The sequence below is a fragment of the Leucoraja erinacea genome, chromosome 1 (assembly GCF_028641065.1).
Source record: "Leucoraja erinacea ecotype New England chromosome 1, Leri_hhj_1, whole genome shotgun sequence".
Classification (NCBI taxonomy): Eukaryota; Metazoa; Chordata; class Chondrichthyes; order Rajiformes; family Rajidae; genus Leucoraja; species Leucoraja erinaceus.
In genome coordinates, this window is record NC_073377.1 from 64,314,007 (window position 1) to 64,386,095 (window position 72,089).

Here is a 72,089-nt window from a genome sequence, read left to right on the forward strand (position 1 = left end):
AGATTGAAGCATTCTGAAACAAATATGAAACGATCTTACTTGGATGACTGGAAATTAAAGCATATAATTAGTTAGTTACCTAATTGTAGCTAATTACAAAATTCAATTACTAGATCTAAACATCTATCCATTTCTTAAGAAAAGGTTAATATTTTTAAATAGCCGAAGTGGCCAAATAACATTCACACAAGAATTCACAATATAACATGATTTTTAAATCTCATTGTCATGAATTTATAGGCCAAGGACGGAATTTAGTGTTTAATTCCCGTAAATTAATGGCCATTTAAATCATCTTGCGAGTGGGATTTTGTGGAACGCGATCGATTGGAACGTTGCATTTGCGGTGAACCGCATATTGGCAGGAAAAACACTGCCGGTTCGTATGGGGCCTAAATCACCTTTTCGCAACCTAAGAAGCACGTTTATATGTAAAATAAATGGCTTACCTTGCTTTGTCCCGTACATGAGATCCGTCCCGTTGACGGCTTTAGAAGTCGATTTTTATTTTACTCCAGCAATTAAATTATCCAGTGATGTTTTTAAAAAAACTTGATAAAACGCAAGTCGGATCGATTATTCTTCAGCAGCTAAACAGCCTTACAAAAATAGACTTCGACAGGTAGGAGAAAACCGCATTTTAATCCCGTCCCCCTCTCAAAGGCGCCAAAGTCGCAAAAACGGCCAGTGGCAGAACTGCAGCGCCGCTGAAGGTAAGTTTTGTAACATACCTAAATACAGCTGTAATTCCCATTGGAAAGCAACAATACTGAGTGTAGGTAATTTTAATTACAGACTTTAGAGGCCATCAAGAAGGAAGTATTCAAGACATTTTTGACATCATAAGTTTTAATTCCACTATTCAGCAATTGTCACAATCAGTATGCAGATATTGTTATACATAACTGCTTGCAGAGACATGATATTGTCTTTATGACATATTGCATTGATAATTGCATCATTTTAAGGTAGCCCTTTGCATTATAAAACAGAGGTAGATGAAAGTTATGATCTGGAAGTTTATACATAATTTCTTATTGAACTGAATGCTTGTTGCCATTTCTCACCTTCCTTTCGTTCACAGCATCTCAAACAACAAAAGGAAGATGACAGTAAGAATTCCAAAAGATAGGTGTAGATTCAAAAACTCATTGCAATTAAAACGGTGAAATTGCTTCGTTGTCATTCGTACAAAAGCGCATTTTCTTTAGTTAACATTTCTAACATTCAGACATTAAGACCGTTGCAAATTATTAATAACAAAAGCCTGTAAAATTTGTGCATAATTTGTACAATACACATTCAAATTAACCAATGAATTTATACGATGAAAAACCATTTTAAAAACTCAATACTCTTTATGAAAAATGACAATATAAATGATATAAGATTCCTATTCTTTCGCTCCATAGACGCTGCCTCACCTGCTGAGTTTCTCCAGCATTTTTGTCTACCATATAAATGGTATGAGTGCTTTTCGCTTTTTGGGGTAGGTGTCAAACAATGTTACATAGAATTCATGGGATTGGGCTGCCATCATTGCATGGCTAAATAATACATATAGTATAAGAAACCACCATGTAAGGTGTTGTCCCTTAAAGGTCACACTTAAAGCAATGTAGATCAGCAGTTCAGCCAAATAATGTGGACAAGAAACCACTTCAAACCAATCACCTTCAGGGATGCTATATCGGAAGTTGGTCACTTCACCTAGATGTGAACAGAAACAGTTAATTACTTAAAGGGAAAAGTATAATCATGGAGCTGATCATTTCTTGCATACAAATTTCAATAGAATTTAAAAACAAAACTGGGTGGTTGCTTAACCACTGTCCCACATCATAAGTAATGACCCAGGGGAGAGCTTAGAGGGGATAGTGATCCTAAGGTGGAACATACATTGAAACATGGCTTTTTGTAAGGAAATTATTCTCAAGGAGAGGTGGTATTTAAGAGGCGGCACAGTGTTGCATGGGTAGAGCTGCTACCTCAGTGTCAGAGACCTGGGTTCGATCCTGACTGTGGGCGATGTCTGTGCAGAGTTTGTATGTTCTCCCAAAGGTCACATGGGTTTTCTCCGGCTGCTCCGGTTTCTGCCCATATTCAAAAGACTTGCAGGTTTGGAGGTTAATTGGCTTATGTAATTTGTCCCTAGTGTGTAGGACGTAGAACTAGTGTATCGGTGATCGATGATCAGCGTGGACTCAGTGGGTCGCAGGGCCTATTTCCATGCTGTTTCTCTAAACTAAATCATCTGGCAACTGTAAAATTAATCAGTGTGCGCCAACTGGACATCATGAATCTCACCTACCATTGTTTCTTAGCAAAAGTATAAGAAAGGAAAGAGGCAAAGCGAAAAAAAAATGATAGCAAAGTAGAATAATAGCCTCAGGAGAACATCACTTTCAAAAACTGGGTGTGCTCTGCCATGGAAAATCCAACACATATTTTATTAAATTTGATTGCATGGTGTTTGAAGATATCATCTAATCACCACAATACAAAGCAGACCAGAAGGCCAAAATTAATTTACATGCTTACATTAACAGCTCTTGGGGAGAAGGGAAAACTGAGTCACTATAAATGACCAATGTTGCCAGACTGGTTGGGCTTGCAATGCAGATCAACCAGAAAGTGCTGGAAAATATCAATGCAAGAACATTGAATATCCTTTGGCTGTGAACATCTTTATATAAAGACAGACCATGAATGTGGAATATTTATATTTACAGATGAAGTATGACCCATGGACATAGTTCCGAAGGAAGCCTATCAAATTGTGCTGCATTAAAAAAATAAGTGAATTAAAGAAACAGTTTATAGGATTTGGCTTATAATTAAAGATAGAATATGAAGAAATCCATGCAACTTTTAAACAGATGATCAGAGATGCAACAAAGTCAGTAATTAAGTGTTGCTTGACTACAATGAAGGAGAGGAACAATGCTTTTAAGCAGGCCATACAATAGTAGCCATGGTCAACTTCCCTCATTGGGGTTAATGCATATCCTGCATCCTGATTCACCTTCATTTAAAAATCAAGCTCCTTTAAAACCTCCTGCACAAATGAACAACTATCACAAGACTACCAGCAGCATTGACATAAAGATTGGTAAGATATTTTCTACCAGAAAAAGCATTCTGAATAGCATGTAACTGCACAAAATAATAAACCATGTTATTGGATTATTAAATACCAGGTTTTGGTATGCAAGTTTTGGTTCCATGTCAGACACCCATTTCAATTTATTAATTTGGGATTATGCCTCATCTCATTGGTTCACACATCATTTTCATACTTACACAAACAAGGTATAAAGGAAGAAGTTCTTACCCAATTTGTTTTTCCTCAGATTGGCCAGGATCATATGACTCTTGTGTTGATGAATTGTTCCCCACAAAAACAGCATTATTCCAGCAATATGGTACCATTGTCCTTGTGCAATCAGGTCACGAACTGTGTATGCTGCACATAAATTAAAAGATTAACAATATGCTTGCACACATTTTGTTTTAGCTATTCATCAATTTCACTCACTATCTTGACTCAGTGAAACAATTCGACTGTTCAAATTCTCTAATATTAAAATTGATGAGCAACATAATACTGTCCGAGTACACCTATTATTGGTACAAAGTCAAAACTGTGCAGTGGTCTCCTGATGGAATTTACATATATAAAAACAACTTGATGGTCATGTTCTCATCTGATTAACATGTACAATAGAATTCAATGTGCTCAAAAATCAAATCACGACATGACCTTCCAGCTGTGTTACTACTTTTATATTGCTGTATACCCGAAACTAAAATAAGCCAGTGCATAAACCAGTAATAATAGAATTAAAGGACACAAAGTGTTGGAGTAACTGCAGGTCAGGCAGTATCTCTGGAGAACATGGATAGGTGATGTTTCCTGAGTTACTCCAGCACTTTGTGTCCATTTGTGCATTAACCAACAATAGAATAATACCAGAGAATATTGTAGCAAAAAGGACATGATCTGGTCAATTCTGCCGGTGCCTATTTCTTGAAAGGGCTGTGCAACTAATTGATCCACGGCCCTGCAAATATTTCCTCTTGGAAATAATAATCTAATTCCCATTTCATTGTTGCTGGGGAGTCCGCAGAGGGCTGAGCCCTTGACTAGGTTACAATCAGAGCAATCGAGAAGCAGAGAACCCCCCAGGTTCCCAGCAGAACATATATAATGCCCATAATTACCCTTTTTAGAGTGGATTCAATGTGTATTCTCATCCCTGAGAAACCATCCCGAGTGCTAATGGAGGCGTTGACGAAATGGAAGAACAGTGTGCAGCCAACTGGATGCCTATTTTTTTTTTTAGTACAGCAGGGTAACTACATACAAAGGATTTGACTCCAGAACCATGTGCTAATGGGTTACTGGAATATACATTGCTTTATGTATTTTATTCTTGTTGGCAATGCCCCTTACTGCTTGTGCTGTTGTTACGTAACAAGCTATTGAGACCCACTTCATGAAATCCTTTTGAAAGTCCCCATACACAGCATAACTGCAAATGCCTACGTAAACCTCTCTGTTATATCATTGAACGGTAAAAATTGATGCTGCAATAAAAATAACAATAAGCAGCTCTGGGGCTGAGGCTTTATTTTCAGTCAGGTTCAAGATACAATCACGAAACATCCATGATAATTTATATTATAAACAGCAAAAGCCCAATAAAGTACTATATATATAGTACGTAGGCAGCTTATGGAATTCAGTCTTATACTCATTAAAATGTTATGATCCAAATTGGAGGTCTGGTGGGAAAACATATTTCTGTTAATAAACCCAGATTTTGGCTCGGTTTACCAAGAATGAGACCTGCATCAAGACTGAGGTAAACAACAGTAAACTGGACATTTGCCGCACCCTTCCTTTATGTACTCAGCTACAGAACTGGTTCCAAAGAATTAAAGGATTGCAAATATTATAATATGTAGGAGGGAACTGCAGATGCTGGTTTAAATCAAAACTAAACTGTGGGAGGGTGGAGTCAACAATTTGGAATTGCATGCGTGCAGTTAACAGGAAAGAGGGTGTAGGAATGGCCACGCTTAAACTAACAGGTCAGGGGGATGGGAAGCAATACAATGAGACAGAGGGCCATAATAGGACAGAAGCAAAAGGTAGAAGGGACATGAGAAAAACAAACCTGAAAGCTTTGTGCCTTAATGCAAGGAGCATTCATAATAAGGTGGATGAATTGAATGTGCAGTTAGCAGTTAAGGGATATGAAATAGTTGGAATTACGGAGATATGGCTCCAGCGTAACCAAGGCTGGGAGCTAAACATGCAGGGGTACAGAAAGGAAGAGGAGGTGGGGTGGCATTGCTGGTTAAAGAGGAAATTAATGCAATAGCAAGGAGAGACATTAGCTTGGATGCTGTAGAATCGGTACGGATAGAACTGCGAAATAGCCAAGGGCAAAAAAGGATTGTTGAAGTTGTATACCTACCACCAAACAGCAGTAGGGAGGTTGAGGATATCATCATGCAGGAAATTAGGGATGTGTGTAGCAAATGTACAGCAGCTATCATGGGTGACTTTAATCTACATATTGATTGGGCCAACCAAACTGGTAACAGCGCTGAGGAGGAGGATTTCCTGGAATGTATACGGGATGGTATTTTAGACAATAGACAATAGGTGCAGGAGTGGGCCATTTGGCCCTTCGAGCCAGCACCATATTTTAAACCAATATGTAGTGGAACCGATAAGAGAGCAGGCCATGCTAAACTGGGTATTCTGTAATGAGGAAAGATTAGTTAGTGATCTTGTTGTGCAAAGCCCCTCGGGCAACAGTGACCGTAATATGATGGAATTCTGCATTAGTAAGTAACTAGGTTTATTGGCCAAGTATTCACATACAAGGAATTTGCCTTGGTGCCCCACCCACAAGTAACAACATGACATACAGTGACAGTTACGAATGACTCGGAAAACACTAAACATTAATGATAATAATAAACATTAATGATAATACACCATTGATCAAGCATGTGAACCAATAAAATATCATCAATATCATCAATCAAACGGAGGCTACAGATTTTTGGCTATTAAGTAAAGCAACTACTCGTGGATAAAAACTGTATTTATGTCTGGCTGTGGCAGCTTTGACAGTTCGGAGTCGCCTTCTGGAGGGAACGATTCAAAGAGTTTGTGGCCAGGGTGAGAGGGGTCAGAGATGATCTTGCCCACTCGCTTCCTGGCTCTTGCAGTGTACAGTTCATCAACGGAGGGAAGGTTGCAACCAATAACCTTCTCTGCTGATCGGACGATTTGCTGCAGCCTCCAGTTATCATGCTTGGTGGCTGAGCCAAACCAGACCATGATGGAGAAGGTGAGAACAGACTCTACGATGGCCGTGTAGTATTGGACCATCATTGCCTGTGGCAGATTGTGCTTCCTCAGCTGCTGTAGGAAGTACATCCTCTGTTGTGCCTTTTTGACTGTGGAGTCGATGGTAGCCCCCCACTTATTGTTCTTGGAGATGATGGTTCCCAGGAACTTAAAAGACTCCACAGATGTGACTGTGGTGTTGTTGATGGCGAGTGGGGTGAGGGGAGGGTGAGCTCTCCTAAAGTCTACAATCAATTCCACTGTCTTAAGAGCATTGAGCTCTCGGTTGTTGCGACGGCACCAGGACGCCAGCTGTGACACTTCCTGTCTGTAGACAGATTCCTCCCCATCCTGGATCAGTCTAATCAGGGTTGTGTCGTCCGCAAACTTGAGAAGCTTGACAGAGGAGTCTGTGGAGGTGCAGTCGTTGGTGTAGAGAGAGTAGAGGAGAGGAGAGGGGAGAGTACGCAGCTTTGCGGTGCTCCTATGCCGAGCGTTTCCGGGTGCGAGATGTGCTTTACCAACCTCACATGCTGCTTCATGTCTGTCAGGAAGCTGGTGATCCACCAACAGAGGGGTTCAGGCACAGTCAATTCGGAAAGTTTGGAATGTAGTAGCTCTGGCACAATGGTGTTGAATGCAGAGCTAAAATCAGCAAACAGGGTCCTCGCATAGGTCCCCTGGCAGTCCAAGTGCTGTAGGATGAAGTGCAGGCCCAGGTTGACTGCATCATCCACAGATCTATTGGCCCGATAGGCAAATTGCATAGGATCCATAGGATTTAGGACACAATTCAGACTGAAGGAGACTTTGAAGGTATGAGATGGGAATTGGCTAGGATAGACTGGTAAATTAAAGGGTTGATGCTGGAGATGCAATGGCAAAGATTTAAAGACCGCATGGATGAACTCCAAAAATTGTTCATCCCTGTCTGGCGAAAAAACAAAATGGGGAAGGCGGCTCAACCATGTATCTCCTGTAACCTGTTTCAGGTTGTTTACCTTGTTTCGGTTGTTACAACCTGTAACATAATAACTGTGTATGATTAGGTAATATGTATAATGTATGTTTTCGTGTGTTGTCTATGTGTGCCTGCAATGCTGCTGCAAGCAAGTTTTTCATTGTTCCTGCACCTCAATACATTTGCGCATCCAAAATTAAACTAGACTTGAGAACTGGAGACCATAGACTTTAAATGCTTGTCAAAAGAAACAGGGATATCGTGTAGAAAAAACTTAATGAGCAGCTAGGATGTGAATCCAAAGCCTGACCAGGTAGAAGGAGCTTTAATTGTGTTTTTTAAATGCGATTTCGTAAGCATCTGAACTGAAACAGGTTACGGGAGATACATAACCAACGGCAGTAAATCGACTGCGCTTACAGAATGCATATGGACAGCAGACACTCCACTTCTCCCATCCCACCATCAGTCCAAACCAGTTACATAATTCCATACAACGCCTCCACAGGGTCTATATTCCACAGAGATACAAAGAGTACTTGTGAATAAACACAAAATGCTGGAGTAACTCAGCAGGACAGGCAGCGACTCTGGAGAGAAGGAATGGGTGACATTTCGGGTCGAGACCTTTCTTCAGATTGAACTGAACTCTCGTTGGTGAGAGTACTTGTGATTGGCTGAAGGAGGGTCTCTACCTGAAGTCACCCATTCCTTCTATCCAGAGATGCTGCCTGTCCCGCTGAGTTACTCCAGCTTTTTGTGTCTATCTTCAATTTCAGAGTTAAATTAAAAACAGTGCTGGAGAAACTCAGCAGGCTAGGCAACATCTGGAGGGAATGGATTAGGAGTTGTTTCAGGCCAGGGTTCTTCTGCAATAGGAAGGAACTGCAGATACTGTTGTCTTTGCAAAACGTCAAATGATTCCGCGAATGCCAAGGAAGAGAGAGCGAGAGAGCGATAGATAGATAGATAGATAGATAGATAGATAGATAGATAGATAGAGAGACAAGAGAGATAGAGAAATTCCAACCTCTTGACCCCAAGCACCATGGTAGATCAATGCTTACCAAAATAATCCGCTCTATGTTCTTTGTCAGTCCAAACGTGACAAAGGAAAATTAAAAATGGGTCGACTGTGCTTGTATTCACTGGAATTTAGAAGCATGAGAGGGTATCTTATAAAAACATATAACATTTTTGAAGGATTGGACAGGCTAGACGCAGGAAAAATGTTCCCGATATTGGGGGAGTCCAGGACCAGGGGTCACAGTTTAAGAGAAGGGGTAGAGATGAGGAAAAACTTTTTTACCCTGAGAGTTGTAAATGTGTGGAATACTCTGCCACAGAAGGCTGTGGAGGCCAATTCACTGGATATTTTCAAGAGGGAATTAGATTTAGCTCTTTGGGCTAAATGAATCAAGGGATATAGGGGAAAAAGCAGGAATGGGCAAGTCATAGTCATAGAGTAATACAGTGTGGAAACAGGCCCTTCGGCCCAACTGACACACACCAGCCAACGATGTCCCAGCTACACTAGTCCCACTTGCCTGTGCTTGGTCCATATCCCTCCAAACCTGTCCTATCCACGTACCTGCCTAACTGTTTCTTAAACGATGGGAGAGTCCCAGCCTCTACTACTTCCTCTGGCAGCTTGTTCCATATGCCTGCCACCCTTTGTTTGAAAAAGTTTTCCCTCAGATGCCTATTAAATCTTTTCCCCTTCACCTTGAACCCATGTCCTCTGGTTCTCGATTCCCCTACTCTGGACAAAAGACTGTGCATCTACCCGATCTATTCCTCTTATGATTTTGTATACCTCTTCATGTCTCCCCTCATCCTCCTGCGCTCCATGGAATGGAGACCCAGCCTACTCAACCTCTCCCTATAGCTCACACCCTCTATAGACACTACCCAGAGGCCTACCATTTACTGTGTAGGTCCTGCCCTTGTTCGACATCCCAAAATGCAACATCTCACACTCCTCTGTGTTAAATTCCATCAACCATTCCTCTTCCCACCTGGCCAATCGATCCAGATCCTGCTGCATTGTTCACAACCATCTTCTGCAAAATCACGAACTTTTGAATCATCAGCAAACTTGCTAATCTTGCCCTGCATGTTCTCATCCAAATCATTGATGTAGATGACAAACAGTAACTAGTCCAGCACCGAACCCTGAGGCACAACACTCGTCACAGGCATCCAGTCCGAGAATCAATCATCACCATTACCCTCTGCTTCCTTCCATGGAGCCAATTTGCTATCCATTCAGCTATCTCTCCTTGGATACCATGCGATCTAACCTTCCAGAGCAGCCTACCATGCGGAACCTTGTTGAACGTCTTACTGAAATCCCTGTACACAACATCTACAGCTCTGCCCTCATCAATCTTCTTGGTCAGGTCTTCAAAAAAATCAATCAGATTTGTGAGACACAACCTCCCACATACAAAACCATGTTGACAGTCCCTAATCAGCCCTTGCCCATCCAAAAGCCTGTATATCCTTTCCCTCTGAATACTCTCCAGTTACTTACCCATCACCGGCCTATAGTTCCCTGCATTTTCCCTGCAGCCCTTCTTGAAAAGAGGCACAACATTTGCCACCCTCCAGTCTTCCGGTACCTCTCCTACATTTAATGACGACTTGTAAATTTCAACCAGGGCTCCCGCAATTTCCTCTCTAGTTTCCCACAATGACCTCGAATATATCAGATCAGGCCCTGGAGATTTGTCTACCTTCAAACACGACGGTACCTTCAGTACCTCTTCGACAGTAACCCTGACTGCTCTCAAGACGCTTCCAGTGACTGCTCCAATTTCCTCCTTCCTACTATCTTTCACCTCGGTAAATACAGAGGAGAAATACTAATTTAGGACCTTGCCCATCTCCTGTGGCTCCACACAGAGGTGACTGCTTTGATTCCTGAGATGTCCCTCTCTCTCTCTCTCTCGTTACCCTTTCCCCCTTATGTATTTATAAAATCTTTTGGGATTGTCCTTAATGCTACCCGCCTGTTTTACATTTTAATTGATCAGCCATGGTCATATTAAATGGTGGTGCTGGCTCAAAGGGCCAAACGGCTTACTCCTGCACCTATTTTCTATATAATCCTATATATAATTTCTATATAATCCTCCAACACTTTCGCGACCTCCAACGAGATCCCACTATTGGCCACATCTTCCCATCTCCACCCATTTCTATTTTCCCCTATAGATTGTAATCTATAGTAAACATCCTATATTGTACACAAAATATCTTCCATGATAATTCTCAACACCATTGCCCACTAGGCTGCTTTCTCAGCCCTTTATTATACTCCCTGTATATTCATAACTATGTAGCCTAATTCAACTCTAACTCTTTTTACAAATTTGCAGATGACACTCGCACAGTGGGCCTGATCTCGAGCAATGTTGAGATGGAGTGAAATAAGGAGATAGAAAGCTGACTAACATGGTGTCAAGAGATAACAGCCTCTCCCTTATTTACTTCAGGAAGTTGGGTGGAGTACACGTCCCAGTTTGCATCAATAGTGCTTAACCATATAACCATATAACAATTACAGCACGGAAACAGGCCATCTCGGCCCTACAAGTCCATGCCGAACAAATTTTTTTCCCCCCTTAGTCCCACCTGCCTGCACTCATACCATAACCCTCCATTCCCTTCTCATCCATATGCCTATCCAATTTATTTTTAAATGATACCAATGAACCTGCCTCCACCACTTCCACTGGGAGCTCATTCCACACCGCCACCACTCTCTGCGTAAAGAAGTTCCCCCTCATATTACCCCTAAACTTATGTCCTTTAATTCTGAAGTCATGTCCTCTTGTTTGAATCTTCCCTATTCTCAAAGGGAAAAGCTTGTCCACATCAACTCTGTCTATCCCTCTCATCATTTTAAAGACCTCTATCAGGTCCCCCCTTAACCTTCTGCGCTCCAGAGAATAAAGACCTAACTTATTCAACCTATCTCTGCTTAAGTGGAGATGGTCAAGAGCTTCAAGTTCCTAGCTGTAAATATCATCAACAAATTGTCCTGGACCAACCACATGGACACCACAGCCAAAAAATCATCTCAACAACTCTACTTCTCCAGAAGGCCAAGTAAATTCAGCACGTCTCCAGTGACTCTTACCAATTTCTACAGGTGCACCACAAAAAGCATTCTAAAGGGATGCAACACAGCTTGGTTTGATAAATGCTCTGCCCAAGTCTGTAAGAAATTGCAGAGTTGTGGATGTAGCCCAGTCCATGATATAAACTAGCCAACACCCCATCAGGAAAGCAGAAAACATAATCAAGGACCATTCACAACCTGGTCGTTATTTCTTCTCCTCCCTCCTGGAAATTAGACAATACAGAAGGTTGAAAACGTGTACAGGTACTACCAGATTCAAGAACAGCTTCCCTGGTGTTATTGGAATATTGAATAAATTGAGAATGTTTTCCTGCATACCAATAAATACCAAAACCCAAATGGGCTAGAAGATGAAACTAGGCAAATTTTCCTTATGCTCAGAAGATTGCTATTTTATATTATATCTTGTGTATTAACTAGTCAATTAACAAGCTGCCTATATTTTCAAATTATGCAATTAAAAACATACCTTTTGTCCCAAGAAGGGGTCCTTCACAATGCACCGTTAAACCCACAAGCACATAATAAACCAAACCCCAACAATACTGTACTGGGTGAATGGCACCGTTAGAAAACACAGAGATAAAGATGCACTCTATGAGGCGTCGAACTCCCTGCATACACATCATCATTTGTACCAGGAGGACAGATAATTCATTACCTGAAAAATAAATATTAAAGCTATAAAAGAATGCAAGTTTTAAATTGTCACTATTAACCACTCATTTCCTTATCTATATTTCTACAGCATGAAGGTAAATGTCTTATTAAATGTTGAATAGATTGTAATATTAAATAGATCAGCTTTATATTTTTTTACTACCGCTCTATGGGAACAATTACTTCTTATCATCTGGGCTTGCCCTAGAGTTAAGAAATAATCATCCCCATTCATGCACATCTCAGTAGTTTACTGTTATCTTATGTCAAAAGCAAAAACATTGTACTTACCAGGCTCTAAGTGTAATATGCTTCCAGATAGGGAACCGAGCAATGCTTGAAACCATACTGGGAAAGGCTGACCAAAAAACAGACTGCGGCATGTAATTCCAAGTAGAAAAATATTCCAGGTCACTGAAACCACATAGAAATGAAAAAACCACCTGCAAACACAAAATTAAAATATAAAGGCACTGCCATCTTATTGACTTACAACATTCTTTTTGAACAAATTTCTGTGCTCGCAGAAGAACATCATCATCTTTTAACTTTGTTTCACTATTGGACAGTATACTTTGTTCTGATGTCGAAAACTGGCTTTGATTAAAAATTCAATATGCAGGCATGAGATTTCTCCATGGATCCGTGGATTTTGAAATTCGGTGAAAAAAAGATCTGTCTAAATCTCTGCTACAAATGGCTTTCCACGAGACAGTGAGCCGACCGTCTTTGCATGCGCATCTCTACGGCTAGCGCTCAGCTCCGCACATGTAGAGTAGCGGTTTTCCTCTGTCCGCTTACCGGGGTTGGGGCAGGGAGCACAGTTACGGACACGTACACGTACAAAACGCTAATTAGAGTAAGCAAGCAAGGAACAGGTATCATGTTACAAGTAGGTGTGGGTGTAGGTGTAATATAAAATATTTTCAATATGACAAGTGTAAACATCAAGGTATGATTATCACACATTTTCCGTGTAAATTAAGAAGTGACAAACAAATAAAATGTGTTATTTTAAGGTACAATAAAAGAATCCCTATCTCTCTTCTTTTTTCATTTTTTTCCTGTCTCATGCCTGTGATGGCAAATTATTTTGGGGAATCTAGATATAATAGCAAGGCCAGCTTTTATTTCCCATTCTAATTGGCCTTGAGAATGTGGTGGTAAGCCATCTTCATGAACTACTGTACACAGGACTGTCTCTAATGCTGCCAATTCATTGTTAAGAGTTGTAACACTGATCAGATTTGTACCAAATTATGATATAAAGCTAGCTATAAATATCATATTTATCACTGTGTTTTAGCAATGTGTACACCTTTATTATTGCGTCAATTGTGTTAGTTAAAAGCAAAGATTATAGAGGAACTCCTCTATAATCTTTGGTTAAAGGGTGGAAAGCATACTTTTTTTTAAAAACAAACATTGAATATCGTTTAACTTCAATGCTTTCAGTTCACGTGCAGCACAGATAAGAATTGAATTAAAAGTCTAATAATGTTGCAGAATACTTCAGATTCCGATTAGTTTATTGTAATATGTACCAGGGTGCAGTGAAATATCTTGCTCGCATTAATCTCATATAGTACAAGATATGCATGATAACGATAGTTACAATAAATATAATGGTAAATGTAAAACAGCAGAATGGTCCAAAGTCTGTAGTCCATTCTGAAGTTATGTAAAACAAACACAATACATTTCTGTAATATTGCCTGGTCTGAATTGTGTTGAAACAGTTTGTTTACACAACCCACATTCACAGATTCTTAAAACTTAGTCTATATTTAAAACATAGAATGAGGCTATTCAGCCTCTCAGGCTCTGCTGAATCCCAACTGAGCAATTCCATGATTTCCATTCCACCTTTCTTCATTGCTATGTACCTCTATAAATTGCTCTTTCTCAAAAATGTTCCTGAATGCCCCTTTACTTATTGATATCAATGTGCACTAATGGGTAATTTACATCAGCTGATAAACCTACATGGGGGAGGGGGAGAAGGAACCAGACCATGTGGAAGAATGGAGATAATGTGCAAATGCTGTATATGTAAAATTATACAAGTTTACTTTAAGCAAAGTGATGGAAGGTGTCACCATCAATGTGATCAACAAGCACTTTGTCCCCAATGCCACCACTTTAGACGACATCAAAGCCTGTCTAAGAGAGGTGCAGCATTGTGTTTTTCTCTCCACTTCCTCACTCATCTCCCTCTGCGTACACTCCTCCCTACATATAAGACATGATGAACAAGCATTCATCACCCTCTTCAAAATAGCACCCACAGCATTTTTCCAGGACAATCCTGATCTCAATCTCAACCCACACTTCCTTTGTTCTCTCCAAAATCCCAACCATCTCCTGAACAACTTAAAACACATTTTGCACTTCAAAGACAAAGTTGCAATTTTACACTTGCACTTGAACAATTATTAACCTGAAATATTAATTTTATTTCTCTCTCCACAAATGCTGTCTGTCCCAACTATCTACCGCATTTTGTTTTGTTTTTTTTGCTGCTCTCTATGAGAGACAATATCCCCAAACAATGTCCAAAGATATACACGGGCTGTTTTAAAAAGAGGAAGACGCTCGGTACCAAAGATCCTATAGCAGATTTGCTCGGTACTACAGGAAGGGGTTGACGGCAAAGATCCTCTAGGATTCCTGAGCTGTGAGCAGGTCTGGGTTGCACACGGATCACTCTCCCAATCAAATCTTTGCTCCCAATCGCACCAGGAAAGTGACCACATGACCCTCCCTTGCCTGACCCCCTCCCCCTGAGCTAGAGTCGGCTGATGCTGTTTGGTTTATAGGATCTTTGGTTTATACCTTTTCGGGAGGTCTCGGCGCTGGAGCCAGAGAGGCCGCTGAAAGAAATGTAGGTTTTTGCTCTTTCCATAGCGCATGAAGTCCTGAAATAACACGCTGCAAATACCCGGGCCCGACCACACATTGCGAAATATAACCGAGATCAGGAAAACCGCGGCGAAGGCGAGCCAGAAGGCGGGCAGCGGCCCCAGGCCGGACCCCGCGACCATGTTGGATGAGCGGGGCGGGGAGGGCGGGCGAGGGAGGAAGGGCGGGGAGGCTGGGGAAGAGGAAGCGCCGGCTGGCGGCTGGCGGAGCGGGTGGAGCGGTTTCCGCCCCGACAACTGAGCGCCGCTGCCGCCGTCGCCGGCCTTTCCCCGCCGTGTTACTGCCGCCGCCGGGCCGGGCCAAGACACCGAGAGGCCGCGGTCGGCGTCAGTCATTGAGTGACACAGCGTGGAAACAGGCCCTTCGCCCCAACTTGCCCACACCACACCCCCAGCGGCCAACAATGTCCCAGCAACACTGGCCCCACCAACTTGCTTTTGCCTCGTATCCCTCCAAACCTGTCCATGTACCTGTCTAACTGCTTAAACGATGGGATAGTCCCAGACTCGACTACCTCCTCTGGCAGCTCGTTCCATACACCCACCACCCTTTGTGTGAAAAAGGTTACCCCTTATTTGGTCCCCTAATTTGAGGAAGGACATTCTTGCTATTGAGGGAGTGCAGCGTAGGTTTACAAGGTTAATTCCCAGGATGGCAGGACTGTCATATGTTGATAGAATGGAGCAGCTGGGCTTGTACACTCTGGAGTTTAGAAGGATGAGAGAGGATCTCATTGAAACATATAAGATTGTTAAGGGTTTGGACACGCTAGAGGCAGGAAACATGTTCCCGATGTTTGGGGGAGTCCAGAACCAGGGGCCACAGTTTAAGAATAAGGAGTAAGCCATTTAGAACGGAGACGAGGAAACACTTTTTCTCACAGAGAGTGGTGAGTCTGGAATTCTCTGCCTCAGAGGGCGGTGGAGGCAGTTTCTCTGGATGCTTTCAAGAGAGCTAGATAAGGCGGAGTCGGGAAATGGGGAGAAGGCAGGAACGGGGTACTGATTGTGGATGATCAGCCATGATCACATTGAATGGTGGCGCTCAAAGATCTTATAGCAAAGCAAGATGGGTTACTCTCACGCAAACGTGTAGTACGCTCATGGGCGGATTCATGGGTGATTATATGACTCATTTTAGCAACCAGCCTCCGCCATCTTGCTTCTGGCCAAAGATTGGATCCGCAGCGGGGGGAGACGGAGTGTGGGGGGCAGGGGAGTGGGAGTGTTGGGTCCTGGGCAGCGAGGAGAGGAAGTGCGCGGCCCGGGGCAGCGGGAGAGGGAGTGTGGGGTCCGGGGCAGCGGGAGAGGGAGTGTGGGGTCCGGGGCAGCGGGAGAGGGAGTGTGGCCCGGGGCAGCGGGAGCAGTGCGGGCCAAGGGCAGAGGGAGAGTGCGCGGCCCGGGGCAGCGGGAGAGGGAGTGGGGCCCGGGGAAGCGGGAGAGGTGGAGTGGGGGGTCCAGGGCAGCCCGGGGCAGAGGGAGGGAGTGTGCGCGGCCTGGCGCAGCGGAGGGAGTGGCGGCCTGGGGCAGCGGGAGAGAGAGGTGTGGGGGGTCCGGGCGCGGAGAGAGGAGGTGGGGGTCCGGGGCATAGGAGGGGGGGGAGACATTGTAGGGAGGGGGGGTCCGGGGCAGCGGGGGAGAGTGGAGTGCGGGGCAGCGGGGGAGGGGGGCATAGGAGGGGGGGGAGTGTAGTGAGGGGGCAGGCGAGAAGTTGCGGGGAGGTTTAAGGCCTAGCGTGTGTGAAGTTGCGGGGAGGTTTACAATGTTTCTTATTTAATGTTTCTTATTTAATGTCCTTGTCTAGTCTGAAATAAAGTTCATTATTGGATCAGAAGAAATATAATTGTGTGTGTTATATGATTATATGATTATATACATTTATATAATTTTCATGTATGTGTGTTTATAAACATTTTATTCTTTAACAAGAATTAACAGAATTATGAACTAACAGAATTATGAATCTAACCCTATATCACACACAAAAAGTTCCCCCGCAATGTCAATTACCCTACGAGTCGGGTCGGTTCCGGTTACTACAAAATCAACTCAAACACTGCTTATGAACCATTTAAAAAGCAATGATTTAAAAAACATTAAAAAAGACAATTACCAGAGTCAAATTTTATTCTTGACAAGAAGTATGAACTGACAGATTTATGAATCTAACCCACACAAACTGTTGCCCTGCAACATTGATTACATTGTGAGTCGGGTCGGGTCAGGTAGGCTCAGGTTATTAAATGGGCGGGGAAAAATGGCCAGGATCCCCTCCATAGCGTACTACACGTCAGCCCATTGCGTTTAGCAGGAGTAGCCTATCTTGCTCCGCTATAAGATCTTTGGTGGCGCTGGCTCAAATGGCCTACTCCCCTGCACCTATTGTCTATTGTCTATAAAGATTCCTATTAAATCTTTCCCATCCTCACCTTAAAAGTCACCGCACAGGCCCTTCAGGTGAACATGCTCCTGAGACCCAGGGCTGCAGGCTTTGGGCAGCTTGATACACAGATACATAGACAATAGGTTTGGGACTAGGTCATTCGGCCCTTCGAGCCAGCACCGCCATTCAATGTGATCATGGCTGATCATTCACAATCAGTACCCCGTTCCTGCCTTCTCCCCATATCCCTTGATTCCGCTAGCCCTTGGAGCTCTATGTAACTCTTTTGAATGCATCCAGTGAATCGGCCTCCACTGCCTTCTGCGGCAGAGAATTCCACAAATTCACAACTCTGCGTTTTTTCTGATCTCAGTTCTAAATGGCCTACCCCTTTCTTGGGTGGGACTTGGGTGAGGTGGGGGGCGATCGACTGACAAAAGAGAAGTCCTGAACAGAGAGTGGCTTTCTACTGGGAGAGAGCATCTGGCCAGCATCTAGACAGTAGGGAGAGGCCGGAATTAGGGGTTGGGGAGAGTGAAAGAAAGGATTAAGTGGTGCGTGAGGGGAGAGTCCTCTAAGGGAGGGATTAGACCCTCTGCATTTTGCAAACAGGAAAAATAAGACAATGGGGGAAGCCATCTCACATCCAAAGTCGGCTTGTTGAATCATTGTAACTCATTTTCACCTCGCCCACAGCTAACAATGGCCTTTATCATTGTTACTTTTTTACATATCTTTCATTCAATTGTTCTAAATCTCCATATCCGTTTATTTCTCTAAGTTCACTTTCCCCTGACTCTCAGTCTGTTCCAGGTTCTCGACCCGAAACATCACCTATTCCTTTTCTCCAGAAATATTGTCTGATCCGCTGAGTTACTTCAGGTTTTTGTACCTATCTTCGCATCACATTTAGCCCTGGATCACTGCGATGATAAGAACACCTTCAACAGGAGACTATTCCTTGACTTCAGCTCAGCCTTCAACATTTAATATCAAAGAAGCTAATCTCTAAATTTCTGGATCTTAGCTTTAGGGGTCCCATTTGTAACTGGCTTTTGGACTTGCTGGCCGGCAGACCTTAGTAGTCATTTAAAATTGGCCGTAACGTTTCCATCATCCTTAACTCAATACTGGTGCGTTTCATGGTTGTGTACTCAGTCTTTGTTCAACTTCCTGTACCCCATGACTATATGGCGAAGTGACTTGATCTTTTAAGTTCGCAGATGATACCAATGATGTCGGCCGGAATCACAACAATAATGAGGCACATTACAGGAAAGAGATTGAGAACCTTGTGCCATAGGGTCAGGACAATAACAACAGCAAGAAGAAAGACTTAGTTGTTGACCGTTGAAAGTGGTGGGGTTAGGAACATAAACCTGACCTCACAAACAGAGGTGCTGTGGAGATGGTCGCCAATTTTAGGTTTTTTGGGCATCCATTTCACCAGCAACCTAATCTGGTCACATCCAGAATACAAAAATACAATACACTGATGAGTGCAAAGCAGCAGAATGGTACAAGATTCAACAGCGATAAAACAGGATTCCTCCTCACGGGCTCCAAATCCACACTCAGCAAAATCAATAACCCCACTCTCACCATCGGCGGCACCACTGTCTCCCCATCTCCCCAGGCCCGCAACCTTGACGTGATCTTTGATTCCACCCTCTCACTTGAGCCTCACATCCGCCATGTCATTAAAACCTCCTTCTTTCACCTCCGCAACATCGCCAAAATCAGACTCTCTCTCACACCTCCCGCTGCTGAAAGACTCATCCATGCCTTCATTTCCTCCCGACTGGACTACTGCAACTCGCTTCTCCTTGGCATCAGCTCCACCTACATCAACCGACTCCAACTCAGGACCCTTAGGATCTCTTCTCCTCTGCCTCTTAGCCCCACGTCCCCCTCCCTTTTCATCTGTGCTTGAATTGCCTCATATTGTGTTTTGAATTGAATTCTGTCTTTAATTTGTGTACTAGTCATGTTTCTACTATTTATTTCATTCCGCTTACATGTTTTTCCTTACTTGCTAAATTTTTGTAAGGTGTCCTTGAGACTCTTGAAAGACGCCCATAAATAAAATGTATTATTATTATTATTATTATTATTATTTGGAGTAGTGCAAAGTAATATTAGAGTGCAATAATGACTAACCGAATGAGGTAGGGTCAAGGGTAAGAGTATGTGGCAAACCTTCAGGAATGGGATGGGAAAGAAGTGATTGATTCAGGAGTCGCATAGCATTGGGAAAGCTTTACTTTCAAGTCTGGACATTCCAGCTTTCAAGCTCCTGTATCTTCTCCCAGAAGGCAGAAAAGAGTATGACAGGTATCTTTTATGATACTTTCAGCCTTCCAGATACAATTTCTTGATTAGTACAAGTTATGGGGAGAAGGCAGGAGAATGAGGTTAGAAGGGAGAGATAGATCAGCCATGATTGAATGACAGAGTAGACATGAAGGGCCGAATGGCCCAATTCCACTCCTATCACATATGACTGCATGGCGATGATGGACTGGATGGAAGGAAGTGATGGGCCTGTGGTAGACTGGGCTTGTACACCACTCATGGCAGGGTACATCCTGTCAGAACTTATTTTAACACATTTGTAGAAATTTGAGAGAATCCTTGTGTGTATGCTGAATCTCCTCAGATGCCTAAGAGAGTAAATACTCTAGATCAGCCTCCAGCCAGGTTAGGTTGCTGTTGATATTGATCCACAGGAACTTGAAGCCATCGACCATCTCTTCAGCAGCTCCATCGATGAGGAGAGGGTTGTGTTCACCCCCTTGTTTTCTCTTGTCAATAACTAACTCTAAACTTGCTGGACCTGAATTTAATGAATATCTTCTGTGAATAAAATCTCTCACCAGCATCTTAACCAATGTACTGCTCTGGATTAAGCTGGATGTCTGTGTGTCCACAAATGTATCTGGGATGAAACTGGAACTCCCAGGGAAAAACTAGGGGAAGAAAAGATTCAAATGCAATGAAATGAGATTGCATTTTGTTTAAATGCTAATTTCCACCACAGTGGATTTGACAACTATTCGGACCAATGTGTACAAACTCAGTTGAATGATTTTGTGGTCAAGCAAGTAACCTTTCTGAATGGAGACCAATGTCACAGTGACATCAGTATGCAAGCTCTAAACTCAGATTCCCCCGGTTAATTAAACAAAGCAATCAGATTACAACATTTAGTTAATAGTGCAGCCATGCAACTTTATCTGAATAGGTCACCCATAGTGAACAATAACCCATCTTTTCAACGTTGGTGCACAAACCTGCTGCAAAATATAATTTCACATGGGTAATTATCAGACCAATAATATTTTACAGATCAATCTTTACCCAAGATGCATTAACTGCTTTCCAGTTGCATGGCTATGCTTAGGAAGTCTTTGACTTAAAATAGAATCTGCTAAAACTATTGAAGTTCCAGGGACTTTAAAATTGAACTGCTGAAAACCGTGTATCAAGCCTCCCATAAGCAACTGAACTCAGGACTTTGGCACATGGACTCGGCCTAGCACATGGCCATCTAAATTCAGAACTGCGTGCAAGTGCCCAGACTTTGGCGTACCCGGGTGCACCTGGACATCCTATTTGTGAGCACCTGACTTAAAACACTCAAACATATTGTATTGCTTCATATAACCAGTTTATCTGATACATCAAAATTGTTTTCTTCATCCTAGCTTTCACCTCCTTTGATTTTATTAGGCAAGAAACAATCAATATGCATAAACTGAGCAACCTGACCAAACGAAAGGACAATATATTTCTAAAACTCTTTCAAGTAATCATTTCAGTCAATTGTGCCATGGTTTTTCGCACCAACCTTTTGGTTCAGGTTCAGACTTCTTTCTTCAATACCAGACAAAACTTAGGCATCTATCTATTTGGTTTGTTTCTCCTCCACCAAATTTGACTTAAATGTGATCCAAATGTTTCTATCCATGTCCTATCGAGATGTTGCCTGACCTATTGAGTTACTCCAGTACTTTGTGTTCTTTTTTGTAAACCAGCATTTGCGGTTCCTTCCACTTGCACCTTTGTTGAAATCTGTCTTTTAATAAGCAACTCAACTGAAAAAAGAAATTGCGGTTGTTTCTATGTAAGAAATATTGCCAACATGTGATCCAGTGCTAACTGATGTTTCTATGAACTTGGATCCAGCAATTTGTTTGGTGAGGTTACCTGTAGTAATTTTCACTGCAGTACTTCATTGGTGGTGGGGCGATTTGATGGAGCTGTGGTATGTCTGAGAACTATTTCCACTCACAAATACAATTTTTCCAGAAGCCCATATGAAGCAACAAATGCTGCAAAAACATCCAGTGTTTTACACATGGTTGTTTGATTTTGCAGAAACACTTTTACTTACTTTGAATGGCTGTCCAATTATTCCCTTTTAAAATTTGCTAAATCTATGTGGAACCATTGTCATACTATGACAAAACCAAACTCCATGTGCACAAGGTATTTCTGGTTCCTTGTGCTCTTATAAAAAGATGTTGAGGATTGGATCAGACATAGCACATAGAACAGTACAGCACAAGAACAGGCCCTTCGGCGCACAACATCTGTGCCGAAGCTGATGTCATGTTAAACTAATCTCAAGAGAGTCAAGAGTGCTCTAATATCTTGTCCCAAAACAGAGGAATTAAATTCTTACTTGCAGCAACACAACATGTGGGAGGGACTCAAATAGAGAAAGCTAGTGGACAGTGTGTGAGGCAGGAGGCAGAGAAGGGAAGCACTCAGACCCAACATGTAGGGGGGAAAGAAGAAAACAATAATAAACAGAGAATAAGAGGTGGTGGGGTTCTTAAATGTGTGAGCAGAGAGACAGGGGTGTAAAATGAGGGTAGAAGTAATAGGTCGCAAGGTGAAAAGTAAAAGTGGCAGGCAGCCAAATCTAGGGCAAAAATCAAAAAGGGCCACTTTTCAACATAATTGTGTAAGGGGTAAGAGTGTTGTAAAAACAAGCCTGAAGGCTTTGTGTCTCAATGCAAGGAACATTCGTAATAAGGTGGATGAGTTGAATGTGCAGATAGCTATTAATAATTATGATATAGTTGGGATCACGGACACATGACTCCAGGGTGACCAAGGCTGGGAGCTGAACATCCAGGGATATTCAATATTCAGGAGGGATAGACAGAAAGGAAAAGGAGGTGGGGTAGTGTTGCTGGTTAGAGAGGAGATTAACGCAATGGAAAGGAAGAACATTAACTTGGAGGATGTGGAATCGATATGGGTAGAGCTGCGAAACACTAAGGGGCAGAAAACGCTGGTGGGTGTTGTGTACAGGCCACCTAACAGTAGTAGTGAAGTTGGGGATGGCATCAAACAGGAAATTAGAAATGCGTGCAACAAAGGTAAAACAGTTATAATGGGTGACTTCAATCTACATATAGATTGGGTGAATCAAATTGGCAGGGGTGCTGAGGAAGAGGATTTCTTGGAATGTATGCGGGATAGTTTTCTAAACCAACATGTAGAGGAACCAACGAGAGAGCAGGCTATTCTAGACTGGGTACTGAGTAATGAGGAAGGGTTAGTTAGCAGGTTACACAAAAAAGCTGGAGAAACTCAGCGGGTGCAGCAGCATCTATGGAGCGAAGGAGATAGGCAACGTTTCGGGCCGAAACCCTTCTTCAGACTGATCGGGGGCGGGGGTGGGTGGGGACAAGAAAGGGAAAAGGAGGAGTAGCCAGAAGGCTGGGGGATGGGAGGAGACAGCAGGGGGGCTAAGGAAGGGGAGGAGACAGCAAGGACTAACAAAATTGGGAGAATTCGATGTTCATGCCCCCGGGGTGCAGACTCCCCAAACGGAATATGAGGTGCTGTTCCTCCAATTTCCGGTGCTGCTCGCTGTGGCCATGGAGGAGACCCAGGACAGAGAGGTCGGAGGCGGAGTGGGAGGGGGAGTTGAAGTGCTGAGCCACCGGGAGGTCAGCTTGGTTATTGCGGACCGAGCGGAGGTGTTCGGCGAAACGATCGCCCAACCTCCGCTTGGTCTCACCGATATAGATCTGCTGACATCTAGAGCAGCGGACGCAATAGATGAGGTTGGAAGAGATGCAGGTAAACCTCTGTCGCACCTGGAACGATTGCTTGGGTCCTTGAATGGAGTCGAGGGGGGAGGTAAAGGGACAAGTGTTGCATCTCTTGCGGTTGCAAGGGAAAGTGCCCGGGGAGGGGGTGGACCGAGAGGGAAGGGAAGAATTGACAAGGGAGTTATGGAGGGAGCGGTCTTTGCGGAAGGCAGATATGGGGGGAGATGGGAAGATGTGGCGAGTTGTGGGGTCACGTTGGAGGTGGCGAAACTGACGGAGGATTACTTTTTGTATGTGACGGCTGGTGGGGTGAAAGGTGAGGACTAGGGGGACTCGGCCCTTGTTGCGAGTGCGGGGATGGGGAGAGAGAGCAGTGTTGCGGGGTATGGAAGAGACCCTGGTGCAAGCCTCATTTATGGTGGAGGAGGGGAACCCCCGTTCCCTGAATAGTGAGGACATTTCAGATGTCCTGGTGTGGAACGCCTCATCCGTGGAGCAGATGCGGCGTAGACGGAGGAATTGGGAGTAGGGGATGGAGTCCTTACAGGAAGCAGGGTGGGAAGAAGTGTAGTCCAGATAGCCATGGGAGTCAGTGGGTTTATAGTGTATGTCGGTTAGAAGTCTATCACCTGCAATGGAGATAGTGAGGTCAAGGAATGGTAGGGAAGTGTCGGAAATGGTCCAGGTGTATTTGAGTGCCGGATGGAAGTTAGTGGTGAAGTGGATGAAGTCAGTCAGTTGTGTGTGGGTGCAGGAGGTGGCACCAAAGCAGTCGTCGATGTAGCGGAGGTAGAGGTCGGGGATGGGGCCCTGGTATGTATTGAACAAGGATTGCTCGACGTAACCTACAAATAGGCAGGCATAGCTGGGGCCCATGCGTGTGCCCATAGCTACGCCTTGTATTTGGAGGAAGTGGGAGGAGTCGAACGTGAAGTTATTGAGGGTAAGGACCAGCTCCGCTAGGCGGAGGAGAGTGTCAGTGGCTGGGTATGGGTTGCTTCTCTGGTCGAGGAAGAACCGGAGGGCTGTGAGACCATCGTGGTGGGGGATGGAGGTGTATAGTGATTGCACGTCCATGGTGAAGATGAGGGGGTGAGGGCCTGGAGAATTGAATGCGCGGAGTTAGTTAGCAGTCTTGTTGTGCGTGGCCCCTTGGGCAAGAGCGACCATAATATGGTTGAGTTCTTCATTAGGATGGAGAGTGACATTGTTAATTCAGAAACAATGGTTCTGAACTTAAAGAAAGGTAACTTTGAGAGTATGAGACGTGAATTGGCCAAGATTGACTGGCAATTAATTCTTAAAGGGTTGACGGTGGATATGCAATGGAAGGCATTTAAATACTGCATGGATGAACTACAACAATTGTTCAGCCCAGTTTGGCAAAAATAATAAATCAGGGAAGGTAGTGCATCCGTGGATTACAAGGGAAATCAGGGATAGTATCAAAGCAAAAGATGAAGCGTACAAATTAGCCAGAAAAAGCCGCCTACCAGAGGAATGGGAGAAATTCAGAGACCAGCAGAGGAGGACAAAGGGCTTAATTAGGAAAGGGAAAATAGATTATGAAAGAAAACTGGCAGGGAACATAAAAACTGACTGCAAAAGTGTTTATAGATATGTGAAGAGAAAGAGATTAGTAAAAACAAATGTAGGTCCCTTGCAGTCAGAAACAGGTGAATTGATCATGGGGAACAAGGACATGGCAGACCAATTGAATAACTACTTTGGTTCCGTCTTCACCAAGGAAGACATAAATAATCTGCCTGAAATGGCAGAGGACCGCGGGTCAACTGAGATGGAGGAACTGAGTGAAATCCAGGTTAGCCGGGAAGTGGTGTTAGTTAAATTGAATGGATTAAAGGCCGATAAATCCCCAGGGCCAGATAGACTGCATCCAAGAGTACTTAAGGAAGTAGCTCCAGAACTAGTGGATGCATTAGTGATAATTTTTCAAAACTCTTTTGATTCTGGAGTAGTTCCTGAGGATTGGAGGGTAGCTAATGTAACTCCACTTTTTAAAAAGGGAGGGAGAGAGAAAACGGGCCAGTTAGTCTAACATCGGTAGTGGGGAAACTGTTAGAGTCAGTTATTAAAGATGGGATAGTAGCACATTTGGAAAGTGGTGAAATCATTGGACAAAGCATGGATTTACGAAAGGTAAATCATGTCTGACGAATCTTATAGAATTTTTCGAGGATGTAACGAGTGGATAGGGGAGAAACAGTGGATGTGTTATATCTGGACTTTCAGAAGGCTTTCGACAAGGTCCCACATAAGAGATTAGTATACAAACTTAAAGCACATGGTATTGGGGGTTCAGTGTTGATGTGGATAGAGAATTGGCTGGCAAACAGGAAGCAAAGAGTAGGAATAAACGGGTCCTTTTCAGAATGGCAGGCAGTGACTAGTGGGGTACCGCAAGACTCAGTGCTGGGATCCCAGCTATTTACAATATATATTAATGATTTGGATGAGGGAATTGAATGCAACATCTCCAAGTTTGCGGATGACACAAAGCTGGGGGGCAGTGGTAGCTGTGAGGAGGATGCTAGGAGGCTGCAAGGTGACTTGGATAGGCTGAGTGAGTGGGAAAATGCATGGCAGATGCAGTATAATGTGGATAAATGTGAGGTTATCCACTTTGGTGGCAAAAACAGGAAAGCTGACTATTATCTAAATGGTGGCACATTAGGAAAAGGGGAGATGCAACGAGACCTGGGTGTCATGGTACACCAGTTATTGAAAGTAGACATGCAGGTGCAGCAGGTAGTAAAGAAAGCGAATGATATGTTGGCATTCATAGCGAAAGGATTTGAGTATAGGAGCAGGGAGGTTCTGCTGCAGTTGTACTTGGTGAGACAATACCTGGAGTATTGCGTACAGTTTTGGTCTCCAAATCTGAGGAAGGACATTATTGCTATAGGGGGAGTGCAGAGAAGGTTCACCAGACTGATTCCTGGGATGCCAGGACTTTCTTATGAAGAAAGACTGGATAGACTCGGATTGTACTTGCTAGAATTTAGGAGATTGAGGGGGGATCTTATAGAAACTTACAAAATTCTTAAGGGATTGGACAGACTAGATGCAGGAAGATTGTTCCCGATGTTGGGGAAGTCCAGGACAAGGGGTCACAGCTTAAGGATAGAGGGGAAATCCTTTAGAACCAAGATGAGAAAAACATTTTTCACGCAGAGAGTGGTGAATCTCTGCAACTCTCTGCCGCAGAAGTTAGTTGAGGCCAGTTCATTGGCTATATTTAAGAGGGAGTTAGATGTGGCCCTTGTGGCTAGAGGGATCAGGGGTATGGAGAGAAGGCAGGTACGGGATACTGAGTTGGATGATTAGCCATGATCATATTGAATGGTGGTGCAGGCTCGAAGGGCTGAATAGTCTACTCCTGCACCTATTTTCGATGTTTCTATGTAAACATTTCACTCAGTAGACATCGTAGTAAACCACAAAAAGATGTGTGTGTGTGTGTGTGTGTATGTATATATATATACCTCTGGAAACAAATGTTAGCTACCCACCACCTTCTGTGGAAAAAAACCACGATAAAAGCATGAAAAAACATGAATGAAAACATGAACTAAGCAACAATTTGACTATTCTTTCCTGATCATATTTCTTATGTTATTGTGTCAGTGTTTTGCTTACCACTGGTTTGTCAAGCATAGGCATTTAATTGACACTAGTCCTGGTAAATAATGTTTATTAGTTTCTATGTTGGGCACACACAAATGTGTTGAGATGTCGCCCGTCAATCATTATCTTCTTTCCCCAGGCCTTTTCCAACACCATTCCTTTGGTATTAAACTCCAGGAAATGTACCACTATGGACCTAGGTGGTGCTTTACGTTCTGGTTTGGGAGCGAAAGCTCTGTGCGCGCGCTGGATCCGTATGTTGGTGTCCGTTGTTATTGCGAGTTCAGTTTTCAAACATTGCTCCACAAATTCAGACATGGATTTGCTTTTTTTCTCTTCGGGTACGCCGTAGATGCGAATGATATTTCGTTATAGATCGTCCTTCCAAATCAGTCAGTTTTTCTTGCATGACTTTCTGTTTTTTCATAGATTTAATCAGCACATGTTTCATAGCCATGCTAATTGTCTCAGCCTCCTAGATTTGTGCCTCTGCTTTCTTAGTCTAGTTTCGTGGGCGTGGTTTTTTTTTTTTTTGGAATTAGCAGAAAGTTTATGGTATATTTCTTGCTTCAGATCTTTGAGTTCGGCTTTCATGTCTTCTTTGAGCTTCTTAAAGTTTATGTAAGTCCACTTTATATTCAGCCCTGAAGTCACGTATTTCCTTACTGATATTGTGGAGCATTGAACGCATGTTTTCTGCCGAGTCATCGTTTGAGCTTTGAGCTTTGTCCATCTCCGGTGAATTCTTTCTTTCTAGTCCGTCACGTTTCTTCTAGTCCGTCTTGTTACTTCTAGTTGTCGCTCCCCCACTCATTCCAATACAGAATACTGCAAATTCTGTGGCATTTGGTGAATTAAGGGAGGCTTGTTTTAAACTTGCTATCTGGAGCTTGAGATTAAGCAGCCATCTGCTCGCCTCACCACCGCCACCCATTCCTGCTCTCCAGAGATGCTGCCTGTCCCGCTGAGTTACTCCAGCATTTTGTGTCTGCCTTCAATACAACACATGATTCTTACAAAACTCCATCCGACATTCTCAGAGGCTATACATATATTCAGTACTTTTTCCACAAATTACACAATTTTTTCCCCACACCCTTGCCACTCATGTGCCCCACTGGCATGGAATCCCTTCCCTTATTTTTGAGGGGTGGCTCCACCACACCCTGCCCCCCATGTCCAGCAGGGGAATGACCCTAGACTGTGGTCCTCCCCCACAGCACCAAGCTTCAGTGCGTCCCTCAGCACGTACTCCTGCAGTCTGCAGTGGGCCAGTCTGTAACATTCCCCGACGGACATCTCGCTCTGCTGGGAGGTCAATGAAGCTGGGGCAGACCAAAGAGCGTCTTTCACCGAGTTGATGACTTTCCAGCATCACTCGATGTCCGTGTCTGAATGCATCTCTGGGAACAGTCTGTAAATCACTCTGTCTTCTGTGACGGAGCTGTTAGGAATAAATCGTGACAGGGACCCTTGCAAACCTCTCCAGACTTTCTTTGCAAATCCACACTTTGCGAAGATGTGGACAACCGTCCTCTCCATAGCAGTTGTCCCGAGAGCAGCAAGCGCTGGTAGTTAGGTTCCGACGGTGCAGGAAGGATCTGACTGGGATGTCGCCCCTCAACCCCAGCCAAGCCAGGTCTTGGAGCTTGTTGGTGATTTCTGGCGACGAGGCATTTTGCCAAACAAACTGGGCAGTCTACTCTGGGAACCACGCCATAGGATACATGGAGTCAATTCCCTGCAGTGCCTGCAGGACGTTCTGTGCTGACCACCGCCTGATGGATGTGGTCAAAAGTGTTGTTTTCCGGAAGAACCTTTCAACCAATGACAGAAGGTGTGGCAATGTCCAGCTGACTGGCACATTGCATGGTATCTGTTCCAGGCCCATTCTTTGCAACACCAGGGACAGGTAGAACCTCAACAGGTCGTGACACTTGGTGCCCACGTGCCTGGTGCAGCCACACACGAAGGTGGCCATCAAGGTGAAAGCAACATTGGTCATGCTTTTACCCTCGTTGTCTGCCGTTGTGCATTGTGGCCCGTCGCACCTGGTCCATCCTCGACCCTCAGATGAAGTGCAAGACGGCCCGGGTGATCTCTGTGGTGTAGAAGGGAGGGACGGGCCACACTTGCGCCAAGTACAGCAGCCCCGAGAGCACCTCACACCTGATGACCAACTTTTTCCCTGTTATCGATAAGAGCGCTGCGTCCACAGCTCCAGTTTCTTCCCCACCTTGGCTATCCGCTCCAGCCAATCCTTGTCATACGCCTCAGATTAGATTAGATTAGATTCGTTTATTGTCATTCAGACCTTTCGGTCTGAACGAAATTCTGTTTCCCTGCAGTCATACATATAATTTTTTTTTAAAAATGACAAAACACATAGTCAACACAAATTTAACATCCACCACAGTGAGTTCACCAAACACCTCCTCACTGTGGTGGAAGGCAAAATCTTAAAGTCTCTGGCTCTTCCCTCTTTGTTCTCCCTCTGCGCCGAGGCGACGGTTCAAACTCCGCGGGTGGTCGCTGCCTCGCCACAGCTCAGAGGCCGAGTCGGGTCTCCGCTGCCGCTGCCGCTGCCTCCGCCACAGCTCCAGGGCCGAGTCAGGTCTCCGCTGCTGCTGCCGCCGCTACAGCTTCGGTGCCGAGTCAGGTCTCCGCTGCTGCTGCCGCTGCCGCCCCAAACCATATCGCCAGCACCTTCAAGAGGTCAGGTTGGATGGTGAAGGGGACGGAAAAGAGCATGGCCCCTCTCTTCTTGAGGTACACCCTGGCTCCCTTGGCCAACTCAAACTGGTCGCAGACACTGATCAATCTGCGGAACGACCCTGGATCCGAGCAGAAGACGGCGACATTGTCCATGTACAGTGAGGTTTTGACGAGTGCCCCCACTGCCTGGCAATGTCACTCCTCTTATGCTCACATCCTTCCTGATGGACTCGGCAAAATAGACAATAGGTGCAGGAGTAGGCCATTTGGCCCTTCATGCCAGCACCGCCATTCAATGTGATCATGGCTGATCATCCACAATCAGTACCCCGTTCCTGCCTTCTCCCCGTATCTCTTGCCTCTGCTATCTTCAAGAGCTCTGTCTAGCTCTCTATTGAAAGCATCCAGAGAACCAGACTGCACCGCCCTCTGAGGCAGAGAATTCCACAGACTCACAACTCTCTGTGTGAAAAAGTTTTTCCTCATCTCTGTTCTAAATGGCTTACCCCTTATTCATAAACTGGCCCCTGGTTCTGGACTCCCCCAACATCTGGAACGTTTCCTGCCTCTAGCGTATCCAAAACCTTAATAATCATATGTTTCAATAAGATCCCTCTCATCTTTCTGAATTCCAGAGTATACAAGCCCAGCCGCTCCATTCTATCAACATATGACAGTCCCGCCATCCCGGGAATTAACCTGGTGAACCTACGCTGCACTCCCTCAATAGCAAGAATGTCCTTCCTCAAATTGGGAGACCAAAATTGCACACAGTACTCCAGGTGTGGTCTCACTATGGCCCTGTACAACTGCAAAGGACCTTTTTGCTCCTATACTCAAATCCTCTTGTTATGAAGGCCAACATGCCATTTGCTTTCTTCACTGCCTGCTATACCTGCATGCTTACTTTAATTGACTGATGAACAAGGACCCCCAGATCCCGTTATACTTCACCTTTTCCCAATTTGACTCCATTTAGATAACAATCTGCCTTCCTGTTTTTGCCACCAAAGTGGATAATCTCACATTTATCCACATTAAACTGCACCTGCTATGCATCTGCCCACGCACCCAACCTGTCCAAGTCACCCTGCATCCTCAAAGCATCCTCTTCACAGTTCGCACTGCCACCCAGCTTTGTGTCATCTACAAATTTGCTAAGTTACTTTTAATCCCTTCATCTAAATTGGGTGAGAGACCTGCGGCCTTAAGGCCGCATGCAGACCTCTAGGCCATTAAGTGCGACCTTTTGAATGACTCCAAATTTTGTAACTGGCCAAATAAAATATGTCACAAAATGGAGATTCTATGTATTTGCAAAGCCTGCTTGGCCTCTTTCTGTGAAAGTTGCAAGCTGTGAGTCACAGCTCCAAGGAGTCTGGACCCTAGATGCTGACTTTGTCCAATGATTTCACCACTTTCCAAATGTGCTGCTATCTCATCTTTAATAACTGACTCTAGCAGTTTCCCCACTACCGATGTTAGACTAACTGGTCTGTAATTCCCCGTTTTCTCTCTCCCTCCCTTCTTAAAAAGTGGGGTTACGTTTGCTACCCGCCAATCCTCAGGAACTACTCCAGAATCTAAAGAGTTTTGAAAGATTATTACTAATGCATCCACTATTTCTGGAGCTACTTCCTTAAGTACTCTGGGATGCAGCCTATCTGGCCCTGGGGATTTATCGGCCTTTAATCCATTCAATTTACCCAACACCACTTCCCGGCTAACCTGGATTTCACTCAATTCCTCCAACTCCTTTGACCCGTGGTCCCCTGCTATTTCCGGCAAATTATCCGGCAGTCCTCCGGTATGCTGCTATTTCTGGCTAATTTGTACGCATCATCTTTCACTTTGATACTATCCCTGATTTCCCTTGTTATCCACGGATGTACTACCTTCCCTGATTTATTCTTTTGCCAAACTGGGATGAACAATTTTTGTAGTTCATCCATGCAGTCTTTAAATGTCTTCCATTGCATATCCACCGTCAAACCTTTTAGAATTAATTGCCAGTCAATCTTGGCCAATTCACGTCTCATACCCTCAAAGTTACCTTTCTTTAAGTTCAGAACCATTGTTTCTGAATTAACAATGTCACTCTCCATCCTAATGAAGAACTCAACCATATTATGGTCACTCTTGCCCAAGGGGCCACGTACAACAAGACTGCTAACTAACCCTTCCTCATTACTCAATACCCAGTCTAAAATAGCCTGCTCTCTCTTTAGTTCCTCTACATGTTGATTTAGATAGCTATCCCACATACATTCCAAGAAATCCTCTTCCTCAGCACCCCTGCCAATTTGATTCACCCAATCTATATGTAACCATATAACCATATAAACATATAACAATTACAGCACGGAAACAGGCCATCTCGGCCCTACAAGTCCATGCCGAACAAATTTTTTTTCCCCTTAGTCCCACCTGCCTGCACTCGTACCATAACCCTCCATTCCCTTCTCATCCATATGCCTATCCAATTTATTTTTAAATGATACCAATGAACCTGCCTCCACCACTTCCACTGGGAGCTCATTCCACACCGCCACCACTCTCTGCGTAAAGAAGTTCCCCCTCATATTACCCCTAAACTTCTGTCCCTTAATTCTGAAGTCATGTCCCCTTGTTTGAATCTTCCCTATTCTCAAAGGGAAAAGCTTGTCCACATCAACTCTGTCTATCCCTCTCATCATTTTAAAGACCTCTATCAGGTCCCCCCTTAACCTTCTGCGCTCCAGAGAATAAAGACCTAACTTATTCAACCTATCTCTGTAACTTAGTTGTTGAAACCCAGGCAACATTCTAGTAAATCTCCTCTGTAGTCTCTCTATTTTGTTGACATCCTTCCTATAATTTGGCGACCAAAATTGTACCCCATACTCCAGATTTGGTCTCACCAATGCCTTGTACAATTTTAACATTACATCCCAGCTTCTATACTCAATGCTCTGATTTATAAAGGCTAGCATACCAAAAGCTTTCTTTACCACCCTATCTATATGAGATTCCACCTTCAAGGAACTATGCACGGTTAAATATAGATTGAAGTCACCCATTATAACTGTTTTGCCTTTGTCGCACGCATTTCTAATTTCCTGTTTGATGCCATCTCCAACTTCACTACTACTGTTAGGTGACCTGTACACAACACCCACCAGCGTTTTCTGCCCCTTAGTGTTTCGCAGCTCTACCCATACCGATTCCACATCCTCCAAACTAATGTCCTTCCTTTCCATTGCATTAATCTCCTCTCTAATCAGTAACGCTACCCCACCTCCTTTTCCTTTCTCTCTATCCCTCCTGAATATTGAATATCCCTGGATGTTCAGCTCCCAGCCTCGGTCACCCTGGAGCCATGTCTCCGTGATCCCAACTATATCATAGTCATTAATAGCTATCTGCACATTCAACTCATCCACCTTATTACGAATGCTCCTTGCATTGAGACACAAAGCCTTCAGGCTTGTTTTTACAACACTCTTACCCCTTATACAATTATGTTGAAAAGTGGCCCTTTTTGATTTTTGCCCTGGTTTTGTCTGCCTGCCACTTTTACTTTTCACCTTGCTACCTATTGCTTCTACCCTCATTTTACACCCCTCCGTCTCTACGCTCACACATTTAAGAAACCCTTTCCCTTTAACTCCATCCTCCACTATCCCATTCGACACCCCACCCCCCTTATTCAGTTTAAAGCCACCCGTGTAGCAGTGGCAAACCTGCCTGCCAGAATGCTGGTCCCACACCTGTTAAGATGCAATCCGTCCCTTTTGTACAGTTCCCCCTTACCCCAAAACAGATCCCAGTGATCTAAGAATCTAAATCCCTGCCCCGTGCGCCAGTTCCTCAGCCACACGTTCAGGTCCCGTATCTCCCTGTTCCTGCTCTCGCCAGCACGGGGAACTGGAAGCAAACCAGAGATAACAACCCTGGAGGTCCTGCTTTTCAACATTTTTCCGAGCTCTCTAAAGTCATGCTGCTGAATATTCATCATCCCCTTCTTTCCGACATCGTTTGTGCCGACATGCACTACCACTTCCGGATGTTCACTTTCGCCCTTGAGGATTTTCTGCACTCTGTCCGTGACATCCTGGATCCTGGCACCGGGAAGGCAGCACACCATCCTCGCATCCCGTCTGTTGCCGCAGAAACCCCTGTCCGTACCTCTCACAATGGAGTCTCCCACTACAATGGCCTTGCCTGCCTTAGGCCTTTTTGGTTTTGGCTCAACAGCCCTATTCACATGTTCCAGGATAATTTGGCTTCATCTCAGCTGGAACCATGCTTTTATTGCGATAATCTTTTCACTGCGATAATCTTTTGCACTTAACAATTCAAAACTAATCTTCTAGATGGGTGCTCAGGAACTCCCTAAATTGCACATTTCTGTTTCTGGAGTCTCAGCTGGGATTCTTAATCCAGATACAGTTGGTTGCCCCAGACCAAAAAAGCAAAAATAGGAGTTACTAGGATACCTACGTCAAGCTCTGAAAATAAAGCACTCAGAGTTCTTTTGGGGAAAGTTGGATGGGCAAGTTGAAACCTGTATTTCCGAGGTCTTCAGTGAAATGCAAATTCAGAAAGGCCCCACAATAATAAAATGTCTGGAGACACAAAAGGCTGCAGAAATCTGTCCAAACCTGGAAGCAGGGCATTTTGGAGAACAGGAGAGTTATAATTTTAGATCTAGTCAGCAGGTATACTGGAAGATGGAACAAACAAAATAACTGCTGGAGAAACTCAGCAGGGTAGACAGCAGAGGAAGTCCAGCAATCCAGAGGAAATGTCGACTCAAATCGTAGGGTATCTACATAGGCCGTGGGATGGCACGGTGGTGCAGCGGTAGAGTTACTGCCTTACAGCGCCAATGACCCAGATTCGATCCCGACTACGGCTGCTAACTACGGAGTTTGTATGTTCTCTCCGTGACCACTTGTGTTTTCTCCGAGATCTTCAGTTTCCTCCCACACTCCAAATCGTACAGGTTTGTAGGTTAATTGACTTGGTATACATGTAAATTGTCCCTATGTAGGATAATGTTAATGTGCGGGAATCGCTGGTCAGTGGGACTCGGTGGGCCGAATGGCCTGTTTCCGTGCTGTATCTCTATACTAAACTAAATCTATTTCCAGCCACAACCTGCCCTCAGATGCTACCTGACCTGTTGAATTCCACCAGCAGTTATCTTTTGTACAATAAAAGATCTGATTTTGATAATCCCAATATTATCAGAACCATCAACTACAAGCAGATTATTATTTTCTTGTTATTTGCTATTATCTTTTACAATAAAATAACTCTAAATATCCACTTTGTGGTTGTCGTAATTCATGAGTACTTTAAGAAGTTAAATTATAAGGAAGTGTTAAATAAGTTTGTGATCAAATAAACAGGAGGCCGCTAATGGCACCTAACTGAGCTTTTGAAAATCTTCGTCTTTGATGAAGAAGATATGGAAAACTGACTTCCTCTGGTAGGGATTGAACATCAAGGGGCATAATCTTAAAATAAGAATTTAGAAAAAAAATCAGGAATCATTTATTCAAATCAAATTGTCTTAGAAATCTGGAATTATAACGCCCCCATCCCGCCCCAGGGATCGAGGATGCTAGGTTAATTAAATGGTCAATTCTAGGATAAATATTTCATTAGTAAAGTATATAATTATTCTAACTTTTTTTCTGAAGGTATTCACTCCAATGAGGTGGATTTCAATGACAAGCACAATATTGACAATAATGACAATCATTGTCCATTCCGAGAACCAGAGCATTTTGGATGATAGGAGGGTTTTCAATTTAGTGGGTCTAAAGTCAGCAGGTAGGAATGGCAGACGTTCTTTCCTAATGGACCTAAGTAAACCAGATAGATTTCAATACAATTTTATGGCTCTGTAGTTACCATTATGGCTACCAGCTTTTTAATTGCAGATTTATTGAATTGTATTCATTAAAATTCCCCTGCTGCAAAGGTAGGATTTAAATTCCCATTTCCATAGCTTAGCTGGTCCGCTAAAGTACCATCATAACTCTCGGATTGAATTGAATAAAATGTTATTAGCCAAGTATGTATACATACCAGGAATTTGCCTTGTTGCTTTGCTCGCAAAAGGATAAAAGCACCATATTCAGCAGAAAATTAAAAATAAAACATTATAATTTAAACACGTGAAAATAAAGTACCTGAGTAAAAAGAGGCTACAGACTTTTGGCTGTTGAGTAGAGCTACTGCTCGTGGATAAAAGCTGTTTTTATGTCTGGCTATGGCGTCTTTGATAGTCTGGAGTCGCCTCCCAGAGGTAAGTACTGCAAAGAGTTTGTGGCCAGGGTGATAGGGGTCAGAGATTATCTTACCCGGTCGCTTCCTGGCCCTTGCAGTGTACAGTTCATCAATGGAGGAAAAGGTTGCAGCCAACAACCTTCTCGGCTGATCGAACAATGCGCTGCAGCCTGAGCCGAGTGACTGAGCCAAACTAGACCATGATGGAGAAGGTGAAGACAGACTCTATGATGGTAGTGTAAAACTGGACTCGGGTTATACTGGCTAGAATTTAGGAGATTGAGGGGGGATCTTATAGAAATTTACAAAATTCTTAAGGGGTTGGACAGGCTAGATGCAGGAAGATTGTTCCCGATGTTGGGGAAGTCTAGGACAAGGGGTCACAGCTTAAGGATAAGGGGGAAATCCTTTAAGACCGAGATGAGAAAAACATTTTTCACACAGAGAGTGGTGAATCTCTGGAACTCTCTGCCACAGAGGGTAGTGAGGCCAGTTCATGGGCTATATTTAAGAGGGAGTTAGATGTGGCCCTTGTGGCTAAAGGGATCAGGGGGTATGGAGAGAAGGCAGGTACGGGATACTGAGTTGGATGATCAGCCATGATCATATTGAATGGCGGTGCAGGCTCGAAGGGCCGAATGGCCTACTCCTGCACCTATTTTCTATGTATCTATGTATCTTCAAACATCTTCACACTTGATTTTATTTTTCTCTATCCATTGCTCAGCCTGGAGTTAATGTTATACTACTGCCCCCTTTTAGTCAGTGCATTGTCAACCATCATTTAGTTTGTAGAGTCTACCGAATCTGTGGGTTTCTGAAATCATTACATGAAATTCTGCAAAGTGACACAAATGACACTTACATTTGCTGGAAACAAAGAAAAATGTGATTTTATCAAGGATTTCTAGTTCTTAAAGGGAAGAGGTAGGGAAGATAGAGAGTAGCTCATTTTGGTTGGTTGGACAATCAAAGACAATGGGCATAGTCTAAGGATTAGAAGCCGTCCTTCCCAGAGTGAAGATATGAGCATTTTCTACTTCTCAAATGTGCTAAAATGTAATGGATGTTTAGGGCCCTGCTTCCTAATGGCTGATCATCCTTTCCCGGTCCCAGCAGCTATGCTTGCAAAGTCTTTGGGCCATGCTGAATATATATTGGGAAAGGTAACATCTTTAAAGCTATAATAAAATGCATGGTGTAGGTTTTCACAGACAGTTTTTCAGGTATATACATGATGGCTTAATGGACCCTATTTGTGTACTGAGCTTGAATAAGTCCTTATAAACCATAACATTGTTGGTAGATTTTAATGCACATTTATACTTCCAAAGAAGACTGAAATAATGTCATTGTGTTGGATGAAAATGTTTTTTAATTGAGTCCTTTCCAGTCTCACTTCATCAAACATTTCAAAAAGTGATTGAGGCTGATGAATTTGCAAATCAATGAAGCAATGAGAAAATTGGTCTTTTTTTTAAAAACATTTTTTACCGTTTTTTTTAACCTACTTCATACGATTTTTTTCATCTTGGCGACAAAAAATAAATATTTGAATTTACTTCATTTACTCATGCCTTAGGATTTCTTCTTCTCGTTTAAGATATTCCTCCGGGTCCAAGTCGATTCACTTTAGAATTTGACCTGATGCTGTTTTCATGGCTGAGAGTTTTGTTTGGCATCAAAAACAAAGTGAAAAGTCACAGAGGTCTAATAGTGTAAACCGACACTGTCGTCATTGTACAAAGCGGCAGTATAGTGAAAAAAAACATTATTATAGAATCCATTTATTTTTACTGTTCCCCGTGGGGAAGATTGACTCCTGTTATGTTGATGGAATGAGCAAAGCTCATGGTTTAAATGCCTGGAGTACTTACTTAAAGATGACAGAAATGGGGCCAGAGTGCAGTGCAATGAAACGTGAATCTAGAATAGTTTTTTATAGTCTCCTAATTACTGGTTATGGTTACAGGCATCATGTCCTGTATTATCAACAGTACAGCAATTGTTAAATTAAAGGCCTACAACAATCTGTTAAGATATGCCAGAGGTTTGAAGGGTTGTGGTGTGTAATGCTTATATTTACCTCTGTTCTACTTAACTGAAAGTCAAGCTATATTGACATACTGAAAGCAGATGTAAGCTACTTACAGAACATGCATTATTCCCAGATGCGCAGTATTGAATGCAAAAGTTATGCCCAGGGAATACTTGGCAATATGTAGGATTTGTGCTAATTAGGATTGTGCCTCTTTTGGCATGAGTATGAATATCAGTGATGTTGAGGTACCCAAACATAAAACCCATTTGGGCAAATTGACTGCAATAGCATGCAAAAATATGAAAAATAGGAGCAGGAGGAGGCCATATGGCATAAAAGTAGAAAATACCACGGGGACTAAGCTGGTTAGACAGCATGCGTGGAGGGAAAAAAAATCAGAGTTAATGTTCAGGTCAATAACCCTTAGTCAGAAATGGAAGAGTGAGTTTCATTTACATTTCTGTGAAAGGTAATCTTTTCTCTCTTTACAGATGCCACCTGACCTGCTGAATATCTTCAGATTTTCAGTATCTGCAGATTTTTATTTTCTGCTCTGGTCCTTTTAGGTTTTTGTAATTTGCTCCACCATTTAAACAGAATTATGCCTGATCTGATCTTGGCCCCAACTTCATTTAGAAAGAAGAACATCCTACTTACATTGATCTTTATTGGCCTACTCCCATTCATGAGTTCCTGTCCCTAATTCCAGACTCCCTTGCAGATTAGCAGCTTCTTGATTAGTACAGGTGTTAGAGGTTGTGGGGAGAAGGCAGGAGGATGGGGTTAAAAGGGAGAGATAGATCAGCCACTTGATGATAGACTTGATGATCCAAATGGCCTAATTCTACTCCTATCACTTATGACCTTATGCAGAGAAACATCCTCACAGTATGTAACTGGTCAAATCATTCAGGATCCTCATAGTTTCATCACATGCATTTCTAAACACCAAAAATGATAGGACTAATTCACTCAATCTTTTTTGTGGTGCAAACTCCTTATTCCAGGAATCACTCTGGTAATCTTTTGTTGCACTTTCTCCAAAGCAAATGTAAACTTCCTGTAATGGTGACCAGATCTCTGCTGTACTGTAAATATAATCTCTATCAACATTAGTAAATTTGGAGAAAGCCTCCTTCTTTTTGCATTCCATCTATCAATCATTCCATCTATCTATCACTCAATCCTCGCTAGATTCCAATCACTTTCCTTATTACTTGCTATCCTGGCATGTACTTTCTATATTTCTTGTTAGAGAGGACACACACATCTCTCCGAGCATCAACATTTTGGAGTCTCACACCATTCTGCTATTCCCTTCTTCCTTCGTAGGTGGATATTGTCAAAATGAATGTGGTAAAGTATAATATGATGCATATTAATTAACTGCCAGAGAGAGGTTTAAGTGGGATCCAGGCATTCCCACATATGACACAAAAGCAAGTAAGTTTACACTGAATCTGTATAATGTAGCATCCATTTCTGATCAATACATTTTAGGAAGGTTTTGGAGGCTCTAAATGTGCAGAATGTTTCTACTAGTATGGCTCCAGAAATGAAGAAGCCATCATATCTGTGTTAGCTACGGTGGAGCAAAATTTATGAGAGAGTTGTACAAAATTATGGAAAGAATTAGACTTGTCTTAATGGACAAACAAGAAGTTTTTGTTAAAATATGGTGTCCATTCATTCATTATTTGAAGGGATAGATTGGCTCGGCACGGAAACCCAACTGAAGCTTGAACTCAGGATTAGATGAAAAGTTATACTTTATAATTTACGAACCTATCTCCAATGACGTATTATTAGTAATTCATTCCACTCTTTTTTCTTTTTTGACATTTGTTTTTTTTTTCTTTTCTCTCTCTCCTTCTCTCTTATTTACTATCTATATAAAAAAAAGCTAGAAGCAGAATCAATCCACAATTGAAAATTTTAATAATGTATGATTGATATACATGAAAAGTTTTTACTATAATACGTAATTATATTTTACCATAATATGTTTGCTAATAAAAATATTTAAAAAAAAAAAAAAATCATGACTGTGGTAAGACATCTTTATTCTTAAATTTAATCCAAGTGCCTTGCTATCACATCCTTTATTAACCCAGCATGTTTTCAATTATTGATGTCAAGCTAATAGGTTAGTAGTTCTATGAGTTCTTACTTCCTCCTTGTGAGGTCACATTTATTACTCTCCAATTTGCAGGAACCATTCCAGAATCTATAGAGCGCTTCTGTGTCATAACATTACACATTTCAATGGTTTCTTCACATGGATAAACCATCCGCCCTGTTTTTGCTCAGTCAGCTCCTAATGCAAAATCTTTTTTAGTCCCTTTATCGCATCTTAGTTTCCCACTTACCTTTCAAAGCAATTGTTACTTTGGTTTGTGCTCAGTCTCATTTGACTGAATATTTCTTTCCCCCAGACTACTACCGTGATGCTGCAGTCCTGTAAGAAGTTTAAAAATGATTTGGAAAGTCAATTGAAGAAAAAAAAGAATATAATTCAAACAGGGAAAAAGACTTGCATTCAAGAAGGATAAACTAGCATGAACTGATTGGTGTGAGAATTTTCATGGAACTGACTGATATCCTCAACGACACAAATGAAAGATAGGTGATAAATGCTGATTTAACAGGCGTGGTTGATGATTGGGGCAATGTGCTGGAGTCACCTATATCACAAAGACAAATAAAGAATGATGAATGAGCAGTGACATAATCTATCACGGGCAGCGTTTTAGGAAAAAAGCAAAAGTGTATTCATGTGAAGTAGCAGTGATTGAATCGGGCCCTGTTCAATCATTTAGCTTGTGAGTTTTTTCTAAGATGCTTATTCTCTATTCGCGCTGCTATAATTTCACAAATAGTGTGGTGAAAACACAAAGATATGTCTATGGCAATTCAAAGCCCCTAAGTTAAAGAATCAAACGATGTTATTTGTGATCAATCCAACATTTGTTTTATCATATTTAATTATGAACATTTTTCCAAACTTTTTAGGACAAATAAATTCAGAGTACAGTGGGAGAAGAGGGGGCATTTGACCCAGGGTCCCTGAACTTAAGAATTAAAAACGGACAATCTTTTATTGATAACCTCACTGTTCGGTGCTGGGCCCATTGCTGTTGTTCATCTATGTCAATGATTTGGATAAGAACGGACAAGGCACGATTAATAAGTTTGCTGATGACAGACAAAAGTGGCTGGTATTGTAGATAGTGAAGGTACACAAAAAAGCTGGAGAAACTCAGCGGGTGCAGCAGCATATATGGAGTGAAGGAAAAAGGCAATGTTTCGGGCCGAAACCCTTCTTCATGATTTCAGTTGTAGATAGTGAAGATGGTTATCAAAAATTGTAGCAGGATCTTGATCAGTTGGGCAAGTGGGCCGAGGAGTATTTGGTGGAATTTAATACAGAGAAGTGCAAGGTGTTGCATTTTGGGAAGTCTAATAAGGGCAGAGCCTATACAGTGAATGGCAGGGATCTGAGGAATGTTGTAGAGCAGAGAGATCTAGGAGTACAGGTACATAGTTCCTCGAAAGTGGTGTCACAGTTAGGTGATCTGGACAAGAAGGTTTTCGACACATTGTCCTTCATCAGTCAGAGTATTGAGTATAGACGTTGGGAGTTATGTTACAGTTCTACAAGACATTGGTGAGGCCACATTAAAGTATTGTATGTTTTGGTCACTCTGTTGTAGAATCAAAGAATGATAGAGTCATACAGTGCAGAAAAAAGCCCTTCAGCCCAACATGCCCACGACAACCAGCATACCCCCATCTACACTAGTCCCACCTGTCTACTGTTGGCCCATATCCCTCTAAATATATTCTATCCATGTATCTATCTAAATGCTTCTTAAATGTTGCGATAGTACCTGCCTCAACTAACACCTACGGAAAGTCATTCCATACACCAACTAACCTTTGTGTAATAAAGTTACTCCTCAGGTTCCTAGTAAATCTTTACTCCTCACCTTAAACCTCTGTCCACTGGTTCTTGATTCCCCTACTCTGGGCTAAAGACTCTGTTGTTGACTCCATCTATTCCTCATGATTTTGTACACCTCTATACACCTTACCCCTCATCCTCCTGTGCTCCTAGGAATCAAGTCCTAGCCTGCTCATTCTCTCCCTATAGCTCAGGCCCTCGAGTACTGGCAACCTAGAAACATAGAAAAATAGGTGCAGGAGTAGGCCATTCGGCCCTTCAAGACAGCACCGCCATTCAATATGATCATGACTGATCATCTAAAATCAGTACCCCGTTCCTGCTTTTTCCTCATATCCTTTGATTCCTTGTAAATCGTCTTGCACCCTTTCCAGCTTGACAACATCTTTCCTATAACATGGTGACCGAAACTGAACACAATACTCTAAATATGGCCTCACCAACGTTTTATATAACTGCTGCACCTCCCAACTTCTATACTCAATACTCTGACTGATGCAACCCAATGTGCTGAAATACTTTTTGACCACCATATTTACCTGTGATGCCACATTCAAGAAACTATGTACCTGCACTCCCAGATCCCTCTGCTCTATAACATTCCCCAGAGCTCTGCCATTTACCGTGTAGGTTATGCCCTTGTTAGACTTTCCAAAATGCAACACCTCAAATTCGTCTGTATTGAATTCCATCAACCTTCTTCAGCCCACACACCCATCCACCTGTTATTGGAAAGTTGTTGTTAAGCTGGAAAGAATGCAGAGAGGATTTAGGAGGATGTTGCCAGGCCTCAAGGGCCTGAGCTGCAGGGAGAGGTTGAACAGGCGAGGGCTTTACTCCTTGGAGTTAAGGTCAAAGTTCAGAGTTGGCCCATAACATTTGAAATCTGGAGTTCCACTCCTAGAAGCCCAAAATACTGTTGGTTTCTCTGTGTGATTATCAATAAGGATATCATACCAGTCTCACAGATGGCTGAAATACAACATTGAATATCTGGATTTTATGTTTTTTAAGTTATTCCATTATACAGGGGCAATATCCATCAGCAAAACTGCATTTTTTAGCCACCTTCAGCTGATAGGCCTCCTCGAATGTATCTATGCTGATGTGGCACCCTCTGAATAGGTGGAAGGGCAGGTGGTGTAGAGAAAGCAGGGACTCTGCAGAAGGATTTGGACAGATTGGGAGAGTGGGTAGAGAAGTGGCAGATGGAATATAGTGTAGCAAAGTGTGGAGTCATGCACTTTGGCAGTAGGAATAAATGGGTAGAATATTTTCTAAATAGTGAGACAATCCAGAGATCTGATGTGCAAAGGGACTTGAGAGTGCTGGTGCAGGATTCCCTAAAAGTTAATCTGCAAATCGAATCGGTAGTAAAGAAAGCAAACTCAATGCTAGCATTTATTTAAAGAGGGCTTGTATAGAAAAACAGGGATGTAATGCTGAGGCTCTATAAGGGGCTGGTAAGGCCGCATTTGGAATATTGTGAGCAATTTTAGGCACCATCTTTGAGGAAGGATGTTCTGTCTCTGGAGGGGGTTCAGAGGAAGTTTACAAGAATGATCCCAGGAATGAGTGGGTTAACCTATGATGAGCATTTGTCAGCAAGGGGCCTGTGCTCGCTGGAGTTTAAAAGAATGAGGAGGAACCTCATTGAAACTTGTGAAAGGCGTGGATAGAGAGGATGTTTCCACTAGTGGGAGAATCTGGGACTAGAGGTCATAGCCTCAGAATTAAAGGAATTTTTGTTCGGAAGGAGAAGAGGAGTAATTTATTTAGTCAGAGGATGGTCAATCTGTGGAATTCTTTGCCACAGAAGGCTGCAGAGGCCAAATCAGTGGATATTTTTAAGGCAGAGATAGATAGACTCTTGATTAGTACAGGTGTCAGAAGTTATGGGGAGAGGCAGGAGAATGGGGTTAGGAGGGAAAGATAGATCAGCCATGATTGGATGGCGTAGTAGACATAATAATAGATAAATAGATAGATAGATCCTTTATTGTCATTCAGACCTTACGGTCTGAACGAAACTATGTTGCCTGCAGTCATACACAGAATCAATAATAACAAAACATACAATAAACACCAATTAAACATCCACCACAGTGAGTTCACCAAGCACATCCTCACTGTGATGGAGGCAAAGTCTTAGTTTCCATCTCTTCCCTCCTTGTTCTCCCTCTGCGCTGAGGCGGTCGATCCAGGCCGGAGATGCCGCTCTCCAGTCCAGCGGACCTCCGTGGTGATGTCGCCGCTGCCGATAGCCGGAACGCCATCCCCGCTCCGAGACGGCCCGCCACAGTATCAGCTCCGGGCCGCCGCCCCAGCTCCAGGTCGATGCCCCAGCTCCAGGTCGCCGCCCCAGCTCCAGATCCTGCAGTCTCCGCACCGGGCCGCTGCCCCAGCTCCAGGCCGATGCCCCAGCTCCAGGTCGCTGCCCCAGCTCCAGGCCGCCGCGCCAGCTTCTGGTCCCGCAGTCGCTGCTCCAGGTCCCGCCGTCTCCGCTCCGGGCCGCTGCCCCAGCTCCAGATCCTGCAGTCTCCGCTCTGGGCCGCTGCCCCAGCTCCAGGCCGCTGCCCCAGCTCCGGGCCCCGCTGCATCAGCCCCAGGCCGCCGCCGAAAGCCAGAACGCCGCACCAGCAAGTCGGGCCACCGCTGCTCAGCCCCGAAGACGGCCAGCCTCTCGTTGGTAAGCCCTGGCTGGCTCTGCCTCCGGAGCCTCGGGGTCGGTCGCAGGCTGGAGGCCGCCAGCTCCGCCATTAGGCCTCAGCGCAGACGGAGGCAGAGAAGGGGGATACGACATGAAAAAGTCGCATTCCCCCGAAGGAAGAGACAGAGAACATGTTCCACCCCCTCTAACACAACCCAACAAACTAAAACTTAACCAAAACAAGACAAAAAAAACAACAGAAAAAAGTAAAGACAGACGGACTGCAGGCGAGCCGCAGCTGTTAACAGCGCCGCCACTTCCGGATAAAGGTGTAGGAGTAGGCCCTTCAGCCCTTCAATGGGCCGAAGGGGCCTAATTCTATTCCTATCACATGATCTTATGACCTTATGATCTCTGTCCTTATACTGATTACTTACTTCCTCCTGAATTATATCATCTCATGGAATCCGTTCGCTCTCGGATGTAAACCTACAATAAATACTCTGAACTCTACAGGGTATTTTCTCATAAAACGCTTTATTAATCTTTGTTCCACGATACAGACCACATTTATTTACCGAAAGATGTTTACAGAAACATTCGATATCTAGCCCACCACGGTGGCGTCACCTGCAAATTGATTATAGATTAAAGGTAGACACAAAATGCAGAAGTAACTCAGCGGGACAGGCAGCATCTCTAGAGAGAAGGAATGGGTGACATTTCGGGTTGAGACCATTCTTCAGACTGATGTCAGGGGAGTGGGCTGGACAGAGATAGAATGTAGTTGGAGACAGTAAGACTGGTGGGAGAACTGGGAAGGGGAGGGGATGGAGAGAGAGAGAAAGCAAAGGCTACTTGAAATTAGAGAAATCAATGTTCATACCGTTGGGGAGTAAGCTACCCATTCGAAATATGAGGTGCTGGTCCTCTTATTTGCGCTAGGCCTCAGTCTGGCAATGAAGGAGGCCCAGGACAGAAAGGTCAGATTGGGAATGGGAGGGGGTGTCGAAGGCTAACTTTGATGAGATGCGAAAAAAACATTTTGTTTTATGGGAAGGATGTAGAAGAGAAATGGAGGACATTTAAAGGGGAAATTTTAAGAGTACAGAATCTTTATGTTCCTGTTCGGTTGAAAGGAAACAGTAAAAATTGGAAAGAGCCCTGGTTTTCAAGGGAAATTGGACATCTTGTTCGGAAAAAGAGGGAGATCTACAATAATTATAGGCAGCATGAAGTAAATGAGGTGCTTGAGGAGTATAAGGAATGTAAAAAGAATCTTAAGAAAGAAATTAGAAAAGCTAAAAGAAGATATGAGGTTGCTTTGGCAAGTAAGGTGAAAGTAAATCCAAAGGGTTTCTACAGCTATATTAATAGCAAAAGGATAACGAGGGATAAAATTGGTCCATTGGAGAGACAGAGTGGACAGCTATCTGCAGAGCCAAAAGAGATGGGGGAGATATTGAACAATTTCTTTTCTTCGGTATTCACCAAGGAGAAGGATATTAAATTATGTGAGGTAAGGGAAACTAGTAGAGTAGCTATGGATACTATGAGTTTCAAAATAAAAGAAGTACTAACACTTTTGAAAAATATAAAAGTGGATAAGTCACCAGGTCCTGACAGGATATTCCCTAGGACATTGAGGGAAGTTAGTGTAGAAATAGCCGGGGCTATGACAGAAATATTTCAAATGTCATTAGAAACGGGAATAGTCCCCGAGGATTGGCGTACTGCGCATGTTGTTCCATTGTTTAAAAAGGGTTCTAAGAGCAATAACCTAGCAATTATAGACCTGTTAGTTTGACTTCAGTGGTGGGCAAATTAATGGAAAAGATGCTTGGGGATAATATATATAAGCATCTGGATAAACAGGGTCTGATTAGGAACATTCAGCATGGATTTGTGCCTGGAAGGTCATGTTTGACTAATCTTCTTGAATTTTTTGAAGAGGTTACTAGGGAAATTCACGAGGGTAAAGCAGTGGATGTTGTCTATATGGACTTTAGTAAGGCCTTTGACAAGGTTCCTCATGGAAGGTTGGTTAAGAAGGTTCAAATGTTGGGTATGAATGCAGGAGTAGCAAGATGGATTCAACAGTGGCTGAATGGGAGAAGCCAGAGGGTAATGGTGGATGGCTGTTTGTCGGGTTGGAGGCAGGTGACTAGTGGGGTGCCTCAGGGATCTGTGTTGGGTCCTTTGTTGTTTGTCATGTACATCAATGATCTGGATGAAGGGATGGTAAATTGGATTAGTAAGTATGCAGATGATACCAAGATAGGGGGTGTTGTGGATAATGAAGAGGATTTCCAAAGTCTACAGAGTGATTTAGGCCATTTGGAAGAATGGGCTGAAAGATGGCAGATGGAGTTTAATGCTGATAAATGTGAGGTGCTACACCTTGGCAGGCCAAATCAAAATAGGACGTACATGGTAAATGGTACGGAATTGAAGAATACAGTTGAACAGAGGGATCTGGGAATTACCGTGCATAGTTCCTTGAAGGTGGAATCTCATATAGATAGGGTGGTAAAGAAAGCTTTTGGTATGCTAGCCTTTATAAATCAGAGCGTTGAGTATAGAAGCTGGGATGTAATGTTAAAATTGTACAAGGCATTGGTGAGACCAAATCTGGAGTATGGTGTACAATTTTGGTCGCCCCAATTATAGGAAGGATGTCAACAAAATAGAGAGAGTACAGAGGAGATTTACTAGAATGTTGCCTGGGTTTCAACAACTAAGTTACAGAGAAAGATTGAATAAGTTAGGTCTTTATTCTCTGGAGCGCAGAAGGTTAAGGGGGGACTTGATAAAGGTCTTTAAAATGATGAGAGGGATAGACAGAGTTGATGTGGACCAGCTTTTCCCTTTGAGAATAGGGAAGATTCAAACAAGAGGACATGACTTCACAATTAAGGGACAGAAGTTTAGGGGTAACATGAGGGGGAACTTCTTTACTCAGAGAGTGGTAGCAGTGTGGAATGAGCTTCCAGTGGAAGTGGTGGAGGCAGGTTCGTTGGTATCATTTAAAAATAAATTGTATAGGCATATGGATTAGAAGAGAATGGAGGGTTATGGTATGAGTGCAGGCAGGTGGAACTAAGGGAAAAAAGTTGTTCGGCACGGACTTGTAGGGCCGAGATGGCCTGTTTCCGTGCTGTAATTGTTATATGGTTATATGGTTTTATATGAAAGTGCTGAGCAACTGGGCGATCAGGTAGGTTAAGGCGGACTGAGCGGAGGTGTTCAGTGAAACGATCGCCGAACCTGCGCTTGGTCGCGCCGATATATAGTTGACACCTGGAACAGCGGATACAGTAAATTAAGTTGGAGGAGGTGCAAGGGTGAACCCCTGCCTCACCTGGAAAGACTGTTGGTGTCCTTGGATGGAGTTGAGGGGGGAGGTAAAGGCACAGGTGTTGCATCTCCTGTGGTTGCAGGGGAAAGTACCTGGGGAGCAGGTGGTTTGGGTGGGAAGGAACAAGTTGACCAGAGAATTGCCGGCGGTAATGGTCTCTGCGGAAAGCAGAAAGGGTTAGGGATGGGAAAATGTGGCCAGTAGTGGGATCCCGTTGGAGGTGGCGAAAATGTTGGATGCGACAGCTAATGGGGTGGAAGGTGAGGAGAAGGGGGACTCTGTCCTTGTTATTAATGGGGGGGGGAGGGGAGCAAGAGCAGAGCTGTGGGGTATCAAGGAGACCGTAGTGAGAACCTCATCTATAATGGAAGAGGGGAACCTCAGTTCCCTTAAAAATGAGGACATCTCCGATTATAGATTGAGTTGGATTGGCATTTGACGGAATAATCATAAGTGTATAAGGAGTATAATAGGGGGCTGAGAACACAACCTTACAAGGCACCAGTGTTGAGAATTACTATGGAGGATGATTTGTCACCTGTCCTCTGATTGTGGTCTGTGGGTCAGGAAGTTGAGGATTCAGTTGCAGATGTGATCAGCAAGTTCCATGATTTTGGAGCTGAGCTTAGTTGAGACAACGGTGTTGAAAGCAGTGACATGGTTGATGAATAGTAGTCTGACGGAGGTGTCCTTTTTAACCAACTGTTCCAGGGATGAATGTCGGGCCAGGGAGATGGCGTCAGCAGTGGACCTGGTGTGGCGATAGGCCAACTGCAGTGGATCAAGGCTGCTTGGTAGGTTGGAGTTAATGTGTGCCATAACCAGCCTCTCGAAGCACTTCATGATTGTGGATCTCAAGGCCACTCAGCTTCATCGGTCCATTTGATAATGGTGGCTCTATACATCACGTTCTTTTCCTTCCCCTTTAACTACTGACACAGCGATATTTTACCCAATCCAAATTGATCACTTTCAATCTAGAAATTTTCAACTGATACAAATTTCATAGACTTTTTGTGAAAAGTCACTTCTTGGTTTCTCTCCCAAGGGGCTGGGTCTAATTTTAAGAACATGACCTGTTATTCTTGATTTTGGCTACAGAGGAAATGACATCTGTTTTATCGCACATATTTCATATCTTAAATATTCTTGTAAAGGTGTTTCTGTAAGAATGGTCGACGTTACTTTATTCACCAAAGGTACTAAAGTTATTAGCCTATAAAACTACACCTGAAATTTATGCTCGTACCACCAAGGATATGGGTTCCAGATTTCTCACTTTTATTATCCTTTTTGTTATGTTATTGTTTTAAGAATCTTTTGCTGTCTTTAAACACTCAAAGGAGTCCCAAAATGTTTGAACAGGTTGTCAAAACAAAGCTAAATCCGATCCTGACAGATGACATTCCAAAACAAGAAAATAGGAATGTTTTGGAAACTTTACTAATGACAATGTTATTAAAATGTTTCTTTTCAGGTCACCAGATTGATGGATCCATACCACTTGCAGTCAGCAAAGTGCCCCTTTCAGAATAAAGTAGTTTTCCTAAAACCCTTGAAGGTGATAGTTTGACAATTGAACAAGCTCTGATAGAGAAATGTATGTTTTGGACTGGTAGTTGTTTACATGTATAATTGCCAGATTTTCAGTGTTCTGAAGATGGGATGTGTAAGGAGGTCCAATATTTCAAAAGAAGGTGATAGGAACAAAAGCAATTGTCTGAAACAATCCCACATCTCATTGGAAGTTCAGGAGGCTGCTGCTGCTGCTTCACAATGCTTTCACATCCATGAAGTTGGAAAGTTGCTCAAAACAGGTATTTGACAATATAGGAGAGCTCATAAGGTAATAAGGAATAGGAGTAGAATTCGGCCATTCGGCCCATCAAGTCTACTCCGCCATTCAATCATGGCTGATCTATCTCTTTCTCCTAAGACAGGCCCTTCAGCCAAAGAGTTTTCTCCTAAGCTGCTAGAAATGTACGCAGGGACTGAAAATGTGCTGTTATAAAATGATGGGCTAAGTGCAATGAGCAATGCTATGTCTTCAACATCTTAGGCTTAGCTTAAGGATAGTTTTATCATTTGCATCATGAAGATTGCCAGGTAAACTTACACATAATCGTCATTAAGCATCACACTTTTCAAATTTACATTTTTTCTCTTCGACTGTAGATTTGAGTACTGGTTCAGCAATATTGTCGGCCTTGGCAAGTTGATTCATAGGACCTGCTTCGTGCTGTATGTATGACTCGACAACATCAGCCAAAGTATCTTCTCTAGATGCACCTAATAAAGCGCAGACCCCTGGGGCCAATGATTGGGGGTAATGCGAAACAGTGGAGCAGTGGGACTAATCAGGTGGATCTTTCAAATTTGTGTTTGGTTGCCATTTCTAAATGCATTTCTGACAAAACACCACGTGTTGAAGATAATTCCCTTCACAGTTCCACAATGCAGAGGCGACTATAAACAATCGTTGATATTTAGACGACTCAAGGCACATATTGCTCCATATGAATCTACGATGATCTTGCTTCAATGTGCACAACAGCAATTTTACAGAGTTATTCAATTCCACCAATCAGTTGCCTTTTGTAATTTATGTAACGTCATTGTTGGTCAACATAATCATGTTGAAACTTTAGTTATCTGGGAAGATTAGATGAACACTGGAAGAGCCCTTTCATGGGCTTTGTTTGTTACACTGAGCTTTAAGAGTTAAATAAAGAGTTCTGGTGCATAAAGATTTTATCGCGGTTTTGAAGATTATATAGCGATCTGGCACAGTGGTGCAGCACCAGAGACCCAGGTTCAAACCTACGGACTACGGGTGCTGCATATAGAGTTTGTACGTTCTCCCGGTGACCACGTGTGTTTTCGCTGGGTGCTCCGGTTTCCTCCCACATTCCAAAGACATGCAGATTTGTAGGTTAATTGGCTTCTGGAAATTGCCCCTTCTGTGGAGGTGCTAGTGTATGGGGATTGCTGGTTTAGCGCATATTACGCTCTTTCTCTAAAACCTAAAAGTAATGATCCCTTTAAAATGAAATTATGCAGAGGTGTTAGGATACGTCAAGATTTTCAATGTTTCTAAATGTCTTTAATTTTTAATACATTAAATAATTGAAATGAAATACACCTTGTTATCCATTTTGGTCGCTGATGAATCCACACACCCTATGGCACCTTCCTATTATTTTCAGATTCATAAAAAAGATAATAAAAAATGTATCTGTCTTAATTTATGTTAACTCCTAATCTATTGTGGAATTCCCTCTTTGCTCTTGTTTCATTTTTCAGTTCCCCTCTGTAATCGTTACACCCATCTTGATTCCCTACAGAATTCAGAAGCCCACATTTATTCTCAGGCACGGTTTCCTGTTTTAGTTTAATCTGTAAACCATTAGTTATCTGTTACTGCCACACTTCCTATCCCTTTCCAGCTATCTTCTCTTTACAAGCCTATCACTGCTCACATTCATCTACTTGACAGATATGAATGCCAATCCCATTTGGGTCAGAACCCTTTTCTCTGAACTTGGAAACTCGCTGAACATGTCTAGTAGAATAATTTCACATCTGACTTAACCTTGTTTTTATTTTATAACTGTTCTTGACTTAATTATAACATAATCACTGTTAATTATAGCATAAACACATAAATACTCTTTCCTTGAAATATGCTTTACTTGCCTCTGAATTAGTTACATATTTGACCACCACAGAAAGGGCCTTCATCCCACCACATCCATGCTGTCCTTTTTACCCATCTACACTAATCCCACTTGCATGCATTTGTGCCGTATCCTCTTGCGTCATGCCTATTTAAGTGTCTGTCTAAATTATTCTCAAATGTGATCATTGAATTTGATTCCACCATCCTCTACATTCCTGATATCTACCACAAAGCAAAAAACTTACCTTAAGATCTCCTTTGAATCTCCTACCTCTCACTTTTAAATGTTGTCCTTTGTTTTTGACTGTCCTCCCTAAATTCTATCAACGTGTGCAATGCCCCACAGGAGTTAAAAACATACTGACCATGTCTATAGCAACATCATACATGGGTACAAAGCATCGCCTCTCCCCCATCTGGGCCAATCTGACCACATCTCCCTATTTTTAACTCCAGCATATAGACCACTCATCAATATGGTCCAACCAGCTGCTAGGGGCATTCAAGTGTGGCCTGAGGGAGCTTCTGGGCAATTACAGGACTGCTTTAACTGAAGCGCATGCGACTTGTTTGAGGACGAGGACATTGACGCCTACACCTCCACTGTACTTTTTTACATAAAAAGCTGTGTAGACAATGTCACTAACATTAAATGCATCTATATGCCTCCCAACAACAAACCATGGATGACCAAAGCCGTCCGACTCCTTTTAAAAGCCCGCAATATGGCCCAGCCCGACCTGAAGAGGAGCATCAGGAACGCCAACACATCCTATAAGTGAAGGATCGAGAGTCACTTCAACAACTCAGACTCCCGTCGGGTATGGCAAGGTATACGGCACATCATGAACTACAAAAACAATACCAACTCATCCACCAGCAACAGTGCCTCTCTGGCAGAACAGCTCAACCACTTCTTTAGCCGCCATGAGAGGAGAGAGACGGTTATGCCCACTATTCCAGCTCCAACACACAACAGCCAGACACTCATCATACAGACCTGCTGATGTCACACACATATTCCAGAATATGAACACACGGAAGGCAGCCGGTCCGGATGGAATCCCAGGACGGGTTCTCAGAGACTGTGCTGTTGAATTAACTGACGTATTTACAAAAATCTTCAATCAATCCCTGGCATAATGCATGGTCTCCACTTGCCTAAAAACATTGTAAATAGTGTATATAGCCATAACCTGCCTCAATGACTACAAGCCGGTTGCATTAACACCAATAATCATGAAGTGCCTGGAGTGATTGGCCCCTAAGCACATCAAGGCCACTCTCCCATCAACCCTGGATCCACTACAATATGCGTACAGAGCAAACAGATCAACAGATGATGCCATTGCCACTGCCCTCCATACTGTACTGCTCCACCTAGAACAACGGGGAGCATACACACAACCGCTACTTGTGGATTACAGCTCTGCATTCAACACAATCGTACCCAGTAGACTGGTCTCCAAGCTGTCCGACCTAGGCTTCGAACACAATATCTGCCTTTGGATTAGGGACTTCCTTACAGACCGGCTGCAGTCAGTCAGGATCGGACCCCACCACTCCCCCACTGACACTCAGCACAGGAGCTCCACAAGGCTGTGTGCTGAGCCCCCTCCTCTACTCCCTCTATACCTATGACTGCATACCGACCCACAGCACGAACACCTCATTAAATTTGCAGATGACACGACAGTGGCGGGGCTGATCACTGAGGGCGATGAGTCAGCTTACAGGGAGGAGGTACAGAGGTTAATAGGCTGGTGCTCAGAGAACAACTTGGCACTCAATACAAAGAAAACAAAAGAGCTCATCGTTGACTTCCCCCATGCACATAAACGGAGAAAGAGTAGACAGAGTTTCCAGTTTCAGGTTCCTGGGCACCCACATCTCAGCAGATCTCAGGTGGTCAACTAACACGCACTCCCTGGTAAAGAAGGCACAACAACGGCTTTACTTCCTAAGATCACTCAGGAAAGTCAACTTGCCACAACAGCTGCTAGTGTCATTCTACCGTTGCTCCATAGAGAGTGTCTTGACACATGGCATCCTGGTGTGGTATGGCAACAGTTCTGCGGCTGACAAGAAGGCTCTGCAGAGAGTCAACAATACAGCCCAGAAGATTACCAACACACACCTGCCTGACCTGGAGGAGATCTATAGATCTCTCGTTGCCTGCGGAAGACATCACGCACACTAAAGATTTAAGAAGGAACTGCAGATGCTGGAAAATTGAAGGTAGACAAAAATGCTGGAGAAACTCAGCGGGTGAGGCAGCATCTATGGAGCGAAGGAAATAGGCGACGTTTCGGGTCGAGCCCCTTCTTCAGACTTCAGACGCATACTAAAGGCCTTATCTCATCCCGCACATCACTTGTTTGCCCTTCTGCCTTCAGGAAAGCGTTACAGGACCATCACATCACACACCACAAGATTAACGAACAGTTTCTACCCCAAGACCATCACCACTCTGAACTCTGCACTGAACACACACCCCCCATAGCCAATAGTTTGTACTGCTACAACACTATACTGTGAAATATTACACATTCTGACTTGACTTGACATTTTTCTTGCTGTTTTTGTGGTTTCCATTGTCGTTATTATTTATCTGATGTGTTGGAGCTCCGCTCGGGCAGTGCGCCTGAAATTTTGTTATATGTATTTACAATGACAATAAAGTGTATCATTATTATTATTATTATTATTATTATTATTATTATTATTATTATTATTATTATTATTATTATTATTATTATTATTATTGTTTTTGATACTAGATCCGATACAAACGTTTTCCATATTGAATGTTCAAAATGTACTGCTCAAAAAAGTTTTTTGGTTTACATTTTAGAAAGTCCATTCCCTTCTTTCCTAATCTATGTTAACATATATCTAAAAGCCTCACATTATCACTGCTTGAAATTTCTTATATTTTCCTCCAATTTGTCCAAAAGGTTTATTCCATTTGATGTTCTTAATGTGCATCTAACAACATCATACATCTTCAATTTTCTTCGTTCTAACCAAATATATAGCCTTAAAATTCTCAGGGCCATCAACTTTTTTTTGTGCCCTGGTTGTGTATTTGATCAATACCCAATACTGTATTGCCTTGTGTGAAAATAATATCCAGAAATATTAATATGGTAATGTTTTACCATATTCAGATCAGGGCTTTGTTATTGCTACTCTGTTGTAATCTCATGGGTTTAAAACCCATCATATATCATGCTCTGGCCATTTATGTTCATTCCCATTCTTCTTACATGGTATTTCCACCTTTGTTGATCTATTTTATGCTATTGTATGAAAAAGACAGTATTCCATTGAGCCAACCTAATCACAAAATGTTATCAAAATATAAATCTAAAGATTTGGAGAAAAAGCTTGAGTTGTAAAACAAAGGCATTTTTAAAGTGATGCCATCCAAATGTTTAGAAAGAAAATCAATTTTCTTATAATTCTCTATTTGTTAATGGAATTAATAGTTCTAAAGCATGGTACGTAAGCGGGGCAACCAATAAGAAAAGATCACCAAGAAGTGTCACTTTGCAATGGTAACTTTATCCACTGGCATCTGCAGTTCATTTACTGGGTGACTAAGTGCTGATTTTTCCATACTTATCCAAAAGCCTAAGGAGGAACTGACACAGCATTCCGTCATCTTCTAGCACCTCGTGCAGGTCAGAGGGGTTAGATAAACAACTTCCTGCAGCTGCCGGTACATCTGGCACACGACTTGTGGAGATGGAGGGTGTGCAGCCGCAAGATAAACACAATCTGTTGCCTTCAGAGATGCTCCAAGAACTGATAAGTTCAGTTTGAACTTGACCTGCCAAAAAAAATAAATAAGGTGATAAGAACAAGATTATGGATAAAAATATCTGCTACCCGATTCTTCTTTGAAGTTCTTTATGTAGTGATATAACAGAAATGGTCTGTATTCAAGATAACAATTTAAAACATCATAGTTTGCTACATTATTATGTACTCGTACACATAAAAAATGGTTAATGATCCATGATTAATGATTGATAAATTAAGTAGGCTGTGTTATAGACAATCTCCTTGTCTGTTTCCTCACAGATTAACCATCTTGAAGAGCAGACTTTGAACAACTATTATTCATTAGTTGTCAAATCAAAGTGAATTTAGTCCATTCATTTCAGGCTCGTGATAAAACAACTGTGAGCTATTACTATTGACATCTTGCTGACAAACCTCATTTTAGTTTAGTTTAGTTTAGTTTAGAGAGACAGCATGGAAACAGGCCTGTGGGCCTAACAAAATCGCATCAAGTCAAGTCAAGTCAAGTCACATTTATTTATATAGCACATTTAAAAAACAACTCTCATTGGCCAAAGTGCTTTACATTTGTTATAAGAATAGCACAACAAAACAAACTACATACATATATACATGTAGCCCTCACTCAGAGGACGTCAGGAAAGGTTTGGGAGTATAGATAAGTCTTTAGTCTTGACTTAAAAGAGTCGATGGAGGGGGCAGTTCTGATGGGAAAGGGGATGCTGTTCCACAGTCTAGGAGCTGCAACCGCAAAGGCGCGGTCGCCCCTGAGCTTATGCCTAGACTGTGGGATATTCAGCAACCCCAAGTCGGCCGATCTGAGGGGCCTGGAGGTGGAGTGGTGGGTGAGAAGACTTTTAATGTAGGTGGAGGCAAGCCCATTGAGGGCTTTGTAGACATAGAGAAGGGTCTTGAAATGTATACGGAACCGCACAGGGAGCCAGTGGAGAGAGGCCAGGATTGGGGTGATGTGGTCCCTTGCATCAGCAATCATCCATACATTAGTTCTATCCTACACACTAAGGACAATTTACAGAAGTCAATTAACTTACAAACCTGCACATCTTTGGAACGTAGAAGGAAACTGGAGCACCCTGACAAAACCCACATGGTCACAGGGGGAAAGTACAAACTATATAGACAGCACATGTGGTCAGGATCAAACGCGGGTCGATGGCGCTGTAAGTCAGCAACTCTACCCACTGTGCCACTGTGCCGATACCAATCTATCTATGATTTCTTTCATTGTCTTTATTTCATCTTTTTGTGTTCACACTCATCAACACAGAAGTTTTCAATAAATCTGCTTGGAAATCCAGAAGAATATGGGATAGAACTTCGACCTGATTAGAAAACCACAGAAATAGGCAAAAAGTTGTTTTGGGAGTTTTCTCGTACCTTGGCTGTTTTATTAATGCATTTTGTGATCTCTCGGACATGATGCAAGAGGGCCACATAAAAATTACGGTAGTTAGTGTACAGAAAAACTTCTGACCAAGACATTTGAAGTGAAAAGAATTATCTACGAGGAAACGGAAAAGGTGAATTTAATGCAAATGACTAAATATAACAATTCCTCCACTTTGATGACCTCGAAAAGATCATCCACACATTTATCTCCTCCCGCCTAGATTACTGCAACTCTCTTTACACTGGCATCAGCCAATCTTCCCTGTCCCACCTGCAACTGGTCCAAAACGAACGCAGCGAGACTCCTGATGGGCACCTGAAAAAGGGACCTCATCACCCCGATCCTGGCCTCTCTCCACTGGCTCCCTGTGCAGTTCCATATACATTTCAAGACCTCTATGACTACAAAGCCCTCAATGGGCTTGCCCCCACCTACATTAAAAGTCTTCTCACTCACCACTCCACCTCCAGGTCCCTCAGATTGGCTGACTTTGGGTTGCTGAATATTCCACGGTCTAGGCATAAGCTCAGGGGCGACCGAGCCTTTACAGTTGCAGCTCCTAGACTGTGGAACAGCATTCCCCTTCCCATCAGAACTGCCCCCCCCATCGATTCCTTTAAGTCAAGACTAAAAACGTATCTATACACCCAAGCCTTTCCTGACGTACATTGAGCGAGGGCTATATGTATATATGTATATATGTATGTAATTTGTTTGTTTATACTATTCTTATAACAAATGTAAAGCACTTTGGCCAACTAGAGTTGTTTTTTAAATGTGCTATATAAATAAATGTGACTTGAAATCTCAAAGTATGACTGAATATCCAATGTGGTTCCTTTAGACCAAATTAAATGAGGTGCCTCCAAATTCACATCCATTTTTGGCCTGTTGAGTCTTTGACTTTAACCATTCAACTATAACAACGATGTCCTTAAACCCTAAGCAAAAATCTGGGATTCATTCCATAAATATCCCCATATCTCCTCCTTAAAACCTGCCTATTTGACCATGCTTTGTTTCTGTGTCATAATATAGTATTAGGCTGCCACTTGACTGACCCCTCTGGTGAAGTGGCACACAATGCTGGGCTTAATGATTAGAAACATAGATCATGAAAGCAGGGCTTCTCTGCTGAACCTATATGAAATACAGGCCTGACCTCAAATCAAGTACCGCAAACCAGTTCTGGTTGGCACATACCTGTATAGGAGAACTCTAAAGACAATAGAGAGTGACAAGAATGCTCTCAGACCAAGGGACTACTTTTACAAGGATGCATTAGAGATGGTATATGGCTACTCTCTTTGGAGAAGTGAAACATAGAAACATAGAAAATAGGTGCAAGAGTAGGCCATTTGGCCTTGAGCCAGGACCGTCATTCAATATGATCGTGGCTGATCATCTAAAATCAGTACCCCATTCAGGCTTTTTACTTATATCCCTTGATTCCCTTAAGCCCTAAGAGCCAAATCTAACTCTCTCTTGATAACATCCAATGAATTGGACTTCGTTGTCTTCAAATGTGGCAGAGAATTCCACAGATTCACAACTCGCTGTGTAAAAAGGTTTTTCCTCATCTCAGTCCTAAATGGCCTACCTCTTATTCTTAAACTGTGACCCCTGGTTCTGGACTCCACCAACAAAGGGAACACTTTTCCTGAATTTACCCTGTCCAATCCTCTAAGAATTTTATATGGTTCTATAAGATCCCCTCACATTCTTCTAAATTCCAGCGAATACATGCCGTCGACCCATTCTTTCATCAAATGTCAGTCCCGCCATCCCAGGAGTCAACCTGGTGATCCTACGCTGCACTCCTTCAATGGCAATAATCTTCAAATTAGACCAAAATTGCACACAATACCCAGGTGCGTTCTTACCAGGGCCCTGTACAACTGCAGTAGGACCCCCTTGCTCCTAAACTCAAATCCTCTTGCGATGAAGGCTTTCTTCATTGCCTGCTGTACCTGCATACTTACTTTCGGTGACTGATATACAAACACACCAAGGTCTCGTTGCACCTCCCCTTCTCCTAATCTGACACCATTCAGATAATAATCTGCCTTCCTGTTTTTGCCACTAATGTCGATAACCTCACATTTATTCACATTATACTACGTCTGCCATGTTTCTGCCCATTCACTCAACCTGTCCAAGTCACCCTGCAGCCTCATAGCATCCTGCTCCCAGCTCACACTGCCACCCTGCTTTGTGTCATCTGCAAACTTAAGGGCCTGTCCCACTTACGTGTCCTTGGCACGCAAATTACGTGACCTCGTGGAGTGCGCGACTACATTTGAAGATGGACTCAAAGCTGGAGTAACTCAGCGGGACCAGCAGCATCTCTGGAGAGAAGCAATGGGTGATGTTTCGTGTCGAGACTCTTCAGTCTGAAAATAAGGGCCTTGACCCGAAACGTCACCCATTGCTTCTCTCCAGTGATGCTGCCGGTCCCGCTGAGTTACTCCTGCATTTTGCGTCGATCTTCAATTTTCTTGGCCCTGCTGCTGGAGTAGAAGTGGGGGCGGATCCAGATCGCAACGGCCATGAGCCCCAGGCCGAGTTTGGCGATCGTCTGCCTGCTTCTGCTGCTGATGAAGGAGAGACGTTGCGTCGCGCCAGGGTCTTGAGCCTGTCCCACTTTAGCCGTCAGTTCCGCGACAGGCCGTTGGCGCGCAAAGATTTTGTTCACTACAAAACTTTCGGAGCCCCGCGCAATGTTGCGCACAACTACATACCCCTCCGTGCTTCTAAGTGGGACTGGCCCTGCGTGGCCATACGATGCCCGTACGCCTCAACGCGACCATGAGGTCGCGTAATTTGCGTGCCAAGGACACGTAAGTGGGACAGGCCCTTTAGAGATGTTACATTTAATTCCCTCGTCTAAATCGTTAATATATATTGTAAACAACTGGGGTCCCAGCACCGATCCTTGCGGCACCCGACTAGTCACTGCCTGCCATTCTGAAAAGGACCCGTTAATTCCTATTCTTTGCTTCCTGTCTGCTAACCAGTTCTCTATCCATGTCAATATCCTACCTCCAATACCATGTGCTCTAATTTTGCAAACTAATCTCTTGCGTGGGACCTTGCCAAAGGCTTTTTGAAAGTCCAGGTACACCATATCCACTGGCTCTCCCTTATCCATTCTTGTTACATCCTCAAAAAATTCCAAAAGATTAGTCAAGCATGAATGCTACTTTATAAATCCATGCTTTGACCGATCCCGTCACTGCTTTCCAAATGTGCTGCTATAACATCTTTAATTATCGACTCCAGCATCTTCCCCACTACTGACGTAAGGCTAACTGGTCTATAATTCCATGTTTTCTCTCTCCCTCCTTTCTTATAAAGTGGGGTTACATTAGCTACCCTTCAGTCCACAGGAACTGATCCAGAGTCGAGAGAAAATTGGAAACTTATCACCATTGCATCCGCAATTTCTAGGGCCACCTCCTTGAGTACTCTGGGATGCAGACCATCAGGCCCTGGGGATTTATCAGACTTCAGTCCCAACAGTTTACCGAACACCATTTCTGACTAATGTGGATTCCCTTCAGTTCCTCCCTCCCACTAGATCTTCAGTCCCCCAGTATTTCCGGGAGATTGTTTATGTCTTCCTTAGTGACGACAGAACCAAAGTACTGTTCTGCCATTTCCTTGTTTCCCATTATAAGGAAGGCTCAGGGAAGATTTGGTTGAGGTATATAAAATGACGTGGGGTATGGACAGATTGGATAGTGAGTGGTTGCTTCCTTTATTTTATACATACGACGTCTAGTTAAATTTCTGTAGTTAGTGTGCAGAAAAACGTATGACCAAGACATTTGAAATGAAAAGAATAATCTATGAGGAAACAGAAAAGGTGATTATAATGCAATCTACTAAATTTCTCAAAGTTGACTGAGCAGTCAATGCGGTTCTTTAAGACCAAATTAAAGGAGGGAGTGAAGGCTAGAGGTCATAGGTATAAAATAAAGAAAATGTTTAAGAGTGACATGAGGAAAAGCTTTTTAATATAAAGTGTGGCTGGAATCTGGAATGTACTGCGTACAGGTGAGAAGGGGACATCGTAGTCTTCAGAGGGGAATTAAGTAATATACAGTAGAGAAAAATGTCCAATGTTATATAAGTTGCCAGTGGAATTTAATGTTATTGCCAGTGGAAGAAACCAGACAGTTGCTCATGAGAGGAATAGATTGGGTAGATGTAGATGTGCCTCGTGCAGGTGATTTGAGGACCAGATGACTTAGGTTTAAGGTGAAGGGAAAAAGATTCAATAGGAATCTGAGGGGTCACTTTTTCACAGGGGGTAGTGAGTGTATGGAACATGCTGCCAGGGGAGATAATTAAGGCTGGGACTATCCCAACATTTAAGAAACAGTTTAGACATGTACATAGATAGGACAGGTTTGGAGGGATACAGACCAAACATGGGCTGGTGGGGCTAGTGTGGCTGGGCCATGTTGGCCGGTGTGAACAAGTTGGGCCAAATGGCCTGTTTCCACACTATCACTCTATATCACTCTGTATGACTCTATGATTCAGTTGCAGAGAGGTGTGCAAAGACCCAGTTCCGTGAGCAGTTTGGATGATGCTGTTGAATCCCAAGCTGCAGTCTATGAACAACAGCCTGATGTATGTGTTATTATGGTCCAGGTGGTACAGTGCAAAATGGAGAGCCAGCGAAATCACATCCTGTTGCGGCGGAAGGCAAATTGTAACTCCTTTTCAGAGCTTTAAACTACCTACTTGCAATACTAATTATGGCCCACATTTTTGGTACTATAGATTACTGCGGAATTGTAACTGTTTTGCTCTTCTATTGACAGACTCCCCTTTATTTCAGGCTTGGTAAACAGGATGAAATAACTCAGTTTGCTTGTATCCTTCGTTAAAATATTTTAAGGTTTTACCTTTTGTGCAATACTTGAAATCTGGTTTTGAATCTTTATATCTAGAAAGTGATCGGTACTCCCAAGATTCTAATGAAAATGAATGGTAATTTTGGATTCATTTATGATCAGAGAAAGTGAAAACTGAAAATCTGTTAAAATTGTAAAAACAAAAACAGCTGGTAAAATACATAAACAGCACCAAGGTGTCTTGTGTCTTCAATATATAGAGGCACTTGGACTTGCGCAGTGGCAACTAAAGCACACAGTGAAAGTCTGGTGACACTCCTAGTATCTCCATTCATGCATGCATGATGCATCAAGGTCGTGGACTATTCACACAGCGGCAAGCCTTTATTTGTGATGCTGGCCTTACCTTGTCATAAGTTGTTGAGCAGGTCCAAATCCATAAGGTCATTTGAAATTGAGCACAGCTCAGGTCCACTATAACTTTAAAACTAAATCTGTGTGTTAGATCTGCCTCGAGCACATCAGTACTCTCTAAAGGCGTAACTCTGACATTTTTCAACCCCCACCCCTTTCTATAGTCAATCACATCCGTAACAAACCCCACCATCAAAAAATTGCAATAACCTATCTTATACCTCTTTCTCTAGGTTCAATTCCCCCTGTTCTGACATTATGATGAGCTAGTAGAGAAAAGTTACTCTTTTGCATAAAATGCTTTGGGAATTTGAGGTCGCTGGTGTTTGGAAACAGTGTTCATTGACCTGTTACTAACTGCCCATATCATCTGCCTTTCCAGACACCTGAGAATTTTTAAGAGAGACTGCTCTCTCAGCATGTAGCCCCAGCAGTAGCCTGCAGGGGGCACTTGCAGTCTATTTGCAGAATATGAAATACCTCCTCGCTATTCTGCATCTGAATCTTTTTGTGTCATTGTCTGTTCCAGTGCTAATGTATTAATTTATTGCTTATAACATTGTAAAAGCTTTTTGTGAATTTTAACCAGCTCTATTATATACATTGATGGCACGAAAGTAGAGATGGTCGAAAGCTTCAAGTCTCGAGGAATAAATATCACCGGCAATTTGTAATAAAAAGGAATTGGAGATACTGGTTCATACCAAAGATAGACACAAAATGCTGGAGTAACCCAGCAGGTCAGGCAGCAGCTCTGGAGAAAATGGTTAGGTGACGTTTCGGTTGGGACTGACTGAAGAAGAAGTGGTCAGAAGAAACGTCCCAACCCGAAACGTTACCGATCCATTTACTCCGGAGATGCTGCCTGATCTGCTGAATTACTCCAGCATTTTATGTCTGTCACCAGCTACGTAGAGCTTTGGCCATGAAAGCATACCAAAAGTTTGAAAATGCATACCACCAGATTCAGGGGCAGTTTCTTCTTTGCTGTTATCGGGCAATTGAATAGTTCTCTGATCAGCCAGAGTGCGGTCCTGACCTCCCATCTACCTCACTGGAGACCCTTGAACTATCTTTAATTGGACCTTATCAGACTTCAATACTATATCTTGCACTACATGTTATACCCTGTATCCTTTATCTGTGCACTATGGACAGCTTAATTGTAATTGTGCAATATTTTCTTTGACTGGATAGACAATAGACATTAGGTGTAGGCCATTCGACCCTTCGAGCCAGCACCGCCATTCAATGTGATCATGGCTGATCATCCACAATCAGTACCCCGTCCCTGCCTTCTCTCCATATCCCTTAACACCACTATCCCGAAGAGCTCTATCTAACTCTCTCTTGAAAGCATCCAGAGAACCAGCCTCGACCGCCCTCTGAGGCAGAGAATTCCATGCATTTCCAACTCTCTGTGTGAAAATGTTTTTTCTCATATCCGTTCTAAATGGCCTACCCTTTATTCTTAAACTGTGGCCCTTGGTTCTGGATCCCTCATCATCATTCCTGTGTTTAGCATGAGCAATCCCTTAATAATTTAAAATGTTTCTATAAGATATCCTCTCATCCTTCTAAATTCCAGTGCATACAAGCTCAATCGTTCTATTCTTTCATCATATGACAGTCCCGCTATCCTGGGGATTAATCTTGTCAACTTACGCTGCATTCGTTCAATAGGAAGAATGTCCTTCCTCAAATTCGTTTTTGTAATCCCGATTTGAAAATCTCCGCTTTTAGCGCTGGATTGAGCCTCCGAAGCCTCGCGCGTGTGTGTGCATGTGCGCATGTGCGCGTGGCTGCCAAAAAATTGTGTCCCCCGTCCCCTCCATGTTTTGATAGCGAGTTCTGCTCTTGCTTGGAGGCACTCTACAAACTTTCTTCTTGGGGTCCAGTTCCAACCTGATTTTCCAAGTCTACCTGCATGTTGATATCTCCCATAACCACCGTAGCATTACCTTTGTTACATGCCAATATTAACTCCTGATGCATCTTGCACCCTACTGTATATCCAGGCTACTGTTGGGGGCCTGTAGATAACTCCCACTAGGGCCTTTTTGTCCTTACAATTACTCAGTTCTATCCATAATGACTCTACATTGTCTGATTCTATGTCAGCCCTCTCAAAGGACTGAATTTCATTCCTTACCAACAGAGCTACCCCACCCCCTCTGCCCACCTGTCAGTCTTTTTGATAGGACACATAACCCTGAATATTCAGGGTTCAGCCATGTCTCTGTAATTCCCACAACATCATACCTACCAATCTGTAACTGAGCCCCAAGGTCATTCACTTTATTTCTTATACTTTGCGCATTCATATATAACACTTTTAATTCGGTTTTCACTTCCCCCCCTTACACCGGCTCCTATTTCACTTGACCTGACTCTCTTATCCCTTCTTGAAATTTCCGTCTCATTAATTTGGGTGTCTTTCGTAACTTTACCTGTATTCCCTTGCCCTTTAACTCCATCCTTATACTTCCAATTTGTCGACCCCTCCCTATTAGTTTAAACCCACCCGTGCAGCACTAGCAAACCTGCCTGCCAGAATGTTGGTCCCCCTCCAGTTAAGGTGCAACACGTCCCTTTTGTACAGGTCACTCTTACCCCAGAGGAGGTCCCAGTGGTCTATAAATCTAAATCCCTGCCCCCTGCACCAGCTCCGCAGCTACACATTCAGATCCCCTATCTCCCTGTTCCTGCCCTCACCAGCACAAGGTACTGGAAGCAAACCAGAGAAATCCACCCTAGAGGTCCTGCTTTTCAGCCCCTTCCTCACTCTCTAGACCCACATTGCAGAACCTCCTTCCTCTTTTTCCTGACGTCGTTTGTGCCGACATGCACAACCACTTCTGGCTGCTCCCCTTCCCCCTTGAGGTTGCTTCCCCCAAGGCGTCTTGGACCCTGGCACCAGGGAGGCAACACACCATCCTCGAGTCTCGCCTGTTGCCACAGAATCTCCTGTCCGTACCTCATGCTATTGAGTCACCTACCACTACGCCAGGCGCCAGGATTTGATTAAAAGACCTGTCCGCCGCTCAGACTGGAAGTGTCGTCTGTCCCGACAGCTTCCACGAGGGTGTACCTGTACAGCCACCGGGGTCTCCCACACTCCACGCTTACTTCCCTTCCTCATCATCACTCACCTTCGCTCTTCTGGTATCCTTGGTGTTACAACAAGGTGAGAGGGCAAAGATTTAATAGGAACCTGAGGGGCAACTTTCTCACCAGGGTGGTGGGTAAATGGAATAAGCTGACAGAGGACGTAGATGAGGCAGGTGATATAACAACAATTAAAATACATTGAACAGGTACATGGATAGGAAAGGTTTAGAGGGATATGTGCCAAACACGGAGAGGTGTGACTAGTGTAGGTGGGGCATCTTTTTCAGCATGGCCAAGGGGCTGTCTCCATGCTAGATGACTCAATAACTTTATGGCACCGTTTACATTACTGTATGAAGCAAGGAAACTCAAAAATCCAGATGAGCTGAAACCTTTCCAATCCTTTGATGATGCCATTGCACATACTGGTTTTATATTTCTCACCCCATTAGACATAGTGCAGATTGACAAGGCTCCATACCCGGCGTTCACGGCTACATTTCATTATGTAACAGACAAAAGAGAATCTTCCAGCCGGATACAATGGAGAGGAAACAGAGCAGCTGAATGTGAACATAAACAATGGTGAAAAATCAGGCTCCTTTGAATCTGTTCCAAATTTGGTTTTTTTTTCCTGCAAATTAATGTGAAGTGAGTTCCAGTTCAATTTTGAAATTTGTATTTATTATTTCCACTTAACAAAATTAGTTGAACCAGATTCTAGTCAGTGATACCAGGTATAAAAACAATGAATGCTCTAAGACCCTTCAGTTACATCAGAAAAATATAATGATTTTATCAGTTCTAACTCAGTTGAATGTCATCGTATTCAGAACTTTAAGGTTAGGTGTTGCCATGAATAGAGTTACTAAATCCAAAGTTTGTGATTTAGTTGCCATCGCATTGCAGTTTCCTACCATTTCAAAAACTCCAGGATAGACTCCATCTCCCTGGCCCTGCACATCGCCAGAACATCTGGATAAGAAGGACATGTCCATCAGACTGTAGGACGAAGGAACTGCAAATGCTGATTTACCAAGGAAAGACACAAAATGTTGGAGTAACTCAGTGTAACTGGATTTGTGACTACCTGACTCATAGACCACAATTAGTGAGGACAGGCAATAAAACATCCTCCATGATAATACTCAACACCGGAGCCCCGCAAGGCAGCATTCTGAAATGAAATGAAATGAAATGATTCAATTTATTGTCATTGTCAGTGTACAGTACAGAGACAACGAAATGCATTTTTAGCATCTCCCTTGAAAGGGAGACACAGGGCGTCGCGGTGTGCCCGCGCCTGCCGCCGTAACATTCCATTACAGGCAAAGGTGGGTGAAGTGTCTTGCCCAAGTACACAACGACAGTATGCACTCCAAGCGGGATTCTCAGCATCTTACTATATTCTCTGTATACTCATAACTGTGCAGCCAAATCTGCTATGACTCAATTTATAAGTTTTCAGAATGCCACCACTGCTGTGGGCCGACTCTTGAACAAAGACAAGATACAGGAAGGATATGGAGAATCTACTAACATGGAGTCAAGGCAACAATCTTTCTCTCAATGTCAGCAAGATGAAAGTGCTAGTTATTGACTTTAGGATGCAAGGGTCTGATCAGCATCAATGGTGCAGGTGGAGATGGCCAAGTGCTTCATGTTCCGAGGTATAAATATCATCAACAATTTGTCTTGGATAAACCACATTGAAGTTACTGTACGTACGAGAAAGCAGACTAGTGACTCAATTTCCTCAGTAAATGAAGAAAGTTTGGGTTGTCTCCAATGACACCTACCAACCTCAATAGATGTACCAATCTTATTGGGATTCTTCACAGATTGGTTATGCAAAATGTCAGCCCAAGACTACAAGAAATTGCAGAGAATTGTAGGTGAATCCCAGTCCATTACACAGACCACTCTCCCCACCGTAGACCATCTACATTTCATGCTGCTGCGGGAACACAGCAGGAGAGCAGCCAACATAATCAAAGTCCTTTTTCACCCTGACCATTCCCCCTTCTTCCTTCTCCAGTTGGACAGAAGGCACATCAACTTGAAAGCACATTGCATCAGATTCAGGAACACCCCACTGTTACCGGATTATTGAACAGTCATCCCATAAATTAGCGTGTAGTTCCAATCTTCCTACCCACCTTATTGTGGACTTTGGACTTCTTCGCTGTAATTGGCCACTATAATTGCTGTAACACAATGTTCTGCATTCTGGTAGTTTTCTCTTGCACTTGTGTATGACTAATAAGGTGTACGTATGTATAATATAATTGCACTGAATAGCACATAAACAAAGCTTTTCACTGTGTCTCAGTACGCATGACAATATTAAACCAATACCAATATTTTTATTCATATGTGATTCATAAATTTAGAACATCACCTGATAACTAATTTTAATACACCTATTGTGTAGGAAGGAACTGTAGTTGCTGGTTTACATTGAAGATAGGCACAAAATGCTGGAGTAACTCAGAGGGACAGGCAGCCTCTCTAGATAGAAGGAATGGGTGATGTTCTGGTTTGGGTCAAGTCTGAAGAAGGGTCTCGACCCAAAACGTCACCCATCCCTTCTATCCAGAGGTGCTGCCTGTCCCGCTGAGTTAGTCCAGCATTTGTGTCTATCTTTAATATCACCTATTACTTATGTGCCCTGTATTTGTGGACATGTTATGCTGCTGCAAGTAAGAATTTCATTGGTCTGTTTCAGCACAAATGACAATTAAACGTTCTTGACTCTCTTGACTAATATTGGAGAAAAATATTGTGAGGTATGATTTTTTTCTGTTAGGAAGTGCTGGGAAAGTTAGGTTATCCACCACTTCCGGTTAACAAGATGTGGATCCGGGCACTCCCTCCTTGCTGTCCTGATGTAGGGCTGTGTACTTCCTCAGGGCTGCCCTGGTGGCTGCCCAGGTGCTCCTTCAGCGCTGCTCTGATGTCAGCACTGCTCTGATGTTGGCTACGGTGATTCCTTGGCAATGCTGCTCAGACACACAGACACACTAGCGAGTGCCTGTTAGTGAAGTGTCAGATAACTGTGTTTTTATGGTATTTGTAACACATACAAACCTGCATGTTCACTGTCTTCTTTGTCTTCACAAGTCTTCTTTGTGAATACACTTTGCTACAATCACAAAAGGGAGTCAAATCTCACCCTATTTTTTTGAAATATTATTGCAATCAACACTGCAATATTAGATTTTATGCTAACTCTAATTTTGGTTTAATTAACCCACTGTTAGTTAGTTCCAAGCCCAAAGTACTATCATGTAGGGATTGAAACATAAATTAAAATTGTATTAACAAGAAAAATTAATCGTTAACCAATTTCTATATATTTTTCTATAAATTAAAAATGCTTATAAAATTTTAATTATAAAAATATTTGCACTTAATACCTCAGATAAGACAAATATTGTACTCTGCTGCATTATAAACGAGATTGATCCCTGGGATGGCGGGACTGTCATATGAGGAAAGATTGAAAAGACTAGGCTTGTATTCACTGGAGTTTAGATGGATGAGGGGGAATCTTATAGAAACATATACAATTATAAAAGGACTGGACAACTAGATGCAGGAAAAATGTTCCCAATGTTGGGCGAGTCCAGAACCATGGGCCACAGTCTTAGAATAAAGGGGAGGTCATTTAAGACTGAGGTGAGACTAAATGTTTTCACCCAGAGAGTTGTGAATTTATGGAATTCCCTGCCACAGAGGGCAGTGGAGACCAAATCACTGGATGGATTTAAGAGAGAGTTAGATATAGCTCTAGGGGGCTAATGGAGTCAAGGGATATGGGGAGAAGGCAGGCACGGGTTATTGATAGGGGACGATCAGCCATGATCACAATGAATGGCGGTGCTGGCTCGAAGGGCCGAATGGCCTCCTCCTGCACCTATTTTCTATGTTTCTAAAATATTAGTGAACGCTCGAAATGTGCAATGCCATTTTTGAAAAATTAAAGATTTTGGTTATTATCTGGGATCTGCACATAAATGCATGAGGCAGGACAACGACTGATGAGCATTTTTCCAGAGACAGCATTTAAGTGTGCTTAACCAGCACATGTAGGATTTCAGACTTGTTTTACCAATTGACTTCTCAGAGATGGAGAGCGTGATCAACTACACACTTGTGGCAATCTGTGTCCTCACAGATCCAGGGTATCTGCTAATATTCCAGATTTTGGAGAGCGTGATCAACTACACACTTGTGGCAATCTGTGTCCTCACAGATCCAGGGTATCTGCTAATATTCCATTTTATTAATGTGTACCTTGGAAGAATTAGTTTTTGCAAGTGTCTACCAATCGGAGGGGAAGTGCCACAATATTCACATCCTGCAGCAGTCCAGGACCTCTGATCTATTTTGACCTGAAAGCAGATTTTAAAAGTGGCTAAAATGACCCAAAGAATGCACTCTTCAAATGTCAACTACCAGAGGACAGAGCTTTTAGGTGAGAGGGGGATAGTTTCAAGGAGATATGTGATGCAAGTGTTTTACATAGAGGGTGGTGAGTGTCTGGAACGCGTTGCAAAGGGCGATAGTGGAGGCAAATATGTTGTGGCAATTTGGATAGGTATATGGATATGCAGGGAATGGAAGGATATGGTTTATATGTGGGCCAATAAGAGTTGATCTTGGCATCATGTTCGACATAGATAATGTGGGTGGAGGATCTCGTAGCTATGCTGTACTACTCTATCTCTATGTCTCATAACTCCTGTGTGGAACCCCATCAATATTGCCTAAAGCTATGCAATAAAATCATTGTGAACACAACATTTAGTCTGCACTGCAATGTAGCACTGACACAGTACTGTACCTCCATTGTTTGGATGAAACATGAAACCTATCTGTTTCTTCAGGTGGATGGTGAAGACCTTGCAGCATTATTTCAAAGTTGAGCAGTGATATTTTTCCTGCCTCCTTGCTCCTAACCCCATTCTCCTTCTTTCTCCACATAACCCCGACACCTGTACTAATCAAGAATATATCTATCTCTGCTTTGAAAATATTCAGACTTGGCCTCCACAGCCTTTTGTGGCAAATAATTCCACAGACTCACCACCCTCTGACTAAAGAAATACCTCCACATCTCCTTCCTAAAGGAAAGTCCTTTAATTCTGAGGCTATGACCTCTAGTTCTAGACTCTCCCACTAGTGGAAATATTCTCTCCACATCTGCTCTATCCAAGCCTTTTACTATTCAGTACGTTTCAATGAGATCCCCCCTCATCCTTCTAAACTCCAACGAGTACAGGCCACTTGCCGCCAAACGCTCATCATATGCGAACCCACTCATTCCTAGGATCATTCTTATAAACCTCCCCTGGACCTTCTCCAGGATCAGCACATGCTTCCTCAGATATGGTGCTTAAAATTGCTCAAAGTATTCCCAATGCGGCCTGGCCAGTACCTTATAGAGCCTCAGCATTACATCCCTGTTTTTGTATAATATTCCTGTTGAAATAAATGCTAGCATTGTGTTTACCTTCCTTACTACTGATTCAACTTGCAGATTAACTTTTTGGGAATCCTGCACCAGCACTCCCAAGTCTCTTTGCACCTCCGTTTTCCGGATTCTCTTCCCATTTAGATAATAGTCTCTGCCTTTATTCCTACTACCAAAATGCATGACTCCACACTTTGCTACACTATATTCCATCTGCCACTTCTCTGCCCACTCTCCCAACCTGTCCAGGTTTTTCTGCAGCGTCCCTGCTTTCTCTGCACTACATGCCCTTCCACCTATTTTTGTGCCATCCGCAAATGTGGCCTTCGATCCCCTCATCCAAATTGTACAAAGTGAAGAGTAGCGGTCCCTGCGGAACTCCAACCAGAAAAAGCCCCCTTTATTGCCATTCTTTGCCATAAACTCAAAATGTAAATGTAAGTCAGCAGGTACACAAAAATGCTGGAGAAACTCAGCGGGTGCAGCATCTATGGAGCGAAGGAGATAGGCAACATTTTGGGCCGAAACCCTTCTTCAGAAGTCAGCAAATGCGAATGGGCAACATAAAACTGAAACAGAATATCAGTTTCAGTGATAATTTTTACTACAATACTGTAAGTACTGTAACATTATCAACATAAGATTTGTTAAACACCTATGCCTGTAGCAGATTCAACCACAGAGCTTTGATTTGTCTCTTCCTCCCATGTGCTCAGATCCCTTTTCTGAACATTGAGCTCTCTAACAATGGAGATCATGGGTGTCCCACTAAAGAATGTTTCCCCTGCCCTGATGCAGGGGCAGACTTGGCTGTTAGAAGAGAAGAAAGAAAGTTGGGGAGTAAAATATATGAGATCCTTGGGTGTGCTCTGCCTGATAATTCCCACGCTCCTGTCCTTTCTCACCAATATCCATCTATGCACCAAACGAAAATGCCTCCAATTATATTACATAGTTTGCATTTCTTTTAGGATATCCAAAACCCGATGAAATTTTTTTGTGCACAGTCACTGTTGTAATGTGAAACAGAGCAGTCAATCTGTGCATAGCAACCTCACCGACCAGCTACTTGATGGGGACCAGTTAAACTGTTTTTAATGACATTGGCTGAAGGCTAAATAAACGATAACATTGCAA

General features: G+C 43.0%; 2 protein-coding genes across 2 annotated transcripts; one reads left to right on the top strand and one right to left on the bottom strand.

The window, feature by feature from the left end:
- Positions 1-831: 831 nt before the first annotated feature.
- srd5a3 (steroid 5 alpha-reductase 3) lies at positions 832-15,221 on the bottom strand. The gene is made up of 5 exons (XM_055636022.1): positions 14,980-15,221; positions 12,436-12,587; positions 11,954-12,145; positions 3,335-3,466; positions 832-1,710 (listed from the first exon to the last, which is right to left on the bottom strand). The coding sequence occupies exons 1-5, from the start codon at positions 15,186-15,188 to the stop codon at positions 1,451-1,453; spliced, it is 945 nt and encodes a 314-aa protein (XP_055491997.1). The 5' UTR covers positions 15,189-15,221; the 3' UTR covers positions 832-1,450.
- Positions 15,222-19,608: 4,387 nt separating this feature from the next.
- LOC129697443 (uncharacterized) lies at positions 19,609-27,936 on the top strand. Its single transcript, XM_055636032.1, has 2 exons — positions 19,609-23,031; positions 24,656-27,936. The coding sequence occupies exon 2, from the start codon at positions 25,851-25,853 to the stop codon at positions 26,868-26,870; it is 1,020 nt and encodes a 339-aa protein (XP_055492007.1). The 5' UTR covers positions 19,609-23,031; positions 24,656-25,850; the 3' UTR covers positions 26,871-27,936.
- Positions 27,937-72,089: the final 44,153 nt, after the last annotated feature.

Coding starts and splice junctions, on each gene's coding strand:
- srd5a3 (XM_055636022.1), bottom strand. CDS start 15,188: ATGGTCGCGGGGTCCGGCCTGGGGCCGCTGCCCGCCTTCTGGCTCGCC. Junction 12,588..14,979: donor CGCCGAGACCTCCCGAAAAG/GTATAAACCAAA, acceptor TTGTGTTTGCAG/GTGGTTTTTTCATTTCTATG. Junction 12,146..12,435: donor CATATTACACTTAGAGCCTG/GTAAGTACAATG, acceptor TTTATTTTTCAG/GTAATGAATTATCTGTCCTC.
- LOC129697443 (XM_055636032.1), top strand. CDS start 25,851: ATGTGGATAGAGAATTGGCTGGCAAACAGGAAGCAAAGAGTAGGAATA.